Source organism: Triticum dicoccoides, chromosome 1B, assembly GCF_002162155.2.
Source record: "Triticum dicoccoides isolate Atlit2015 ecotype Zavitan chromosome 1B, WEW_v2.0, whole genome shotgun sequence".
Lineage (NCBI taxonomy): Eukaryota > Viridiplantae > Streptophyta > Magnoliopsida > Poales > Poaceae > Triticum > Triticum dicoccoides.
Genome location: NC_041381.1, coordinates 640,876,465 through 640,948,553, shown reverse-complemented (window position 1 = coordinate 640,948,553; position 72,089 = coordinate 640,876,465). Strand labels below are relative to the sequence as shown.

General features: G+C 46.7%; 1 protein-coding gene and 2 long non-coding RNA genes across 5 annotated transcripts; 1 reads left to right on the top strand and 2 right to left on the bottom strand.

Moving 5' to 3' along the window:
- The first annotated feature begins 41,231 nt into the window (after positions 1 to 41,231).
- Positions 41,232 to 42,008, top strand: LOC119349301 (histone H2B.2-like). Its single transcript, XM_037617322.1, has one exon. It carries the CDS (start codon positions 41,305 to 41,307, stop codon positions 41,764 to 41,766), a length of 462 nt encoding a protein of 153 aa, XP_037473219.1. The 5' UTR covers positions 41,232 to 41,304; the 3' UTR covers positions 41,767 to 42,008.
- Positions 42,009 to 43,579: 1,571 nt separating this feature from the next.
- Positions 43,580 to 44,539, bottom strand: LOC119349303. The gene is made up of 2 exons (XR_005169337.1): positions 44,422 to 44,539; positions 43,580 to 44,107 (listed from the first exon to the last, which is right to left on the bottom strand). It is a non-coding gene; the product is annotated as an uncharacterized LOC119349303 (long non-coding RNA).
- LOC119349302 lies at positions 44,534 to 47,099 on the bottom strand. 3 transcript variants are annotated; one of them, XR_005169336.1, is made up of 6 exons: positions 46,879 to 47,095; positions 46,500 to 46,793; positions 45,800 to 46,043; positions 45,464 to 45,586; positions 44,910 to 45,017; positions 44,534 to 44,553 (listed from the first exon to the last, which is right to left on the bottom strand). It is a non-coding gene; the product is annotated as an uncharacterized LOC119349302 (long non-coding RNA). The 3 variants fall into 3 exon arrangements; XR_005169334.1 differs by having other exon boundaries at positions 45,800 to 46,793; positions 46,879 to 47,099; XR_005169335.1 differs by having other exon boundaries at positions 44,537 to 44,553; positions 45,481 to 45,586; positions 45,800 to 46,793; positions 46,879 to 47,098.
- Positions 47,100 to 72,089: the final 24,990 nt, after the last annotated feature.

Genomic DNA, 72,089 nt, shown 5'->3' with positions numbered 1-72,089 from the left:
AAATCATCGATCATGGCAATCAAGTGGGTGGTGAGTGGGCAGCGAATTCCTTCGTCGCCTGCTTCCCACTCAAGCTGGACATAGTTCGGCCCAGAGTCTCCTGACAAAGAGAGAGACTTTAATGAGTTTAGCATGTCACCAAAGGGCGAGTGTTGATAGATGTCCGCAGCGGTAAACTCCATTACCGGAGCCCAACCTGGCTCGGCTGGCTCGAGGGTGTGCGGACTGGAACCAATGACCGGATACGAGTCCGGGGGTCCGGGGTTACAGGTCTCCACAGAGGTGAGACCTGTGTTCGGCTCCAACGCCGATGGGTATGCGGCCTACGGGGCGGAGTCTACCCCTCCGTCCTTGGGCAACACAACCTGTTCTGGATTTAGATCCGGGGCTATCGCAGGGATGATGTTCCGAGCATTGTCCGACAACGGGTCTAGGCCGTGCCCGTTGTGACTGTCTGGCGCTCCCGGCACAGGGCCGAATCCGTCGAAGATCAAGTCCCCGCGAATATCCGACGTGTAATTCAAGTTTCCGAACCTGGTCTGGTGGCCAGGGGCGTAGCTATCGATCTGCTCCAGATGGCCAAGCGAATTGGCCCGCAGTGCGAAGCCGCCGAACACAAAGATCTGTCCGGGGAGAAAAGTCTCACCCTAGACCGTGTTGTTGACGATTGAAGACGCCATCAAGCCTTGAAGCGACGACACAGAGGAACTCTCAATGAAAGCACCAATGTCGGTGTCAAAACCGGCGGATCTCGGGTAGGGGGTCCCGATCTATGCGTCTTAGGCTGATGGTAACAGGAAGCAAGGGACACAATCTTTACCCAGGTTCGGGCCCTCTCGATGGAGGTAAAACCCTACTTCCTGCTTGATTAATATTGAAGATATGAGTAGTACAAGAGTAGATCTACCACGAGATTGTAGAGGCTAAACCCTAAGAGCTAGCCAATGATGGTATGATTGTAATTGTGATCGGCCTTCTAAGGACCATACTTTCCGGTTTATATAGACACCGGAGAGGGCTAGGGTTTACATGGAGTCGGTTACAAGGAAGGAAATATAATATCCGGATCGCCAAGCTTGCCTTCCACACAAAGGAGAGTCCCATCCGGACAGGGGCCGAAGTCTTGAGTCTTGTATCTTCATGCTTCGATAGTCTGGACGATGTATATAGTCCGGTTGTCCAGATACCCCCTAATCCAGGACTCCCTCACCCACCATCTGCCAAGTGGCCGTTACTAGGACCCTCATCGACGGTGGTGCCGGCCTCAACGTGCTCTCGGTGGAGGCCTTCAGCCTCCTCCACGTGCCGCTAGAACGGCTTCAACCCAGCAGGCCCTTCTCGAGCGTCGGAGGCGGTTCCACTGACTCCTTGGGGCAGATCTGCCTCCCAGTGACCTTCGACACTCATGACAACTTCCGCACTGAGATGATCGACTTTGATGTCACCCCCATCGGCCTCCCATACAACGCCATCCTAGGCTACCCAGCCTTGGCCCAGTTCATGGCGGCGACTCACCCGGCATACAACCTCATGAAGATGCCCGGGAGCAGCGGCGTCCTTACCGTGTCCGGAAACACCGGGGATGTGTTGCAGGCGCTCAAGCTTGCTTTCAAGACGGCCGTGGTGGCGCAGCCCGCCGGCGCAGATGTCCTTGAGCCCAAGGGGGCTGCGTCGGCTAAGAAGAAACAGCTATTCAGCCAAGACAAAGCGGAGACCAAGCAAGTACCGGTCGACGAGGATGGATCTGCTAGCGCCGCCTTCACCATAGGCGCCAACCTCGAGCCTGCGCGGGAGGAGGCCTTGGTCAGGTTCCTGCGTGCTAACAAGAAGGTGTTTGCGTGGGAGCCTGATCAGCTGGCAGGAGTCCTAAGGGAGGTGATTGAAGATCATCTCAATGTGTGCCCCAACATGCGCCCTGTGAAGCAGAAGGCAAGGCGGCAATCCACTGAAAAGCAAGCCTTCATCGTCCAAGAGACCTGCAAGTTAGAGGCAGCAGGGGTCATTCGCGAGGTCCGCTACCCTGATTGGTTGGTGTCGGTGTCAAAACCGGCGGATCTCGGGTAGGGGGTCCCGAACTGTGCATCTAGGCGGATGGTAATAGGAGACAAGGGACACGATGTTTTACCCAGGTTCGGGCCCTCTTGATGGAAGTAAAACCCTACGTCCTGCTTGATTAATATTGATGATGTGTGTTACAAGAGTAGATCTACCACGAGATCAAGGAGGCTAAACCCTAGAAGCTAGCCTATGGTATGATTGTTGTTCGTCCTACGGACTAAAGCCATCCGGTTTATATAGACACCGGAGAGGGCTAGGGTTACACAGAGTCAGTTACAATGGTAGGAGATCTACATATCCGTATCGCCAAGCTTGCCTTCCACGCCAAGGAAAGTCCCATTCGGACACGGGACGAAGTCTTCAATCTTGTATCTTCATAGTCTTGGAGTCCGGCCGATGATGATAGTTCGGCTATCCGGACACCCCCTAGTCCGGAACTCCCTCAGTAGCCCCTGAACCAGGCTTCAATGACGACGAGTCCGGCGCGCATGTTGTCTTCGGCATTGCAAGGCGGGTTCTCCCTCCGAATAATTCATAGAAGATTGTGAACACCAGGATAGTGTCCGGCTCTGCAAAATAATTTCCACATACCACCGTAGAGAGAATAATATTTACACAAGTTCAATCTGCTGACGTCTATCGTGGCATGACGTCACACCACTACCAAGCCTTTACTCGAATTATTTTTATTATACTACCTCAGCGCGTTTAGCGAAGCGGTTTCCTTGGCACGTCTTTGTCGAAGCAGAGATTGTGTTCCCCTTATTCCGGGATTCCCATTAATACGGACGTGGTTAACCCAACCGCGCCCGTTGCTACGCCCCCTCCATCGAAGGCGGGTTCCAAACGGTCACGGGGACGGCTCTCAGTATTCTTCCTCTTTATAATGAGACCAAGGCCAGTTCTTTTTCTTCAATCCTCAATCGAATCCGCCCCTCGCCCCCGAGTTCCAACACCCAGAGCTCCAGATTCGGGTACCTTCGACCTTCGACAATATCCGACTCCGACCCACGGGGCCGATGGATGCCCTCCTCCGTCACGGAAGAAGACATGTTAAAGTTGAGAGACGCCAGGTACCTGACCTATGAGATTTCGCATAGGTTGCCTGCCCGAGGGAAAGTTATTCCTACTCCCGAGCCCGGCGAGAGCGTTGTGTTTGTGTCTCACCTCCGTAGGGGCTTAGGCTTCCCGATGGACCCCTTCGTGAGGGGGCTCATGTTTTACTATGGGCTGGAATTCCATGACTGGCTCCGGAGTCTATCCTCCACATCTCATCGTTCATTGTCGTTTGCGAGGCTTTCCTTCGCACTACCCCTCACTTCGGCTTGTGGCTCAAAACCTTCAATGTGGAGCCGAAGATGATCGAGGGGCGTCAGGCAGAGTGCGGAGGGGCAATTATAAGCAAGAGGGCCGATGCTCCATGGCCCGAGGGCTCTTTTCAAGAGGAGCTCGGCGCGTGGCAACAGGAGTGGTTCTATATCACCGCTCCCAGGGGCAGCAGGCAGAGGCCGCCGCCCGTCTTCCGCTCGGGCCTCCACAACAGTTGACGTCATGGGTCAACAAGGGGCGTGACTGGGGGCCGCCGAAAGACGTACCCCTTTTGCAGGACCGGATTCGAGGCCTCCAAGAAAGGGAGATCAATCCGGTTGTAGTAGCACAGGTTATGCTGATCCGGCACCTACTGCCCTGCAAACGTCGCCCCCTCCGCATGTGGGAATTTAATCCGGAGGGGCCACGAGCTCTTCAACACTTCATGGGTTTGACACCCATGGAGATGTACAAACTGTTCTTCGGATTGCAAGAGATGCGTCCGGTCTTGACCGAGGACGCTGGCCTAAGCTGCAATCGCCCGGATACTCAAGTAAGTAGCCCTGTGTCCGGACACACTATCCACTTATTTATCATGGGTTTGCCTTTTAACCAGCTATCCCTTGGACAGGAGTGGATAGCGCTAGCAAAACTGATACGGTGTCCGGCCCCCCTCCCTGAGACCACGCAGGATCCCGTGCTAATTAAAATGTTGGAGGTTGCGCCCTCGGAGGAGAGCGAAGGGGGGCACAGGGGAACTACCACCTCTGCCAAGGAGGCTTTCAGTAAGGGAGGAATCGAGAGTCCCTCCTTCCAGGGGGAGAAGAGGACAGCTTCCAAAGACCCGGAGGCCAAGGCCTCGAAGCGGGGAAAGAAATCTGTACCGGAAGGTCCTGTGCCAGGAAGAGTCCTGGCCGCACTATCTCCTCGGAGGAATCAGCCCTCCAGCGAGCCGTAAGTAGAAAAGGAGGAATTTTGTAATAGTGGATACCCCTGCTTAATTTTTAAGAGTAACCGAAGTTTTCATCTTGTACTTCGGATCTCAGCCCGTCTCAGCACAGCTCATCTTCGGGAGACCTTCGTCCGGAGATGATGGAGAGTGAAACGCCTCCATCTGCCGCCCCATCGTGCAGGGCGGACAACCCTGAGGTGTCGTCACAGAGGGTCTCCTCGAGTTCGGCGGGGCCAGAGAGTTCGGCACCCATTGGAATACGGCCGGTGGAGCTGCAGGATTTACTTAAGAGGGCGTCCATCTCGGAAGATCACCGCACATTAATGAGTACGGTTATTGAAAGGATCTCGTCCGCCGAGAGCGGGTTGTATGAGGCCGTCGGAAGCTTGCTGACGAGCTTTGAGGTGTGCAAAAAATGACATACCTTTTGACAGTTTTGCACATGAAGTGCGCCCTGTATAGATAGTAGCCCCTGAGACTTGGTATGCTGTCGAAAGCGATAGCGTGCCAAGGATCATAATCTTAGTTATAGAATGTCGCCTTTCCTATGCAGGTGGCGGATCGTCCGGTGGCTAGCCGGACTGATGGATTTTCCGAGCTGAGAAGGCAACTCGACGTTGCGGATGCGGACATCTCGCTGGTCAATAAACGACTTGATGAGTCACAAGGTACATGGTTGCTCCGCGGTCGCCTAGTAAGGGAGCTGACGCCCATGCCTTACAATTTGTATGCTTGATGCAGATGGTGCTGCTGCTATGGAAGGCCTTCGAGCAGAACTTGCTCGGGCCAAGGAGCAAGCCAGAAAAAGCGAGGCGGCTGCCTCGAAGGCAGCGGAAGAGCTAGAACCCGAGAAGGCTGCTCACTGCCGAAGCAGGGAGGAGATGGCCGGAATGGCCGTGAAATTAAAAGTTGCTACCGACCGCCAGGAGGTTCTTGAAAGAGAACGCCGAGCGGAGCAAGAGGACCTGAAGAAGGCCGACGCCGAAGCCAAGGATGCCCGTAGTGCGATGCGGGCTATGAAGGAGGAACTGCGTCAGGTCCGAGACATTGTGGCTAGAAAGCCCTTTATGCTGCGCAGGAAGTTCATGGATCCGAAGTATGCTTAGCTGGACCGATTGTATGGTGCGAAGGATCCTTATCTGGACTTGGCAGCGAGTGCGGCGGACGCAGTCGTGCACTTCCGAAGCCAAAAGGATCACGAAATGGAAGAGCTTTTCTGGTCTCAATTCCATAGTCCGGAGCGTCAACTTCCGCTGAGTGATCGGCTGGTTGAGTGGGCTGAGCTAAATAGATTGTCCAGACTTGCCATGACGGATGTGGTCGCTCATCTGTGGCCGGGAAGGCCCAAGCCGAAGAGTTATTTTGGCTTGTTGCAGCAATTCCTTGGGGCGGTGCCGCGTATTGGGGCGATGAAGCGATCGGCATGTATAGAAGGTGCGCGGATGGCTCTCGCCCATGGTAAGACATACTGGGCTGAGATGGATGCCATCGCTGTTGCATCCCGGGGTTCGGATAAAAGCCGGTTCCCCACCGAGCACTATTTTGAGGAAGTCCTGCAGGGCGCTCGTTTAATAGAGTCGCAGTGCTCAAAAAATGTTATGTTTGAATGACATGTATGATCTCTGAGATCATGTTTATAATACAATAGCTTTTTATACTTGTGCGTTCAAGTATTGAACTATCTCCTGTGCGGCCGTATGTTTATGTATAATCTGAAAGATGGCAGTCTTTGGATTCATCCCCCACGCACATGGTGCGGGGGTGTTTGCAAAAAGAAAAACGCTTCTTCACACTTAATCCAATGTCTTGGTCCTTTTAAGGAGGTGATAGCGTAGCAAACTAGGCAACCGGACTATAATGCTTTATCACTTTCACTTAGCCATAGGAGCTCGAATGTGGGGCTACTATATAGCCCCTGGCGGCACCGCTCATCTCCGAACTCGGGGTGCGTATGTGCCTGACCGAGAAGCGGTCCTTCGTCAAAGCGGAGGAATTCTAAACATTCCAATGGTCGATCGAGTGGTTGACCAGTCTCTCGCTATATCATGACAGTCAGTTTTCGGCTTTCTCTACTGAGGTGCTCGCCCGGCCGAACCGGGGCACAATTGCAGTAGTTCTCCTGGTGCCGCGTTAGCCGATGATACAGAACGTAAGGCAGCAAAACACAGGAGTCGGGCAAACCCAACATTTGACCAAAGACATGATTCGGAGCTGATGCATATAAGGCCTAACTCGAGATGCTGAACACTCCCTGAGGTGTTCGGTCTTTATGATACCGGGCAGAACAATGCCCTAAGCCCCTAGTGTCCAGGTACAGACGGGAACTTCTAACGCGGCCGATGCCAAAACGCCAGCCTCCTCCTCAGCTATGGTAGGAAATCGGGGGATGTGTATCAACAAGAGACAGTAAGAAAGGTTTACGCAGGGTCTTAATCTGAAAAGAATCCTTGCAACGGGTCCCTGCTGCACGTCTGCGCTTGTGTCTTCGTTGTGCTGTGTCCTGGACGGGTGTAGCACGTGCTTCATTTGTAAAAGAGAAGGACTTAGTTTCTAAGAAATATCATGCAAAAGTTGTGTTAAAATAAAGTATACTTTGGTAGATAAAGAAAGTTGAGCTTTATTGGCTCTCATCATTGAAATGCGCGGCCCCTTATAAAGGGGGTATGCGGCTGGGAAGCCCCTTGTTTATTTACGCCGGACTCGCCTAACTGTGTCCGGGGTCTGAATGACCTGTGTTTAGGGGGCCCACGCTCTCCATGGTCGAGGAACACTTGTATTCACTCTTTAATGAGATTATGCCGTGTGGACCGGGCATTGTAAGTATAGGAGACGTGTAGTGTGGTATGGCGTTAAAGCGGGCGAAAGCTTTGCGTCCCAGTAGTGCTTGATGGCCACTGTATAATGGGGCGCGATGAAGGGTGAGCCTTTCGCGACGGCGGTTGTCAGATGAACCTAACACAACCTCTAGTGGTACAGAGCCCGTATAATTGGCTTAAAGGCCTGGCGTCGCTCCTTTAAAGGGAGCGCTGTTATGGCGCATGTTGGTAGGGTCTATCCCCATTCTGCGGACAGTGTCCTGATATGGCAGGAGCCGCGCTGTGTTGTCGTGTTATCACATGAAGTGAGTTCACTGTTTTGACTTCTAGTGGGAAAGTCTTCTGTTTTCCAGAGTGCTGCTTTTGGGGTTTGTCACTTTCTCTTGGTGTATCGAGCCCCTTGTGTTCAGCATTAAGTCGGCCGGACTGCTTGAAGACCCAACAATCTCTGTGGGTATGGTTTGCAGGCTTTCCGGAGGTACCATGTATTTGACATAGCCTGTCTAGAATCTTGTTTAGGTTGGATAGCTCATCACTGTTGTCCTTGAGGGACAGCGCTTTGTTGTTCGGCCGCGAGTTTTTGAATCCGGCTTTGACCGCCATACTGTTTGGGCCATTTTCCTTATTCCGGCGCTAGTCCTTTCTGCGTTGAGATTTCCCATTTCCATCCCTGACTTCGGATGTACTCGGGTCGCTGGTGCTGCATCTAGCCAGCCAGCTGTCTTCCCCCGCGCAAAAGCGGGTCATGAGGCTTGTTAGTGTGGCCATTGTTCTTGGTTTTTCCTGGCCGAGGTGTCTGGCGAGCCATTCGTCTCGGACATTGTGTTTAAAGGCTGCTAAGGCTTCAGCGTCCGGACAGTCGACTATTTGGTTCTTTTTAGTGAGGAACCTGTTCCAGAATTTGCGTGCTGACTCTCCGGGCTATTGAGTTATGTGACTTAAATCGTCTGCATCCGGAGGGCGGACATAGGTCCCCTGAAAATTTGCTCAAAACGCATCCTCAAGCTCTTCCCAACTTCCAATGGTATTTTCTGGGAGGCTTTTAAGCCAATGCCGAGCTGGCCCTTTGAGCTTGAGGGGTAGGTATTTTATGGCATGGAGATCGTCTCCTCTGGCCATATGTATGTGTAGGATGTAATCCTCAATCCAGACTTTGGGGTCTGTTGTTCCGTCATATGCTTCTATGTTTACGGGTTTGAATCCCGCTGGAAATCCATGATCTAGTACCTCGTCGGTGAAACATAATGGGTGTGCGGCGCCCCTGTATTTGGGTGTGCCATTGTCTTCAAATGCTCTGCGGGTTATGTTGCTTCCTGGAGTCTTCTTTTTTGGCCCATAAATGGATCTGACTGGGTCGTCCTTTTTCCGAGGATCTTTATGCTGATCGTGTGCCGGTTTATGTGCGGCGCCCCTTGTTGCTCTTGGCCTGTCATCTGGTCGTCTATCCAGCCAGGCGGCTTCTTTCTTTTTTGACTGCGGGGGCTCTAAGGCCTCCTCGTCGAATTCGGGCAACAGCTTGCACTTCGGGTAGCTCTTTGTCTGGTGACTAGCGCCATGTTTATCTGCGCTGTTGAGTACTTTGCTCCATCTCATTCTGAGTGCGTCCTCCGCTGTTTTGAGCTTCCGCTTTTGCTTCTTCAAACTTCTTGTTGTGGCGACGAGCCTTTTATGAAGATTCATATGCTCTGGTGATGTGAGATCATCTTCGCCAGGGATGGGTTGCCTGTCCAGTTCATCATGTTCGGATGGCTGCTTGGTGGCATGTGCGTCGTCCACTGCTTCGCCCTGCTCTAAGGCCGGGTCCGCATGGGTGCCGTTTTTATCGAGGCCGGTCTTCGGGCGGCGCTTGCGTTGCCGTTTTGGATGTTTGTTGGGGGAGTTGTCCTTCGCCACGTCCCGTTTTTCCTCATTATCGCTTCCCTTTGGTGTATCCACCATGTATACGTCATGAGTTGGGGTGGCTTTCCCGTGCCCGGTAGGCGCTGGTTCTTGGTCGTCTCCAGCATCGTTGTCCATACCGTCGATGTCTTCGGAGTCATAGTTTAGCATGTCGGTTAGATCGTCGACAGCGGCTACCAAGTGGGTGGTGGGTGGGCTTTGAATTTCTTCATCGTCCGCATCCCAACCGTCCTGACCGCAGTCCGGCCAGGGCTCTCCTGATAACGAGAGATATTTTAGCGACCTCAAGATGTCGCCAAAAGGTGAGAGTTGAAAGATGTCCGCTGTGGTGAACTCCATGATCGGTGCCCAACCGGATTCGATTGGTGAGGGCGCGGGAGGTTCGGAGTCCGGCAAGGAGTCCGGCACCTCGGAATCATGAGCTATGTGAGGGACAAGATCAGTGTTCGGCTCTATCCCCATAGAGGTTGCAGCCCCCGAGGCGATGTCTAGCCATCCGTCCTCGATCTGCGCAACCGGCTCCGAATTGAAGATCGGAGAGGGCTCGAGTGTGGCCTCCAGGGTACTGTCCGGCAGCAGAGCTAAATCATGCCCATCGTGACAGTGCGGCACGCTCGGCTGTGGCTCGAATCCATCGAGGATCAAGTCCCCACGGATGTCGGCCATGAAGTTCAAACTTCCAAATCTGACCTGATGGCCAGGGGCGTAGCTTTCGATCTGCTCTAGATGGCCAAGCGAATTGGCCCGCAGTGCAAAGCCACCGAATACAAAGATCTGCCCGGGGAGGAAGGTCTCACCCTGGACTGCGTCATTGATGATGATCGAAGAAGCCATCGAGCCTATTGGCGACGACACAGAGGAACTCTCAATGAAAGCACCAATGTCGGTGTCAAAACCGGCGGATCTCGGGTAGGGGGTCCCGAACTGTGCGTCTAGGCGGATGGTAACAGGAGACAAGGGACATGATGTTTTACCCAGGTTCGGGCCCCTTGATGGAGGTAAAACCCTACGTCCTGCTTGATTAATATTGATGATGTGTGTTACAAGAGTAGATCTACCATGAGATCAAGGAGGCTAAACCCTAGAAGCTAGCCTATGGTATGATTGTTGTTCGTCCTACGGACTAAAGCCATCCGGTTTATATAGACACCGGAGAGGGCTAGGGTTACACAGAGTCGATTACAATGGTAGGAGATCTACATATCTGTATCGCCAAGCTTGCCTTCCACACCAAGGAAAGTCCCATCCGGACACGGGACGAAGTCTTCAATCTTGTATCTTCATAGTCTTGGAGTCCGACCGATGATGATAGTTCGGCTATCCGGACACCCCCTAGTTCGGAACTCCCTCAGTTGGCCAACCCTGTTGTCGTGCCAAAAAAGGGAGGAAAGGAACGCATGTGTGTCGACTTCACCAACCTCAACAAGGCCTGCGCGCAGGATCCATTTTCGCTCCCTCGCATCAACCAGATCGTCGACTCTACCACTGAGTGTGACCTATTGTGCTTCCTGGATGCATTCTCGAGCTATCACCAGATCAAGATGGCAGTAGAAGACGTGGACAAAACGGCTTTCCTGACCCCATGCGGAGTGTACTGCTATACCCGCATGCCGTTTGGGTTGCGCAATGCAGGAGCGACCTTTCAGCGGCTGATGCACATCACTTGGGCCGGCAGCTCGGGAGAAATGTTGAAGCTTACATCGATGACATTGTGGTGAAGTCTCGGGAGGCAAAAACCCTGATACGGGACCTGGAAGAAACCTTCGCAAGCCTCCGTGAAGTAGATCTTCGGCTCAATCCGAAGAAGTGCGTAGTTGGGGTCCCTTCGGGCAAGCTCTTGGGCTTCCTCGTGTCCCACAGGGGCATCGAAGCCAACCTAGAGAAGGTCAAGGCAGTCGAAGACATGAGCCCACCGAAGACCCTTAGAGAAATGCAGAAGCTCACCGGGCGTGTAACCGCGCTAGGACGCTTCATCTCCAGGCTGGGGGAGCGGGCACTGCCCTTCTTCAAGCTGATGAAGAAGAAGGGCCCGTTCGAGTGGACTGAAGAGGCCGACAGGGCATTCCAAGATCTCAAGAAGTACCTTACCAGTCCTCCGGTGATGGTGGCTCTGCGGCCTCGGGAGCCCCTGGTGCTTTACCTTGCATCCACCCCTATTCCGCTAGCGCATCCCTTGTGGTGGTTAGAGAGGAGCGCCGGACCAAGGCCGCAGCCGCCATCCCAGCCGAAGCAGAGCAAGGCCAAGAAGGCCTCGCGAAGACCACGACCGCAGCACAAAAGGATCAACCTCAGCAAGGGAGCACACCCAGAGCGGAGGAGGCCTCTCCCAGTGACCAAGCGCTGGGGGCTCCGTCGTCTCAGGAGGCGCCTCAACCTCCGGAGGACGCGGGCTGCGCTGGCACCCTCAACCTCGTCGAGCACCCTATCTACTTCATCAGCATGGTGCTACGGGACGCGAGGGCACGGTACCCCATGCCCCAAAAGCTCGTCCCCGCACTGTTAGTGCCCTCGCGCAAGCTATGGCACTACTTTCAAGGCCATCCCATCAAGGTCGTCTCAGCATACCCCTTGGAAAGGGTACTCAGGAGCCCCAACTCAGCTGGGAGGGTTGCTGAATGGAACATCGAACTACAAGTGTTTCAGCTAGAATTCAGCACGACCAGGGTCATCAAGGGAGCCGCACTTGCAGATTTTGTGGCGGAATGGATAGAGGCGTCGGGGCTCAAAACGAGCGAGGACCGGTCGCTTTCCCTGGGAAGTGAAGCGCCGGACGACTGGGTCATGTACTTCGACAGAGTGTTCTCACGACAGGGCGCGGGGGCTGGCGCAGTGCTCATATCCCCCACTCAGGACAAGCTCTACTATGTTGTGCAGCTCTGCTTCCAGTATGGAGAGAAGGTCTCCAACAACATAGCGGAGTACGAAGGCCTGATAGCGGGCTTGAAAGCTGCAGTTGCCTTGGGGGTAAAGCGCCTCACAATCAACGGTGATTCACAACTCCTTGTCAACTTCTCAAACAAAGTATACGAGCCGAAGGACAAGCACATGGAAGCGTATCTCGCGGAGGTCCGCAAGATGGAGAAACAGTTTTCAGGGCTGGAGTTGCAACACGTGCCTCGCGGCACCAATCAAGAGGCTGATGACATCGCCAAGAGGGCATCCAGGCGGTTGCCTCAGGAGCCTGGCGTCTTCGAGGAGCGACTCTTCAAACCCTCGGTGGCGCCATCACTATCAAGCACAGCACAGCCTAGGGAGGAGCTCCCTCGTCCGCCTACCTCGGGAGCCCCGGCCAGTGACCCAACCTCACGGGCACGCTTGCTCCTAGCGCTGGAGCCTCGGGAGGGATGTTGGACCGCAGTGTTCAGGGATTACTTGACGCAAGGGACCCTGTCGGAGAAGGAGGAGGACGCGGAGCGCGTGGCGCGGCAGGCCACGGCCTACTGCATCCAAGACGGAGAGCTCTACCGAAAGCGGCCGAATGACGTTACTCTACGATGCATCTCTAGGGAGCAAGGAAAAGAGCTGCTGGCAGACATTCACGGTGGAGATTGCGGGCACCACTCGTCTTTGCGCACACTCATCGGCAAGGCGTTTCGCAGCGGTTTCTATTGGCCAACAGCACTCAATGACGCAACCGAGCTAGTGAAGGCCTGTGAAGCCTGGCAGTTCCACGCCAAGCAGATTCACCAGCTAGCTCAGGGCCTCTAGACCATTCCCCTCTCATGGACGTTCGCTATTTGGGGCTAGACATCCTAGGCCCATTTCCTCGGGCGCCAGGGGGCTATCGCTACCTTTACGTTGCCATCGACAAATTCACTAAGTGGGCCGAAGTGGAAGTTGTCCGCACCATCCCGGCTGGCTCAGCAATCAAGTTCATCAGGGGCCTCGTGACCCGGTTTGGGGTACCCAATCGAATCATCACCGACAACGGTTTGCAGTTCACCAGCAATCTCTTCAGAACATATTGTGCTAACCTTGGAACGCAGATATGCTTCACTTCGGTGGCACACCCTTGGAGCAACGACCAAGCTGAGCGCGCCAACGCGGAGGTCCTGAAGGGCCTCAAGACCCGAACCTTCAAGAATAAGCTGGTGGCCTGCGGTAGAGGCTGGCACGATGAGATGCAGTCCGTGCTATGGCCCATTCGTACTACCGCTTCCAAGTCGACTGGCAAAACCCCGTTCTTCCTCGTCTACGGTGCTGAGGTGGTCCTTCCTCACGAGGTCAGGCACCGCTCCGCACGGGTCCTGGCTTTCGACGAAGCACAGCAGGACGCCATGTGGGAGGTGGACCGCGTGCTTGGGGAGGAACGTCGATGGGAGGCTGCGCTTCGGGCTGCGAGATACCAACAAGCGCTGCGGCGGTACCACTGCTGTAACACCCCAAAAATTTAACCATGATTTGATTGTTAAAATTTGGCCAGGAAATTAAATTTTTTATTTCTGGTTTTATCTTTTGACTTCAGAGCTAATCTTTCACTTTAATATTGTGGAGTTTTTCCCCTAGTGAAAACTTTCCAAAATATTATTGGGCTTGTATACCCTCTCAAGAATAACAATTCTTTTGTTAGTGGATTTATTTGCATAATTGTTTTTCCTGAGCTTTATTCTTTTAAAATGATTCTTCGTAAGTTTTAGGGCCTCTTTTGCACTGCAACCATTTGAAAAATGCATTCAAAATTTTCACAAAAATTTGGGGGTGACATATGATGTCCCTAAATCAATTTTATGCAAAGATATCCTTTAGTCATTTGGAGATTTTGAGCTTTACCCCAAGTTTTCAAATCTGATCTAGTTGCACTTTTGGACTACAACCTATTTAAATATTTCTTTAAAACTTCCACCAAATTTAGGGGATGTCAGTAGGAGTATATAATTCAACTTTGTGCAAAAATCCATTTATGTTCTTTGAAAAATCTGAGCAAACCATCCTCTATTGCTCTCTGGTCCAGTTTGGCACTTTCTACTGCAACCCCATTTCATTTTGCTCTGTTGGCCCAACGGAAGTTTCCTTCGTGGGGAAATCTATGCCAACTCCGCTTATGGCCATAGAAGCTGATGCATATGAAGCACTTGCTCGCCTTCGATTTGCGGTACCCTATGCCAGCGATCGGGGGTATTATTACTTTCCGAGTCACGCAACACCCGGAGAAGTAGCATCTTTTCCCGGTGGACGAATTGAGAGAGACCCAGTACTGGCTGATATGTCTCCATCGTATCTATAGTTTTTTATTATTCCATGCCAATATTATTCAACTTTTATATACTTTTGGTAACTTTTTATACTATTTTTTGGGACTAACATATTGATCCAGTGCCCAGTGCCAGTTCATGTCTGTTGCGTGTTTTTTGTTTCGCAGAAACCCAATATCAAACTGAGTCCAAATGGGGTAAAAATGGACGGAGATTTATTTTTGGAATATTAATGATTTTTGGGAAGTAAAATCAACGCGAAACAGTGTCCGGGGTGGCCACGAGATAGGGGGTCGTGCCCCAGGGAGGCACGCGCTCCCTGGCCTCTCGTGGGCTACCCATGAGGCGGTTGACGCCCTTCTTTTGGTGCAAGAAAGCTAATTTTATGAGAAAGATCTGGGCGAAAGATTCACCCCAATCGGAGTTACGGATCTCTAGATATAAAGGAAACGGTGAAGGGGCAGAAACAGGGAACGCAGAAACAGAGAGATAGATCCAATCTCGGAGGGGCTTTCGCTCCTCCCACGCCATGGGAGCCAAGGACCAGAGGGGAAACCCTTCTCCCATCTAGGGAGAAGGTCAAGGAAGAAGAAGAAGAAGGGGGGCTCTCTCCCCCTTGCTTCCGGTGGTGCCGGAACGCCGCTGGGGGCCATCATCATCACCGCGATCTTTACCAACACTGCCGTCATCTTCACCAACATCTCCATCACCTTCCCCCTTCTATATCCAGCGGTCCACTCTCCCGCATCCCGCTGTACCCTCTACTTGAACATGGTGCTTTATGATTCATATTATTATCCAATGATGTGTTGCCATCCTATGATGTCTGAGTAGATTTCCATTGTCCTATCGGTGATTGATGAATTGCTATGATTGGTTTGAGTTGCATATTTTATTATTGGTGCTATCCTATTGTGCCCTCCGTGTCGCGCAAGCATGAGGGATTCCCGTTGTAGGGTTTGCAATATGTTTATGATTTGCTTATGGTGAGTGGCGTGAGTGACAGAAGCACAGACCCGAGTAAGTAGGTTGTTTGCGTATGGGATAAAGGGGACTTGATGCTTTAATGCTATGGTTGAGTTTTACCTTAATGAATCTTTAGTAGTTGCGGATGCTTGCTAGAGTTCCAATCATAAGTGCATATGATCCAAGTAGAGAAAGTATGTTAGCTTATGCCTCTCCCTCAAATAGAATTGCAATAATGATTACCGGTCTAGTAACATAGTCAAGTGCCTAGGGACAATTCCACAACTCCTACCACCACTTTTCCACACTCGCTATATTTACTTTTTTTCCTCTTTATCTTAACAGCCCCTAGTTTATGTTTACGTGCTCTTTATTCTCTTGCAAACCTATCCTTTCACACCTACAAAGTACTTCTAGTTTCATACTTGTTCTAGGTAAAGCGAACGTCAAGCGTGCGTAGAGTTGTATCAGTGGTCGATAGAACTTGAGGGAATATTTATTCTACCTTTAGCTCCTCATTGGGTTCGACACTCTTACTTATCGAAAACCGTTGCGATCCCCTGCACTTGTGGGTTATCAAGACCTTTTTCTGGCGCCGTTGCCGGGGAGTCATAGTGTGGGGTGAATATTCTCGTGTTTGCTTGTTTGCTTTATCACTAAGTAATTTTTATTTGCTGTTCTTAGTTGTTCTCTATCTTTAGTTATGGATATGGAACACAAAATACCAAAAAAATTAGAGGTACTTGCTACTCATGTAGATGGGGTAACTCCTAAAACCCCCAACTCTCATTATGTGAGAGATATTATGTACTACTTTGATAATCCTGAGAAAATCCCATTCAACTTTATAATGGGAGACACGTTGGATCAACGTGAATACTTTAGGGATTATTGCTCGACACAAAAAGGGAAACTATTATGGGATCAATTTATTATGTTGCGTTGGTATGCCTGGAATCTATGCTTGAGATATGATATTACTTGTTGCTCTAGGATGGAGGCTCCACACCTTCCCTTTTCATGCAAATTTAATGATAATGAAACCTTAGCTTCTTATGCTAATAGTATATATGATTACTATGATGTGGAACAAATCGAAGAATTTGTTGCTTTTAAGGTTGCTTATGAAATTGAAGCTTTGTTTGAAAAGTATGAAGCTTTTGATGATGATGGTTATAGGCCTGAAAATCTTGCTATACTTAGATATTGCTATGAAAATTATGAATACAATTATTATGTTAATGCTTTTATGAAGAAAGTCAACGTTGTCCAAGAAGAGACTAATATTTTGCAGGAAGCTATGGAATAAGAAATTGATGAAACTGTGAGCTCATTGGATGAAAAAGATGATGAGGAGAGCGAAGAACAAAAGGAGGAAGAGCGGATCAGCTACTCGTGCCCACCTTCTAATGAGAGTAACTCTTCAACTCATACATTGTTTAACTCCCCTTCATGCTTACCGAAGGATGATTACTATGATGATTGCTATGATGATTGTTATGATCCCGTTGATTCTCTTGAAATATCCCTTTTTGATGAGGCTTGCTATGCTTGTGTCCAAGATGCCATTATGAATTATGCTTATGGAGATGAACTTGCTATAGTTCCTTATGTTAAACATGAAATTGTTGCTATTGCACCCACGCATGATAGTCCTATTATCTTTTTGAATTCTCCCTACTACACTATATCGGAGAAGTTTGTGCTTATTAAGGATTATATTGATGGGTTGCCTTTTACCATTGCACATGATGATTTTGATGAATGTGATATGCATGTTCTTTCTGCTTGTACTTGCAATTATTATGAGAGAGGAACTACATCTCCGCCTCTCTATGTTTCCAATACGATAGAATTGCAAGAATATGTTTATACTATGCATTGTCCCTTACTTGGTGTGCATGAATTGTCCTTTTATGACATGCCGATGCATTGGAAGAGAGTTAGACTTTGTTGTTGCATGATATATGTTACTTTGTGCTCACTATTAAATTACAAATCATTGTTAATTAAAATTGGCTTTGATATACCTTGGGATTCGGGTGGATCCATTACTTGAGCACTATATGCCTAGCTTAATGGCTTTAAAGAAAGCGCTGCCAGGGAGACAACCCGGAAGTTTTAGAGAGTCATGTATTTCTGTTGAGTGCTTTTATATAGTTTAAAAACTAAAAAAATAAAGAGGGGAACCTAAAAACTTTTCAAAAAGGAAAGTGAAAGTAAGAAAGACAAGCATTGTTGAAGTGGGAGAGCTCCTTGAACTTTGTTCATGCTCACGGAAACTTTGTGAATCTTGATTACAGAAACTTTTCATCAAAAATAATTATCCCCTTGTACAATTCCATTGTATTATAAAAATAATGTGCCAAGGTTTGCCTTTAGGATGTTTACAATGCTTGTTGGTTTGTACGGTGCAGGACCGAAACTTTGGATGTAGTGTGAGATTTTACATTTTTAAGTGGAAAGTAATTTGGTTCTTATTCTTTTTGCACTGTCTTGATGTACAACTTGTTTATTTTTCCTAATTTTGGTAGAATTTTTGGGGTACCAGAAGTATGGTGAATGTTCAGATTGCTACAGACTGTCCTGTTTTTGACAGATTCTGTTTTTGATGCATAGTTTGCTTGATTTGATGAATCTATCAATTTATATTAGTGGATTAAGCCATGAAAAATTTATATTACAGTAGACACAATGAAAAAACAAAATATGAATTGGTTTGATACAGAACTTAGAGTGGTGATTTTCTTTATTATACTAACAGATCTTACCGAGTTTTCTGTTGAAGTGTTGTGTGGATGTAGTGTCTAATCGAGGATGTCCCGATATGAGGAAAAGGAAGAGAGGCAAGAGCTCAAGCTTGGGGATGCCCAAGGCACCCCAAGTAAATATTCAAGGAGACTCAAGCGTCTAAGCTTGGGGATGCCCCGGAAGGCCTCCCCTCTTTCTTCAACAAGTATTGGTATGTTTTCGAATTTGTTTCGTTCATGCATTATGTGCAAGTCTTGGAGCATATTTTGCATTTAGTTTTCATTTTTCTTTTACGCACCATGATGGTATGAGATAGTCCTTGGTTGATTTATAGAATTCTCTTTGCACTTCACTTATATCTTTTGAGTATGGCTTTATAGAATGCTTCATGTGCTTCACTTATATCATTTGAAGTCTGGATTGCATGTTTCTCTTCGCATAGAAAACCGCTATTTGTAGAATGCTCTTTTTCTTCACTTATATTTGTTAGAGCGTGGGCATATCTTTTGTAGAAAGAATTAAACTCTCTTGCTTCACTTATATCTATTTAGAGAGATGACAGGAATTGGTCATTCACATGGTTAGTCATAAAATCCTACATAAAACTTGTAGATCGCTGAATATGATATGTTTGATTCCTTGCAATAGTTTTGCGATATAAAGATGGTGATATTAGAGTCATGCTAGTGGGTGGTTGTGGATTATACAGACACTTGTGTTGAGGTTTGCAAGTCCCGTAGCATGCACGTATGGTAACCGTTGTGTGACAAATTTGAAGCATGAGGTGTTTCTTTGATTGTCTTCCTTATGAGTGGCAGTCGGGGACGAGCGATGGTCTTTTCCTACCAATCTATCCCCCTAGGGGCATGCGTAGTAGTACTTTGCTTCGAGGGTTAATAAATTCTTGCAATAAGTATATGAGTTCTTTATGATTAATGTGAGTCCATGGATTATACGCAGTTTTACCTTTCCATCATTGCCAGCCTCTTCGGTACCGTGCATTGCCCTTTCTCACCTCGAGAGTTGGTGCAAACTTCGCTGGTGCATCCAAACCCCGTGATACGATACGCTTTATCACACATAAGCCTCATTATATCTTCCTTAAAACAGCCACCATACCTACCTATCATGGCATTTCCATAGCCATTCCGAGATATATTGCCATGCAACTTCCATCATCATCATATTCATGACTTGAGCATTCATTGTCATATTGCCTTCCATGATCGTAAGATAGCTAGCATGATGTTTTCATGGATTGTCCGTTTTTTCTGTCATTGCTACGCTAGATCATTGCACATCCCGGTACACTGCCGGAAGCATTCATATAGAGTCATATATTTGTTCTAGTATCGAGTTGTAATATTGAGTTGTAAGTAAATAAAAGTGTGATGATCATCATTATAGAGCATTGCCCCATGAAAAAAAGGAAAAAAAAGGAAAGTCCAAAGAAGCCTAAATAAAAAAGGGGGCTAAAGAATCCCACCCAAAAAAAGAAAAAAAAGAAAAAAAAAGAAAAGGGGCAATGTTACTATCCTTTTTCCACACTTGTGCTTCAAAGTAGCACCATGTTCTTCATATAGATTGTCTCTTATGTTGTCACTTTCATATACTAGTGGGAATTTTCATTATAGAACTTGGCTTGTATATTCCAACGATGGGCTTCCTCAACTGCCCTAGGTCTTCATGAGCAAGCAAGTTGGATGCACACCCACTTAGTTTCTTTTGTTGAGCTTTCATACACTTATAGCTCTAGTGCATCCGTTGCATGGCAATCCCTACTCCTCGCATTGACATCAATTGATGGGCCTCTCCATAGCCCATTGATTAGCCGCGTCGATGTGAGACTTTCTCCCTTTTTGTCTTCTCCATATAAACCTCCACCATTATATTCTATTCCACCTATAGTGCTATATCCATGCCTTGCGCTCATGTATTGTGTGAGGGTTGAAAAAGCTGAAGCGCATTAAAAAGTATGAACCAATTGGCCGGCTCGTCATCGGGGTTGTGCATGATGGGAGCATTTTTGTGTGACGAAGATGAAGCATGGCCAAACTGTATGATTTTGTAGGGATAAGCTTGCTTTGGCCTTGTTGTTTTGAAAAGACATGATTGCTTTATTGGTACGCTCGAAGTATTATTGTTTTTATGTCAAATGATAGACTATTGCTTTGAATCACTCGTGTCTTAATATTCATGCCATGATTAGACATATGATCAAGATTATGCTAGGTAGCATTCCACATCAAAAATTATCTTTTTTATCATTTACCTACTCGAGGACGAGCAGGAATTAAGCTTGGGGATGCTGATACGTCTCCGTCGTATCTATAATTTTTGATTGTTCCATGCCAATATTATTCAACTTTTATATACTTTTGGCAACTTTTTATACTATTTTTTGGGACTAACATATTGATCCAGTGCCCAGTGCCAGTTCCTGTCTGTTGCATGTTTTTTGTTTCGCAGAAACCCAAATCAAACGGAGTCCAAACGGGATAAAAACGAACGGAGATTTTTTTTGGAATATTTATGATTTTTGGGAAGTAAAATCAACGCGAAATGGAGGAAAAGGAAGGAGAAGGAGAAGCAGGGGCAGGTGTGAGGAAGAAGAAAGGAGCACCTCGGTCATTTTATAGCTCGAGATCGGTGTACGGTGGGCGAAGTCCACCAGCGCCGCTCATCGCCCGATCGCCGGTGTTCGGAGGCGAATCCGCGAGCAGTGCCGACAGCGCACTGGCCCGCGAGGTGAGTGCACGCTGCGCCGGCAGCTAGCACGCCGCGCACTACCGTGGTACGGCCTAGATGCCCTACGCGCTAGCCGTTGCCGGTGGAGAAAGCGCGGGAAAACGCGCGAGAGAGAGGGAGAAGAGAGAGCCGGAGGTAGAAGAAGAGGCCGACAGTGGGCCTCGGGTCCACCTATCAGCCAGAGTGAGCACTGTACTCTCGGGTACGACCAGTGTATTTTGGTAATTTAGATTTTTAACCAAGATTTTTACTGTAACTAATAGTGGAGTTTTTTTCGTAGATTTTTCCACGCAACACCAGTATTTCACACTGTAGTTTTACACCATTAATTGCCCACTTACTGTAGCCACGTTTTAATTTCATAAGAATGATGGTTATTTTGGTGATTTTATTTTTAAGATAGTAGAAGTATTTTTCTTTTCAAAACAGCCTTTAGCAAATCTCGAGGGCGAGATTTTTTCTTATGGGGGGTGGTGTTGTAACACCCCAAAAATTTAACCATGATTTGATTATTAAAATTTGGCCAAGAAATTAATTTTTTTTTATTTCTGGATTTATCTTTTAACTTCAGAGCTAATCTTTCACTTTAATATTGTGGAGTTTTTCCCCTAGTGAAAACTTTCCAAAATATTATTGGGCTTGTATACCCTCTCAAGAAAAAAATCTTTTGTTAGTGGATTTATTTGCATAATTGTTTTTCCTGAGCTTTATTCTTTTAAAATGATTCTTCATAAGTTTTAGGCCCTCTTTTGCACTGCAACCATTTGAAAAATGCATTCAAAATTTTCACCAAAATTTGGGGGTGACATATGATGTCCCTAAATCACTTGTATGCAAATATATCCTTTAGTCATTTGGAGATTTTGAGCTTTACCCCAAGTTTTCAAATCTGATCCAGTTGCACTTTTGCACTACAACCTATTTAAATATTTCTTTAAATCTTCCACCAAATTTAGGGGATGTCAGTAGGAGTATATAATTCAACTTTGTGCAAAAATCCATTTATGTTCTTTGAAAAATTTGAGAAAACCATCCTCTTTTGCTCTCTGGTCCAGTTTGGCACTTTCTACTGCAACCCCATTTTATTTTGCTCTATTGGCCATGGTTCTTTTTCCTGCTTATAGTCCACCCTACAAAACCCTTAAGTCCAGGAGAGTGGACCCACTAGAGTATTTTTGATCCATGAAGTGATAGCCTCTAGTTTCTGTCCAGAATTGGTTTTCTCAAAAACTTGCATTATCAAGTTTCTAGTCTTGACCAACTAACCTTGCCACCATCACCTACATCTAAAGAGACTAGGATCTAGTGTTTTTGGCCACCCCAAGAATTGCCTAGATGCCCTTGGCATTCTGTCAAACACCTTGAGTGCATGAACAGTTTTGGCATGGGTTTTAGTTTATGTTGTGGACTTAATCCCCTGACTAAACCAACATGTCCACTAAGTCTCTAGACTACCCTAACCTAGTCCTGTTAAACCCCAGCTCCACCCAAGCCTCCTGGCATGCCCTGGCATTTTGCCGAACACCTCGCGTGCGTGCTCTGGGCGCACGTTTTGCACGCGCGCGCACTGAGCCACCGCGTCTCACTGCCGCCTCCCCGCGCTCATTCTGGCCTTTCCCCTCTCACAGCTAGCACGGCCGCCCCCTCCTTCGCTGCAGAGCCGTCCCTGTAGCTCCACAGCGCCGCCGTCAGGTCGGCCGCGGCCACTAGCGGCCGGCCACAGCAGGCTCCTTCCCTGGACGGCGCCGCCCGAGCCACCCGCGCGCGCCAGCTCATCCCTGGAGCAGTACCCGCTTGTCCGCTAGCCCCTACCGCCATCCCCAGCCTTGACACGTCGCTCTGCGAGCTACAGAACGGCGGTTCACCGGCATTCTTATCCACGGCCGCGGAACTAACCTAACCGCGCTATAAAAGGAACCCCCGAGCATGTTCGACCCTCACGCAACCTCGTATCATCCCACTATTGCACCCCAGGGCCAGCAAACGACGGCGGGAAGCTTCTTCCTTGCCTCTGGCCAGTTCGGCCGCCGCCACTCTCCGGTTCAGTTAGTCGCGAGCAGGCCCTCCCCCGTCCATCCAGCACCACCACTCGACTCCCCTTGACCGTGCGGAGCTGCCCAGCCTCTCAAACGCGACCAGGAACCACCATAGCCCGAACCCCCAATTCCTCCCGAAGCCATCTCCGCCGCGGAGCTCGCCGCTGGTGACTCCCTTAGTCTCCGCCAGCCTATCAACCACCAGGAGGACCGCCCTAGACTGGCGGATCCATCCCTGCCCTTTGGAGCCCACGAGGAGCCGCCAATCACCGGCGATGATCGCCGGAGCTCCGCCTCTGTTCGGCCAGAGGAGGAAGGAGGCGGGGGCGACCGGTCAAACCTGACCAGTGGGCCCCCTAGACACACTGTCAGTGACCCCCGCGTCGGTCCGCATGGTTTAAGTGGAGGCGTAAACTCAAAGTACGGCTTCGATGTGTATCCATTCGAAACGTTTTTCTTTTTTTGTTTTATTTTAAAAATAGAGTTTGACTGAAACTTTGACTGGCTATATATTTTTAAATAAAACTCCAAATGAGTTGATTCTTTTTCCTACCTCTCTCAAATTTCATCTAGTTTATTTTAAGATTTATTTCAGAAATAATTAGGAAAACTTTTTGTACTGTTTTTTAAAGTTTGTGTTGATTTGAATTTTTTTAAATAGGATTTTGGAGAGAGAAGAAAACTTTCAAAGTTTTGGAATGCACCCTGCCTCTCCACAACTTGAAGGCAAGCATTCTGAACCCTGGCATAATATTGTCGTGAGTTGTTTGATACGGTTACAACACCCCCTTGTCTCGGAGTTTCATTATTTTATGCGATGATATGATCATGCTCATAAGTGCATATTGATGATTCCGTGCTATTGGAATTGATACGTTGTGATAGTAATCACCATCATATGCCTTTCATGCATACCGGAAGGAAGCCGGGAAAGTCTCTGTCTTGGGTAGACACGAGCTTGTCTCTAGTTCCTCGTCGAGACGAGTGTGTCCGGCATGGCATGAGGAGGTATGATGAGAGGTGATTCTGTCTGTTGGTTGAAATACATTGGTCATGCTAATCATGCAGGGAATACTTAAACCTCCTGAGTTGACCGTAGATCGAGTCTTGTTCCAGTAACCCCCATACTTGTTTTGTACTACCACTTGTTCCTGCCACAGGTGGGGTACGGTTCAGTAAGTTGTCAACCCCTTTCTAGCACACACCGTACATAGAGGCCATGGTGGAAGATATCGGTTGCATCCGGTAGGCATGCCACCTGGTCCGGGGGCATGGGTGTTTTCGGTTGTAGCCGAGGGGGTAGCTCCCCCAGTTTGCGCGTGATATAAATTTTGTGATCCCATGCTAATCGAGGTTGTAGCCTCCCCACTTAGAGTTTTGCTTAACTAGTGTCGTGGGTGATTCCAGACACCGGTAAGTCAGGCTGGTGTGTGCGGTCAGGTGTGTTTTCAATTAAAAGATCATAGACGGAATTAGTCCCGAGGGACTAACGGAATCTATTACTCGTGGGTAAAGAGTACACCCTCTGCAGAGATTATATCTATTCGAATAGCCGTGTCCATGGTTAAGGACTACAGTCTGGGATGGGTCAAGTGCCGGTCTTAGTGTCGGTCTTCAGAGGAAAAACTGCTAAACCAGAACATGGATTATGACTTGTGACTCATGATGATTATGTTATTATTAGTATTATGGACTAACCATTTATATTATTTGAATTATTGAGTACCCCTGGAACGGTTCTACCTCCTGGATATTCACTGTTATTTATTTACTTTATAAGCCCTTTATGTGGTGTCGCTGAGACGCCCGACTGTGGCATGCTTGTTATTTATTTACTATATAAGCCCTTTATGTGGTGTCGCTGAGACGCCCGGCTGTGGCATGCTTGTTATTTATTTATTTTATAAGCCCTTTATGTGGTGTCGCTGAGACGCCCGACTGTGGCATGCTTGTTATTTATTTACTTTATAAGCCCTTTATGTGGTGTCGCTGAGACGCCCGACTGTGGCATGCTGGTTATTTTCTTTACTTTATAAGCCCTTTATGTGTTGTCGCTCAGACGCCCGACTGAGGCATGCTTGTTATTTACTATCCTTTCGAGGCGTCGCTTCAGACACCTGATCGGTGCATTTTATTTCCACTCTGTTATTGCATATTCATGTTGTATATAATAACCTGCTTGCATGCATCAGGGATCTTTTTTTATGACTGACGTTGTGATCATAGAATATTTCAGAGCATGACTATCGTTTGTTATATTATACCCGTGTTCAAAGTGTTTGCGAGTACATTCAAAAGTACTCACTGGCTTGTCCTTGGCTATTGTCTTGGCCAGATTTCTTGCTTGGAGAGGAGCGTTGCGATGACAGCCCTAGAACCTAAGCAATGGTGATAGCAGCCTCGCGAAGATAGGAGTTATCCTGGTCAGCTGTTCCTGTGGGAAATGGAGTCCCATAGACGCCGATGAACCACAAACCGCTTCCGCCATCAACCACTAGCAACCTTGTGTTATACTCATAGGCCAGAATGGTCTTGTACTACATATTATGTATTTTTCTTGGAGTTTCTGTATCAAGTTGGTGTCTCATCAGCTAACAGTAATCCTGGGGCTGGTGAGCACAAGGGCCATTTTCTGGGAAATTAATACCCCGAAAACCCGGTCCTGACAACTGCCGCAGCATCCGCCCCAGGACCCTCGAGGTAGGTGACCGCGTGCTCAGATGGGTGCTCTCCAGGGAGGGGTTGCACAAGCTCTCGCCCATGTGGGAGGGCCTATTCAAGGTTGTTCGTGTCTCTAGGCCCGGCGCAGCATGCTTGGAGACTCAGGAGGGGGTGCCCATCCCGAACGCGTGGAACATCCAGCATCTCCGGAGGTTCTACCCTTGAAGAAAGGCCCAAAGCCTGTAAACAAGGCCCAGCGCCTGTGAAGCTAGACGAACCAAAAAAGGCCCCGTGCCTGTGAAGAAGGCCAATGCCTATGAAGCTAGATGAACCAAAAAAGGCCCGGTGCCTGTGAAGAAGGCCAACGCCTGTGAATCTAGACAAACCAAGAAAGGCCCAGTGCCTGTGAAGAAGGCCAACGCCTGTGAAGCCCATTTCCCCCGAGAAAGGCCTGGAGCCTATGAAGAAGGCCAATGCCTGTGAAGCTCGCCGCCCGTGACACTCTCACGTAATAATGAGTTGGGGTTGTACACGCCCCAGAGTTTCCGGAGAGCCGCCCTCGGGCCTCGGGGGCTCCCGCCCACGCCCAGTGGCAGCACTTAGCTCTGCGCTGGTGAGAAGACGTCGAAGACTAGATTAGGTGCCGGACGCGGCTTTTTCATTTGCTTTCTGCAGTTGGCTTGTTCGTTCCTATGTGAAGTTTTATTGGAGTTGTTGCCATCTTTAGCTGGTGACTCTTTGTCTTTTTTTTGCCCACTTGCCTCGTTTTCTCACACGCAAGTCTCACGAGGGGGCTACGTGGGCGCCCTCGCAAGTGTTTTCTGCCCCAGTTGTTTGAGGTTTTCCTATCCGCGTCCACTACAGGAGCACCCCTCCCAGTCCGTGCCCCACGGGCATCGTGACGCGAACGCAGGACCTGAGTCGGTTGCCTCCGCAACTGAGACCAAAAGCTACCCCTCCTGACTAATCCTTGCAGGACATGAAGCGCGCGGCAAGGCCTCGGCCTTGGGAAGCGAAGACCGCGACAAGTCCCCCCGAGCTAAGTAATTCCTGCACACGGGCATGCGGCCCAAAAACACAGCACCAAAACGGCGGAAGCAGCATGGTAATTAACAAGAATAGTCCAACACGCCCCCACGGGGCCCTACACTACTTTATCTTTGTGCAGGGAAGGGAGAAAAACAAAATAGACGCGACTTGCTCGGCACCAACTCGCCGCGAGAGCTCATACTGCCTCCGGAGCTCAATCAGACTCCTCCTCGCGCTTCACCGAGGCGCGACGGTGAGCTGACCTGCTGCCTCCCTCAAGGCGGACGCGATGGCGTGGAGGCTAGTCGCGGCCGCCACTGGAGGAGCTGCTATCCGAAGGAGAGCCGCCGAAGCTTGGTGAGCCACGAGCGCCGCCGACCGCGCGCCTGCCGTCATCTTCATCCAGATCATCGCCGGGGCCGGGTACCCGGCCGCGGTCATCGTCTTCGGGGCAGCACCCAGCGCGGCGACCATCTTCTCCGAACATCCTCACATAGAGGGTGGCGTCGCCATCAAACTTGAAGTGGAGGGTGCAACGCTGGCTCAGGCCACGCGCGCGAGCAAATGTTTGCCAGCCGCGGGTCAGGGCCACATTCCCGGTAACGGGGACCTCCAGCGAAGCCCAGGAGGCCCTGCTGCAGCAATCGTCCGCTTGAAGCCAGAGGCTGCCCGAAGCGCCAGCCGGAAGTTCACCTGCAAAGAAGCGGGGAAGCTGGAGCCAGGTGCTGGTCGGGTCCGCCGACCACACGACAAACTCTGGCAGCACCTTTGCCGAGTGGAAGCGCGGCCTGGGAGGCCGCACAGTAACGGCGCGCCACCCCTCAACAATCTGGCGCCCATCGCCGTGCAGGGGGTCGCCTCTACGACCACGGGAAGCCACCACGGCAACCACAGGATGCTTGTGTGGACGGCCTCGGCCGCGCTTGGCCGAGGGAGAGTTAGGTCCTTCTTGACTAGCCTTCCCCTTTTCTGCGGCCGAGAACCTCTTCGGCGGCGCCATGGGAGATGGCGAGTAGCTGGGATGGGGAGAAAGGAGGAGGCAAGGGGGAGATGCACGGCGGAGACCTACGCCCTCCAGCATTTATAACCGGAAGAAAACCAACCGTCGGCCTCCATGTTTGCAGGTAATCATGAATCGTTTCTGCATGCAGGGACTTGTCAAGTCGTGCAGTTGTCGAGGCAGCGCGGGGAAGCGGAGACGCCCACGTCCAATCAGTCGCCACGTGGCGCCCAAGGCCGCAGGCTGATGGGGCCCGTGGTGCTCTGCACTTGCCCCTTCGCTTCTCCGCTAAGCCAAGTCCGAGCGCGCCATGGGCCCGGGGGCTACTATCGGCATTCTGGGAACGGGGGTCCCTAGACTTGCGTGCCTGCGGCCTGTGGCGTGGCTCAAGTGGTGGCCCAGTACGGCCTGTCTTCATCAGTACAAGACTCAGGACCCTCGCGAGGGGCCAAGCCTCGCGGGGCAGACGACACAAGGCTTCCTCAGGGGCGGCCTCGCCAGGCAGGCTCGCGAGGAGGCGGAGAGATCAAGGCAGGGTACCTCGCGAGGTGCTCATGACGCAAGCCATGACGATCGAGACCAGGCGGGCGCCGGCCTGTGTAGTGTCCTTATTTCCTCTTTGGTGCAAAGGGGGCAAGCACAGACGTGGAGTACCGAGGCATCAGGCAAAGGTTGCCATTTCAGTGCAATGAGACCAAGACCAGCGGAGCGGCAAGATGGAGGTCACCGTGGAGCCCAAGACGACGTCATCACCAGTGCTTTTGGCAGCCGAAGACCAATTCTAGTCAGGATAACTTGTACTAGATGTTCCCCTTCGAAATGGCCGTTGTTGGCGCCCTTCCCGCTCAATATTTGGGAAGAGTCCCAGGGCCTCTATAAATAGATCTAGCCACCATAGAGTAGAGGGATCCAGATTTTGGGGAGACTAGAGAGAGAGAGGCGATCAAACTCACCCAAGCAGTTCATCGCACCAGCTCAAGAACACCTCTCGCGAGGCCGTTCTCTCCCTGTACTATACATCATTAGCCCCTGAGGCAATCCACCACGCCACAAACTAGAGTAGGGTATTACACCACAACGGTGGACCGAACTAGTATAAACCTTGTGTCCCTTGTGTTGTTCATTGTTTCCAGCTTAGATCTCACGAGATGATTGGACGTGCATAGATAGGAGAGAGATCTTCGCGCGCACCCCAGAGTTTGAACCTCAAGGGTCTGCCAGAACCCGAAATCCGACAGATTCATATTACAAAACAAAGATTTAATAGGGGGCACATCAATAACTTTTAGATCTTCATCATTATTTTCATGGAAACTAGAAGAACACGCTTTTACAAAGCAATCTTTCTTAGCACGCATCCTAGCGGTTCTTTCTTTGCACTCATCAATGGAAATTATCATGGATTTTAGAGACTCATTGATATCATGCTTAGGAGGAATAGATCTAAGTTTCAAAGAATCAACATCAAGCGAAAGTCTATCAACATTCCTAGCCAATTCATCAACTTTAAGCAATTTTTCTTCAAGAAAAGCATTGAAATTCTTTTGCGGGATCATAAATTCTTTAACACTATTCTCAAAATCAGAGGGCATCTTATTAAAATTTCCATAAGAGTTGTTGTAGGAATTACCATAATTATTAGATGAATTACTAGGAAACGGCCTAGGAAAGTTTCCTCTATAAGCATTGTTACCAAAATTATTCCTACCAACAAAATTCACATCCATAGATTCATTATTATTCTCAATAAAAGTAGACAAAGGCATATCATTGGGGTCAATAGGAGCACTCTTAGTATCAAATAATTTCATAAGTTCATCCATCTTTCCACTCAAAACATTAATCTCTTCTATCGCATGAACTTTTTTACTAGTAGATCTTTCGATGTGCCATTGAGAATAATTAATCATAATATTATCAAGGAGTTTAGTAGCTTCACCTAAAGTGATTTCCATAAAAGTGCCTCCCGTGGCCGAATCTAAAAGATTTCTAGAAGCAAAATTCAATCTGCCATAAATTTTTTGTATGATCATCCATAAATTAAAACCATGAGTAGGGCAATTGCGAATCATTAATTTCATTCTTTCCCAAGATTGGGTAACATGCTCATGATCAAGTTGTTTAAAATTCATAATATCGTTTCTAAGAGAGATGATCTTAGCGGGAGGAAAATACTTAGAGATAAAATCATCTTTGCACTTATTCCATGCATCAATACTATTTTTAGGCAAAGAGGAAAACCAAGTTTTAGCACGATCTCTAAGTGAAAACAAAAATAACTTCAATTTAACAATATCATTATTCGTATCTTTCTTCTTTTGCATATCACACAAATCAACAAAGTTGTTTAGATGAGTAGCAGCATCTTCATTAGGAAGGCCGGAGAATTGATCTTTCATAACAAGATTCAACAAAGCAACATTGATTTCACAAGATTCAGCATCATTAAGAGGAGCAATCAGAGTGCTAAGGAAATCCTTATTATTGGTATTGGAAAAGTCACACAATTTGGTATTATCTTGCGCCATCGTGACAAGCAATCCAACACACAAGCACACAAAAAAGGCAAGCGAAAGAGAGGGGAGAACGGGAAAGAGAGGGCGAATAAAACGGCAAGGGTGAAGTGGGGAGAGGAAAACGAGAGGCAAATGGCAAATAATGTAATGCAAGGGAGATGAGTTTGTGATGGGTACTTAGTATGTCTTGACTTGAGCGAAGACCTCCCCGGCAATGGCGCCAGAAATCCTTCTCGTTACCTCTTGAGTACTGTGTTGGTTTTCCCTTGAAGAGCAAAGGGTGGTGCAGCAAAGTAGCGCAAGTATTTCCCTCAGTTTTTGAGAACCAAGGTATCAATCCAGTAGGAGGCTCACCAAAAGTCCCTCGTACCTACACAAACAAACAAGAACCTCACAACCAACGCGATAAAGGGGTTGTCAATCCCTTCACGGTAACTTGCGAAAGTGAGATCTGAAAGAGATAATAATATAAGATAAATATTTTTGGTATTTTTATGATATAGATTGGAAAATAAAGATTGCAAATAAAAGTAGATTGGAAACTTATATGATAAAAGATAGACCCGGGGGCCATAGGTTTCACTAGTGGCTTCTCTCAAGATAGCATAAGTATTACGGTGGGTGAACAAATTACTGTCGAGCAATTGATAGAATAGCGCATAGTTATGAGAATATCTAGGCATGATCATGTATATAGGCATCACGTCCGCAACAAGTAGATCGAAATGATTCTGCATCTACTACTATTACTCCACACATCGACCGACTCCTGCCTGCATCTAGAGTATTAAGTTCATAAGAACAGAGTAACGCATTAAGCAAGATGACATGATGTAGAGGGATAAACTCAAGCAATATGATATAAACCCCATCTTTTTATCCTCGATGGCAACAATACAATACGTGCCTTTCTGCCCCTGCTGTCATTGGGAAAGGACACCGCAAGATTGAACCCAAAGCTAAGCACTTCTCCCATTGCAAGAAAGATCAATCTAGTAGGCCAAACCAAACTGATAATTCGAAGAGACTTGCAAAGATAACCAATCACACATAAAAGAATTCAGAGGAGATTCAATTATTTCTCATAGATAAACTTGATCATAAACCCACAATTCATTGGATCTCAACAAACACACCGCAAAAAGAGTTACATCGAATAGATCTCCAAGAAGATCGAGGAGAACTTGGTATTGAGATTCACAGAGAGAGAAGAAGCCATCTAGCTAATAACTATGGACCCAAAGGTCTGTGGTAAACTACTCACAACTCATCGGAGAGGCCTTGGAGATGATGTAAAGGCCCTCCATGGTCGATTCCCCCTCCGGCAGAGCACCGACGAAGGCTCCAAGATGGGATCTCGCGGATACAGAAGGTTGCGGCGGTGGAAATAGTTTTTTGTGGTGCTCCTGGATGTTTTCAGGGTACGAGAGTATATATAGGCGAAGGAGGTAGGTCAGGGGAGCCACGAGGGGCCCACAAGGGTGGGGGTGCACCCTCCTGCCTCGTGGCCGCCTCGACAGCTTCTTGACGTCCACTCCAAGTCTCATGTATTGTGTTTGTTCCAAAAAGATCGCTCCCGAAGGTTTCATTCCGTTTGGACTCCATTTGATATTCCTTTTCTTCGAAACACTAAAATAGGCAAAAAAACAACAATTGGGTTGGGCCTCCGGTTAGTAGGTTAGTCCCAAAAATGATATAGAAGTGTAAAGTAAAGCCCATAAACATCCAAAACAGGTAATATAATAGCATGGAACAATAAAAAATTATAGATACGTTGGAGATGTATCAGATGGCGTTCAAAAGCACCTCCTGCATCGCGTCGGGTCGGATGAGAAGGTGCGCAGCAGCGAAATACAAAGACCAAAGACTCACCAGGGGCGCCGGATTCGAGTGGTTATACGGCGGCTTGCCGAACCGCTAGTCATCCCGCAAGTTGGCCTTGGAGATGTCGTTGACCTGGTGCGTGATCTGGTCCGCCGCCAGGCGTGTCGCCCCCATACGGTTGGGTCCTGTAGGCCGGTCATCTCACTGATGAGGCAGGTGCGCCACTGCAGTAGAAGGACCCGGTGCGTGACAAATGCGGCGATGAGGTCGATGCCACTGAGCCCCTCCCGCGCCTTCATCACCGATACCCACTCGCAGAGATTGAGAATCTCCCGCGACGGGTTCCTGGGGCAATAACCCCAGTTCATCTTCGCCCGCGGTGACGCGATGGCTAAGGCCAGCAGGTTGATGCAGTCTGCGCCAAGGTTGCGGACATAGAAGAAGGAATTCTACCATTTCTTGGCAGAATCCTCCAGCGGAATCTTGGGGAAGTCAGCCCCCGATCGCTTCAAGATGACGGCGACGCCGCAGTCGAAGAACTCCCCGGCCGTTGGACCCTGCTGCTTTAAGGAGAAGAAGCACGCCCAGAGGTAGATCGTGGGCTCGACCCCAAGGTACCCCTCGCAGAGGGTGACGAAGCCCGACAGCTGGACAATGGCGTCGGCGCCAAGATGATGGGGCTAGAGCCCGAAGAAATCCAGGGATGTGCGAAAGAAGGTGCTCGCCGGCAGCCCAAACCCGCGCTCGAAGTGCGGGAGGAAGACCACGCGCTCCGTGCCCTGGGGCTGCGGCCTCTGCTCACCCCGCGACAAGCACACGGCGACCTTCGTTTCCCTCGGCAAGCACCGGGAGGAGCAAAGATAGGAGATGTCTTCGACGGTGACGGTCGAGCCCATCCACGAGCCCGACGGCAGTGCCATCGACGAAGACGGGAGAAAGGGAGAAAGATTGACGATGGTGGAGCCCTGCTCGAAGCGGCGGGCGTCGTAGCGCGGCGGTCGCAAGAAGCACAGAAAGATGAAGAGGCAGGGGAGCGCGAGCGAGAATGATGTCTGCCGCCCCCCTAGACCCAATTTATAAGCCTCGGTTTGAACGGGGGGGAGTGGGATCGTTTGCGCTCGCCTTTCCCACTACCCCGCAATAAGTGCGCACGTACGCGCGCAATAACTGCATGGGAAAGAGCAACCGACCCCCGGACGCCGCAATAAATCCGCACGTGTGGGCCAAGGGCACGCGGCGGTGGGCCCCAGCACGTCACCCAGTCTCGTCACGCGCGTGGCCTGTCAGGTCCCTCCGACTTCCAGGCATCACGTGGTGCCCGCATGAAGCCTGAGGGATTGCCCCAAGATTCGATGGACTCCTCGGTTCCCACCACCACCGGGATGCCGCGATCGGGTTTCCAAAAATCAGCACATAGTGGGTGTTGCCGGACCTGGTGCTCGCAGGATTTGCCTTTTCAAAGGGGGAAACTGCGAAGGCCCTCCCATCCGAAGATGGCGGACCTTCACAACTTCGGGGACTACTGTAGCGGGGATAAACCCCAGGCAGGCAACGGGACCCGAATCCTTTTCAAAAACAACGTGGCCGGCGTCTCCCCTCAAGTCGACACGTGCTTGGCTGGGTCGCTCGACCCGGCCAGGCTCCTCGACTCGGTCGAACTCTCTGACCCGCCCAGGCCGCTCGACTTGATAACCAGCACGAGACAGCCGAACCTGGCACGACCAAGGCTTCCCCAACAAGCCAGCTCCGCCCCTGGTGTGTTCCTCAACCCAGCCACGGGTCAGCTCCCATCCCATCCAGGCCGTACGATGGGACGAGTCTTCATCCACCAGATGACTAAGGCAACAGTACCCTACCCATGCCTCTGGTCAACCGGAGCGTGGCAACAGTGCCCCTCACCTACCCGCTGACCAGGGTCGGTGTGGCAATAGTGCCCCCATCGTCATCGCTAACGCCAGCAAGCGGCGACCTGACGGAGCACCACTGTACCCGACTCGACTCGGCCACTCCCTGACGATCGACAAGATGGTGCACAGTTCCCCTAGGCACGCGGGGCCCGCACCTAGGGGAACCCGGCGAACCATACGCCCCCGGCGGGTCCCAGCCCGGGTCTCCAGACGCTGATGACCCGACCCTATAGTCTTGTAACGTTACCATTGTACCCCTAGGGGGTTGGCCTATAAAACCCCCAAGGAGCCCTTGCGTATATGGGCAAGTAAGCAAGGATAGAGAGGCAGTAAGCACATAGGAACTAGCCACCGATCAGTAGAACACACCTAGGGAGAAGGAGTAGCCTAAGCCTTGGCCAGTCTTCCTTCTTCCTCCATACAGCTCCAGGAGGAACCTTGTACTATTGCATATCAACCACACTCGGCAGGACTAGGGGTGTTATCTCTCCGGAGAGCCCCGAACCTGGGTATATCTTGCGTCCCGCGCTCTCTCATGCCAACCCCGCCTCTGGAGCCCACCAGTGCCCTCGAGCCTCCTCCTCTCTTTAGCCATCCCATGGCATCTGCCGTGCGCCCACCACGACATTCTAGGTTGAGTCTTTTTAGTGAAATCAACAATGTATAGATCACCTCTACATATACCGATAAAGACCATATTATGATTATCTCTTCTAAACACTTGGCAATCTACTTCAGTAAATAAGACATTGAAACTGAAATCGGCTAGTCTAGATACGAAAAGTAAATTATAGCCAAGAGATTCAACGAGCATAACATTTTGTATGGAGCTGTCATGTGAGATGGCCACCTTACCAAGGCCAACCACCTTACCCTTTGAGTTATCACCAAAAGTGACATACTTTCGAGGGTCATCGTTTTCAGCAAGCTCACGAAACATATCCTTGTCTCCGGTCATGTGAATGGTACATCCACTATCAAGAACCCATTCCTTTCCTCCAACCATGTAACTGCGAAGGTTGGTCATAAGACCAAAGTGCCTCATAGACTCATCGATATCGAAGTCACTATCATCATCCTCATCATAGTATCCATGTTCAACATCGTATTGTGATTGATCATAACCTAGAGAGAGTGATTCATCAGATTTATGATCATGACAATGTGCATCTTTATGAATTCTAATGACTTTAGAGATGATGTTACTAATGGTTCCAACATCTCCTTTGGCATGCATAAGGTTACAAAGCTCAAGTAGACAATCACCAAAATTAGGATCATTAGGATTCATCTTATTTAAAGCAATGGACTTTTGAAGAATCTCGTCTAATTTTTTGAAGGAATAGTTTGGAAAGCGTTGCACAAGATATCTCCATATGGTGTAAGCACATTCAAGAGTAGGCAAGCATACAATCAAATTTCTAGGCAATCCTCTAATGATAAGATTGATAGTTTTAAGATTGCAAATCATGTCAAGAGATTCAATGGGGGTAGGATGCAATGGATCAATAAGGGGCGCACAAGGGCTAGTAATGTACTTGTTCAATTGATATTCATTGAAAATCCCAAGCATCTCATTTTTCCAAGCATTATAGAACTCTCCATTAAGCATAGGCACTCTACGTCTAAAACTCCCCATCATAGACTCATCCATCTTCCTCCAGTGGTGATTAAACCAAAGAAATGGAGACCAATGCTCTGATACCAATTGAAAGGATCAAGAAGAGGTGTCTAGAGGGGGTGATTAGACACTCAACTAGCAAAAGTAGCAGTTTTTAAGTTCTTCAAGTTTAGGTGGAGATTTTGCATAAGTTTAAGCATTCACAATACATTTCAAGCAAGCATGGCAAGAGTATATGAGCAGCGAAAAGTAAAGCATGCCATTTGCAAGAAAGTAAAGGGATAGGATTGGAGTGTGCAAACGCAATTGGAGACACATAGAGTTTTGGCGTGGTTCCGATAGGTGGTGCTATTGTACATCCACGTTGGTGGAGACTTCAACCCATGAAGGGTAATGGTTGCGCGAGTCCACGGAGGGCTCCACCCATGAAGGGTCCATGAAGAAGCAACCTTGTCTATCACACCATGGCCATCGCCCATGAAGGACTTGCCTCACTTGGGTAGATCTTCATGAAGTAGGCAATTTCCTTGCCCTTACAAACTCCTTGGTTCAACTCCATAATCTTGACGAAGACTCCCAAGTGACATCTAACCAATCTAGGAGACACCACTCTCAAAAAAGTTAATGGATGGTGTGTTGGTGATGAACTCCTTGCTCTTGTGCTTCAAATGCTAGTCTCCCCAACACTCAACTCTCTCTCACATATTTGGATATGGTGGAAAGATGATTTGAGTGGAAAGCAACTTGGGGAAGGCTAGAGATCAAGATTCTTGTGGTAGGTTTGGAATGTCTTGGTCTCAACACATGAGTAGGTGGTTCTCTCTTAGAAAATGAGTAGTGAAAGTGTAGGCACGTTCTGATGGCTCTCTCACAAATGGATAAGGGGGTGGAGGGGTATATATAGCCTCCACACAAAATCTAACTATCACACACAATTTACCAAACTCGGTGAGACCGAATAGTGAAACTTGGTGAGACCGATCTGGTTCAAAATGTGAACGTTAGGATTTTTGGTGGGACCGACATGATCAACTCGGTGGGACCGATGTGCTAGGGTTAAGGCAAAACCTCATCTCAGTGAGACCGATTACATGAACTCGATGAGACCGATTTCAGCAATGGGCAAACAGAGAGTTAGTTAGGCAAACTCGGTGTGACCGATTGCACATCTCAGTGAGACCGAAATAATTGCAACAGGCAACAGAGAGTTTGCAAGGCCATCTCGGTGAGACCGAGATCCTCGGTGAGATCGAACTGATTAGGGTTTCTGGCAATGGCTATGTCAATGAACTCGGTGGTGCCGGATAGATCAAATTGGTGGGGTCGAGTTTTACTTTAGGTTTTGGACATATTTGGAATTGAGAAAGTGGTTGAGGGCTTTGGAGCATATCACTAAGCACTTCGAGCAAGTAGACCATTAAGCAACATCTCATCCCCTTTTAATAGTATTGGCTTTTCATATGGACTCAATGTGATCTTGGATCACTAAAATAGAAATGAAGAGTCTTGAGGTTTTGCCAATATTTGTCCTTAGCATCTTGAAGGGGTTCCACATCCTCTTGTCCATGCCACGCCTTTGTTGAACTTTCTGAAATATACTAGATGAAAATATTAGTCCAACAAGAGATATGTTGACATTAATTACCAAAATCACCCAAGGAGCACTTGTGCTTTCAATATCCTCTCTCCCAGGGCTTGCCTGCGGGAGGTTAGAGTTACAGTTAGAGGGCCATGCTATGAGTGAGGTTTGTTGTACTAACATCCAAGGTGTGGGTAAAGTGTACGACCTCTACAGAGTGTGTGTTGAAACTATTTGAATAGTCGAGTCTTCGATAATGGGACACCGTTCGCGTTAAGTCACACTATTTTGGCCAGGCACCTAATTTCATTTACTTTAAGTTTTAGTGCTTTAGTAGACTACTATTCACCTTGGTAAGCCAAATGATCGAGAGTCATGCTGGAAGAAGGTCCACTGGATGCTAAACAAGTAGATTAAATTCATGCAATAGTAATGTTAGCTTTATTTATGAAAGTCTTTACTTAGTTGCTTTACTTGTGCACCTTGTTCTTGCTTGCTTGCTTTTGGTTTGTTTGTGAGCTTGCGAGTACATTCCAAGCACTCCCCTGGCTTATCATGCCACATGTAGGAAAAGCCTAGTAGAAGGACGTCGAGAGCGAGAGCTAGATTGTGTCCCAGTAGTGTCCCTTTGGATTGGAGTCCTACTAGTGTCCCACCTTCCACTATGCCATAACCCCTACCCTACTTCATCACCTTCTATGAGTCTTTCCTCGAGACAACTCCTCATTTTGAGTTGTTCCAGCACTTTTTCTGGGTCTGCGTCCAAATGAGTGGCGCACCGTCCGCCAGTTCATCCCTACTCCAAGTTTTTTCACCACCAATCTCTTGAAATCTGTTCGAGAGTAGCACAAATCTTGGTTTTACGTGCAAGGGCTTGGTGACGGCCTATCTGCCTTGTGAACAAGCCCCCATAGAAACTGCGGTCATGGGCTCCGCTGACCAAGCTGTCGTCGGAGGCCAAGGTGCTACCAGACACCCCACCCACCTAAAAAAGCGGACTGACGTGCGGACACATCGGGGAGCCAAGGAGTTCGCGGCACCATTGGGAACTGGTGACAAGGTCCTACAATGGCTCTGGCTTGCTCTGTGGACTGCAGGAGGTGGGGCTCTTAGTAGAGCCCCATTTTAAGGCAAGCTTTATGCCCTGTAAGTGTTAGTAGCCCCCGGGACCGAGTATGGCCGCGCTGGTGGAGCTGTACTTGGTCCTTGTAAGTTTTGCAGTTCTTTAGATAGTTGTTTGGATGCTTGTCGCTTGCTGCAGGCTCTTATTGAGATGAACTATGACCTCACGACCAAGGTTGCTAACCTGCATAAGCAAATGGTTTCTTGGTGCCAAGGTGTCGATGTCCTGCATAGTTTGCATGACAGCGCCATATGTGAGTGCCACCCCTGCTTATTTATGTTATTTTAGCTTGGCATACACCCCTTGCAGTTTTTTGGTCTTGGACCTTGAGTTCTTTGCCCTTTGCAGACCCTAAGGAGGCCAATGCCATCCCCCACGATCTTAGTGAGGCCACTAAGGCTCGCACGGAGGCTGAGGAGGCCATGTGGACTGCAAAGTGCGAGCTGGACGACATGTTGTCGATGAACATGACCTGGAGGCCTCCCTTCTGAAGGACTAGGAAGCCTACCGTACCCCCCGCAACGATCTGCAGGGTGGCAAGGATCACTAGGGCACGCTTGGTTGGGAGCTTGGGGCTTTAAAGACGAAGCTTGCACATCATACTTCTTTGGACTAGGGGCACAAAGAGAAGGTTGTGTGCCTCTAGAAGGATAATGAGGAGGTGTCTTTGCAGCTGGCGGAGGCACATAAACATTGCCGAGACTGGTGGTCATAGCTAAAGGTAAGTGGTCGTCTTTTCCATCCTTCTTCTTCCTGTTGGGTGAATCCCGTCTCATGTATTTTGGTACCCACGTGCCGCAGCCCCGCTCGCTGACATTCAAGACGATGATGTGGAGGCCCGGCTTCGAGAGGTCGTAGTGACGACGAAGAGGATCGCGGTGCGCTTGGGGTTGCTGTTGGCATGCTCTTTCATGGCAACCAACGGTCCCGCTCCGACCTTGAGACCGTGGTTGTCTTTACTTGGGCAGTCTGCGAGCAGATGGAGGATTGGCTCTACTTTGCGGTGTTTGAAGGAGCCCGCCAGGGTTTTGTCAGTGTGCAGGCACACCATCCCCACATGAATCTATGGCCGCCGGTGTGCACCATGCCTATAAGCCATGACCCTAAACCGATCACGCTGGCAAAAATCAAAGTCATACAAGACCAAAGCCATGCCTAGGTGGAGGGAGAAAAAACCCAAAGGAATGAAGACAACAGTTGAAGATATACAACACCGATGATCGTTGCTAACCATCTCTTGACAATGAAAGGACTACGGGAAGGGTTCACCCAAAGCGACATCTCTAGGAAGGGAACGACGTACAAGCGTCGCCGTCGCCGTATCCAACCACCAAAAGTCAGATCATGGGTTTCACCACGAAGATCAAATCCGAGCAATGCCATCATCATGGTAACAACGCAAAGAACGCCGCCATTGCCAGGTATTACCAACCAGGACCAGAGCAAATTTTTCACTCCGGAGCTCAAGACTGGGTACTCGAGTAGTGCCACCAAGTCGAAGTCAACTTATGTTGTCTCCTTTACTTGCCTCGATCACAATAGTTGCATATGGGCTTGGTCCTTATGGTGTGCGATGACCAACGAGACTCGACAAGAGCCACTTGCCACCACTGTAAGAAGTCTTTGACGGGGAGAAAGTAGTGACACCGCCAAATCCAGAGTTCGAAACAATCCAGAGACCCTGCACCGTCCTCCCAAGTGCCAATCGAGGCTGATCTGCTAAGACGACAACACCACTCACAACCACTATCTTCGCCGTCCTCGCTTATGAACACGGATTATACAGATTCCCATCCCAGGTGACCACCATTGGTTGATGACCGCTCATCAACATGTTGGCCAGATTCATGTCGCCACCCAAGCTTGCGCCTGAGCACAAGAGAAAGATCACCATGATCGCGCTTCCTTGTTAGAGATGCGGGAGTCGCCCGTGATAATTGCGCTTGGCCACTGCCACAACCTGCCACGCCCCGATCCAAAGATCCATCCCAAGGGCAACAACCATGTCATGAGTGCGCTCCCAGGTTGGATTTCCACACCCTATTCATGCGCCCACTAGGCTGCCCGGATGGAGGATTCCACCTGAGGCGGCCATTCCCGACGAGCGCGGGCAAATCTCCATTCCATGGCGGGGAAGAGTAGCGCGGTTCATGTGCTCGTCCCGAGGAATTGACGGCGCCGCAGGTGGCTGCTTTCGTTGGTGAACATGGCATTCATGAGTGACGACGGACAACACATTGGTGTCGATATAGCCACCCAATAGCTACACAACCGCCGGATTGAGCCCCATGTGGAGCGCCACCGCCGTCGCTGCAACTTCCACCTTCACAACATCCAAGTTGTTGTGTGCATCTCGCCAAACGCCGTCCAAATTACCACGAGAATGAAACCCTGCTGCCGCCGTCAGCCACGCGGGTGAGCCCGACGACGGCAAGGGAAGGTGCATGGGGAACTGTAAAAAAAAAGGGATCCGAATCGCCGCCCGAGTTGATCATGCGGATGACGCGGGGCTGTTCGTTACGGAGCTGCATCTCTTTTGTGGTCAGCTTACTGTTCTCACTCCTTCCAAAATGTTAATATCTACTCCTTCCGCCCCGAATTACTTGTCGTAGAAATGGATAAAAATGGATGTATCTAGAACTAAAATATGTCTACATACATTCATTTCTGCGACAAGTAATTCCGGACAGATGGAGTACAATATATCCTGCAAATGAAAAACATACAATATAGAGTCCTTTACAATGAACGAGCAGACGATATTTTTCCTTTCAAAAACAAGGTATCCCGCTTGGCCTGCATCGACTCCAGGCCAAGATGTACAAGCACACATGGCTGCTGGCCTACGATCGGATCGTGATCAAGTTTGTATCACTGGCAGCTACTCCCTCCGTCCGAAAATACTTATCGGAAAAATGCAGTAAAATGAATGTATCTAGAATTAAAAAACATCTAGATATATCCATTCTTCCGACGAGTATTTCCGGACGGAGGGAGTAGGACCCAAGTGCAGTACCCGGAGAACCACAGAATTCCCGTCAGCCACGGAGAAAATTTCCAGTTGCCCACCATTTCGCCCACGTCATCGATCCGCGCCAAAGCGCATCCGGCCCGTCCATCCCGAGCAGCATCGAACGGTTGATATCACTTCACCGTATCGATCCGTGGCACCGGCCTCTCCACCAATCAGCGCGCACCTCCTCCACACCATATAATCTCGCCGCCCCCAGCCTCGTTTCACATCTGCAATTCCCCACCTCCGAGCCAAACACCTCGTCCCTCACTCCCACTTCCACCTTCGAAGCTCCAGCGGCAGCCATGGCCCCCAAGGCAGACAAGAAGCCGGCCGCCGAGAACAAGGTCGAGAAAGCGGCGGAGAAGACCCCCGCGGGCAAGAAGCCCAAGGCCGAGAAGCGGCTGCCGGCAGGCAAGACGGCGTCCAAGGAGGCCGGCGGCGAGGCCAAGACGAGGGGCCGGAAGAAGGGCAGCAAGGCGAAGAAGGGCGTGGAGACGTACAAGATCTACATCTTCAAGGTGCTGAAGCAGGTGCACCCGGACATCGGCATCTCCTCCAAGGCCATGTCCATCATGAACTCCTTCATCAACGACATCTTCGAGAAGCTCGCCGGCGAGTCCGCCAAGCTCGCCCGCTACAACAAGAAGCCCACCATCACCTCCAGGGAGATCCAGACCTCCGTTCGCCTGGTCCTCCCCGGCGAGCTCGCCAAGCACGCCGTCTCTGAGGGCACCAAGGCTGTCACCAAGTTCACCTCCTCTTAGACTGACGCTGCGTCGCTTGTTATGACAGATGTAGTTGGCTGCTGTTTTCTTCTGTTAGTGGTCGCTGACTCTGCTTATGTATCTCCGACTAGTGGTAGGAATGGTCCTCTCTGTGCTGGATGATTGCCAACGCTTCGTTGGCTCGTTGGTTGTGAGAACTGAAGTTGCTAATCTATCTGAATGTTATTGTTTCAAGTAGTACTTTTGCTGAATTTAATGGGAATCGCTGAATGCTTTGCTGACGCTTAAGTTCATGATTCAGAAATAATGATGCATTTCTGTATTAGTGTTTTTGATTTCATATACTGTAACAATACAAGTAAGTTTGCAGATTCTTGATCCTCCATTAGGTTCTGTTTTGACATAAGTTGCAGATCCTAGTTTTCTTCAATCGACATAGTCTTGTCCAGTCCTCCATCATGAACTTAGCATGTCAGCAACAGTTTGGTGTTACACATGAGCATGTTACTCTGAAAATTTGCACCTCAGATCATATCGGGTTTTAATGAAGGTAGCCTAAACCCACTACTGGAAGCTAAGTAAATTTCCTTATGTGCAGTGACTCTACCGCCACTTTGGTTTGTTTGCTTGTGTGTGTGTTGATTTGCTTCAGAAGTGAGATAAGCCTTTCTTCAGACACCTACAGACCAGCAAATGCAATGTTAAATGCAATGTTTTTACAAGTAACTTCTACCGAATATTTGACATACGAGAGAGGAATGTGCCACGTATCTATTACGGTATTACCTTTTCAGATGTTTCACCAGTTTGTGCAGCTCTCAGCAGAACATCTTTCACTCCCCTTGCTTTATCAGGCTTGACCAAAGCTATGCGGGAGACTGCCAATTTTACAGGGTACAGATGTAGTATCAAATTGCATTTTCTGCTTAAATTACGCCACTTTAAAAGGAGACTCTTGGTTATTTGCTAGCCTGGCATCATCTTTTATTAGAACGGGAGTTTCTCCATGGGAGCTAAGGTCCTCGGGGTCGGGGTAGATCAGTACTAAAACTGTGTGTTAAGGGTGTGAGCAACGAGCACATATGTACTGCCGGCCGGGGTGCTCACTCACTCGTGTGTGGACATCCATGGCCAGTCTTCCAAGTCAATGTATGAGTCTCACTCGGTCTCTTTGCTATTAAATTGTCAAAGGGACTTTTCTTTAAGACCAAAGACCTCGGACGAGGCCCCCAAGGACACATACAGATACAGTGCTGTTCGAGTACCAGCAAGTTGCCCACTTGGCCCAACTAGTAACCGTGCACGTGCAACGCACGTGTCCCTCATTAAATTTAAATGTGAATATGGTCAAAGTACCCGAAATTTAAAATCCATGTACAGTATATTTTTAATAAATGGGAATCTATATAAATATTCTATAATGGGCTTTCGGAGATAAATTATAGTTAAACATAAGAATCTTAACATTCCATTCAAAAACCGACAAATACATGCTGTAAACGCCATGCTAGGTGTATGCCAAGTGCACTTCATAGAGTTTTACACTCAGCAAACACTATGCCGAGTACATATCTGCCTTTTCAGGTGCGCAGCATAGATTTTTTTTCCTGTAGTGTATTTTCCCAAAGAAAAATTACAACATCACAAACTGCAGGCTCCCCATAGAGAAATATTGTTTTGATATACTGAAGAGGCACTTATTATTAATGTGAAAATAAATGAGATTACATCTCCTGTTAACATAGTATATAGATACAATCCTCCAAATACAAATAGGACTATTCAAAAAAGGCTTCAAATCATAATCTGAAAATAAGGAGGTGCACCTAACTTTGGTGGCAAAAAAAGCACGTAACAAATCTGACATGAATAATCATATGCATGTGTGCAAATGCACATACAAACTAATGCACAAAATTCTATTCATATATTTAATAGATCTGCTTATTCAATATTCAAGCTCGTACTATGTACAAATAACTAAGTCAAAAATATTGTAGGGCGATCGAAATCTGGAAATCAACTACATATGTTCAGATTTTCAATGAAAAAACAAGGGAAATGAAGGGAGAATACACCAACACTGGATGTCTCCTAGTAGCTCAAAGCAAGTCTCCAGGCAGCTCAAAGAAAAATCCTGTCGGGCAATGACCTCACTATGTGTGTCGCTGCTGTCGGTGGCGTCTTTGTCTTCTATGCATGACAGAAGCAACTTATATGGGGCATGAAGATGACAAAAACTGTTGCACGGGCATGGTCCCAAGCTAAGATACGCTCGACTGAATTAGAATTTGGCGAAGAGTGTTGTTGTATCATCAGTTGTGTCTGAATTAGAATATATGATAACCATCTTGCAAACATAATTTCGGTTTCTCTGTTTCTATAAGAAAAATAGAAACCCACAGTCCATCAGCGTGTAATTCCATCTATCAACAGAAGGCCACAAATTTTATTTAACTTCGAATTCAGATTGGCATATTTATTAGCAAAAAGAGTCTATATCTGGAAAAAGAAATTTTGTATTAGAAAATGCATTTGGGAAACTTCACACCAGAATCACTGCGTCTTAAGCTCAACTTAACTGGAAGAACCACCACGAAGATTTCAATAAAAAAATCTTCAGATTGTTATGCAAAAACATTCAGAGTAGCATTACTACATGTGGAAATCATCAAACTAATTAGAAGAGCATACCCTGCGCTTCCTTGATCATCATGTCGAACACCATTTTCTCGGCGGGTGCCTCAGGCATCACAGCTCGCAACACCTGCCTGGCTGTCTCCAAGATGGTTGGGACGATTTTTCAGTCGATGCCGTCAGTCCAAGCTGTAATGCATACACAAATTACTACACATATCTCATATGCTTGTCAAATTTCGAGGTGACCAGTTCATAATGAAGTTGTCATACAGCACTCGCGTATGTACAGATCTACAGTATTGCAATTCCTGTCACAACTGTTCGGGGATGAATGGCAAGCATGAAAGAACAAACTTTTGCACAATGTCCGTTCTCAAAAGTTGGAACTCTTCGCCCAGATGGATAGGGGTACATATAGACCAATGTGCAACACATGTAATCAAAAAATATAAGGTAAAATTCTACTCACCATATTTGGGTCGCAAAATCAATTTCAACAGTACAATCAAATAGTAGAGGGTAACATATAGAAGAGTGTTTACCTCTTGTCTCATGTCTTTGTTGACACCATTGCCATTTCCAAAATCTTCCTGCAGCCTTTCATTTATGTGATCGTTATAAACACACCTCAAATCCGATCTTATCACAAACTGTAGAAAATAAAATGAGCAGATAAGCATCACATTCCAACCATAATCCATCAAACTTTAATAAGCAGTATGAAAGAGACATATTGCCCACACAATCTTAGCATATACCTGCACAAATAAGCTATAAAAACTATTTTGTTAATTCAGCGAAACCACGAAAGAAACATTACTGGATGAGGTAATAAAGAACAGCTAAATGATGCAACAATGGGAACATATTTAGATTTAAGAATACAATAAGTTTGAGGCTCGTATTAAAAAGGAACTGGTATGCAAGGAACTGGTATGCCCTTCGTTTGCTTTTGCTTGAGAATGTTTCAAGGGATTTCTGAAGAACTTAACTGTTTCTAACTAAATTGCAAGGTTAGTTTGGAAAGCCAAATATCAAATTACCATTGAAAAGAATACATATAGATTACACGTTTGCACTTAGTTTATGTACATACCCTGCACCGGGGTATACCTTCATGTGATCGAAGGCTGATTTAGGAGAACCAAGAGTTACGCGACCATACACATGTTGTGGAGTATCTATATCTCGTATACTAAGCCAAAGTATCTTGTCAAACCTGAAATTTACAACATGAAAATACTACTACGATCATAATAATAAAAATTAAGCCGATGTGTCTAGTCAAATCTGCAATTTACAGCATGAAAAGACCACAATATCACTCTAGTGTACACTGTCTGAAAGTCTGACAGGAATAAAAATCAGGGTTGCACACTATCGTTTTCCCCTGCCAACGTACACAAATACAGAAATTCAAAAGGAAATATACCTTTCACTTTACCACTCCCTGCCTTCCCCTTTGCCATTGCTGGCACCATATTCTTCATGTCCATCTTCTAGGTAGCCCTCTCGCAACAGCAGCAAGCCACTGGCCATCTCGCCACACTGCCATGTGCCTCTTGCCTACCATCTGCTGCCTGCAGATATGCCTCATATCCGCTGCCCCAGCGACGCAGTCACCTGTCTGCTCAAGGCCTCCCCCCTGCACACCGCTATGCTAGCAGCTTGTGCTTCTATGAAATTCAGAAGGATCCAACATAACTGTAATGCATGTGGAACAGGGCAAATATGCATTGCTATCTATGTTTAACATTGTCCAGGATAGTTCTTGACCGTCGCCGGAACAAGTCACTTAAGATAGCTTGACTAAAATACATTAACAAGAAAATAAGGTGGTAGGTTGAACTTCTTTGTCCGAAGCTGATATATCATATTTCATATAGAATGAATGTCACAGATTTACAATGAACCTGTTACATTCCGATTTATAAGTTAGAAATAAAGTGTTATTACAATGCAATATATGAACTGCATGTGAAATTGAGACATAACATTCAGAAATGGGATATTGTGCAATAGACGTGTGAAGTAAACAGAAGATGATACACAGATAGAATAAACATTGGCACTATCGTACATTTACAATTGAAAAATCACATTTGATTCAAATAAATTGTTACATTTGTCACCTGATCCTCTTCAGTCGCGGGGCAGGGGCATGGATTAGTGGTGGAGCTGGATTGTTTAAGGCAACGGGAGAGCGGTGCTGGGCAGGCGGTGGGCGTGGCCAGCACAGGGACTCAGACACGGAGGGGCGGCTGCGCTGGCTGGGGAGGTGGGGCAGATGCGCAGTGCTGCTAGGCGAGGCAGAAATGAAAGGTGGCGGGGCAGATCCGGTCGTCCCCGTCGTCGATCTGGTCGTGAAGAAGGCCGGCAGTCGCGAGCGAAAGTCCGACGGAGCTTTAATCCGTGGCCATGGCGTCCTGCAGCTCGGGAACGGAAAGAAGAAGAGAGATTAGTGAGGAGAGGGATAGGGAATGGAGGAGGAGCGCGCCGGGCGCGGCTGACCTGCAGAGGAGGCCGTAGGCGGCTTGCAAGAGCGCGGGCGGCCACCGGAGGCAGGGTAACTCGGGGCAGATTCGGAGGTAGGGGAAGGGAGAAGCGATGGTGGATCCGTTCTTTCTTTTTCTTGAGGGAATTAGGGGCATGGAGAAAGAAGAATCGGGGAATGAATCATGATTAGTTGCAATCCATCCGAGAAATCAGGGAATGGGCGGGGCCGCGTAGAAGGAAGCGGAGCGGCAGGACGTCTGCTCGGCAGAACATTCAATCTGAGACGTTCATTTCAATATCAGACTATCGATATAATATGGACAGCAGGATATGTCTAAGTTGACTTAATCGGAAGGTTCTGGTTATCCTGTGTATAATTTGTTGTGTGGCTTTAGGATAATTCATGCTTGCTTTTTTAATAGTAGTATAGATATAGAATATAGATGGACGGGACGCAGCTTCAGTGACTTCATGAAGCCAAGTCTCTTCGTAACTGAACCCCCTCTATCAACCGTCCATTAAAGATCCGACGTATCGGATTGATCCATATTTCAAATGAATTTTGTCAAAGTGTTTAGAAAAATTAAAAAAACCCAATAAATCATAAATATTTCGACTAGTATTCCGTGAAAATTTCAATCCATTTGGATGTATCGCTTACAAATACACATTTTTTATTTATTGAAGCTCAAAAGGCTATTTAATCACAAACCATACATCCAAATGGGTTGAAACTTTCCTAGAATACAAAATGAAACATTTATGATTTATTGGAATTTTTTCAATTTTTTCTAAATACTTTAAAATTTTCAGTATGAAAAATAGGTCAATCTCGTACGTCGGATCTTTAATAAACGGCTGATAAAAGGGACTTAGTTATGGTGAGACTTAGCTTCATAAAGTCACTGAAGCTGCGTCCCAGTGGACGTGCCTAGCTGAACCTGCCCTGTTCCCTTAAGAAGAAAAAAAGAGCTAAATCTGTCATGTTAGATGTTGCAATGTATCTGCTCACCTTTTGTGTCGTTCCGAGTGTGCACCGACAGTGACCGGCAAGGACACACAAATTCGTTTTCACAATCAGATACCACTCTGTGGAGTGGGTGCTCCCATGATGATGTTCGCATCGCCGTGTGGACTCTTGTAAATTTTGTTCTCCTCTTCTATAAAAATACGGTACACAATTGCGTGTTTAAAAAAAACATTCAGATACCATTTTTTTTAAACGGAGGCAAAAATTTAGCCCAATCTATTAAATAAGGAGAGAATAGAGTTTGCTACAACGCACACCCAAAGTGCCACATGAATGATAACTCGCGCAAAAGACTGGCCCTAACTTCTTCTCCCCGGCTTAGACCCAAAGGTTCGCCTCGACTGTGATAGTGTTTAGCAAGATTAGTGACGGGGCGCTCTTATGCCGCAAAACTCATGTGTTTCTCTCATTCCAAACCGCCCATGACACAAGCATGGTAAGTGAAACCTTGGCTTTTCCGTTGAGGGTGCCCACGACGCTTGTGCTTGCCCACCACTCCTCAGTTGGTTAAATCAAATGCCATGAAGAGGTGTCCATGTCAACAATGTGGATTTTTCAATAACCAAGTTTTGAAGCCTCGGGGTGTAGAGGCAAGAGAAGAAAAGACGAAGCCCACATTCTTGCACCCTCGTGTGCACAGGGGGCAAGGACCAGAATTTAGCCAACCGCATTTGAACAATCTATCAACAATCCAAATTATGTCCTGAAGAGCCAACCAAGTAAAAAAAACTTGACTTTTGGAGGGGTCCAAACTTTCCAAATCATTTGGTCCATATGGGGGAGAGCACCAAGCCGAGAAACTGTGCCTTATAGATGGAGGCCGCCGAGTAGAGCCCACTTATCGTATGTTTCCAAGAAATATCATCCTCAGCGAGATCATCAAGATGGACCTCATGCAAAAGCATCCAAATGGTGAAAAAAATGTCGAATGTGCTCAAAGGAAACAATGGCGGAAGGTCTGATCTTAAGGATCCATGCGTTATTTTTGAGGGCCTCCGACACCTTCCAAATTTTCTGCAAAGAGGCCTTATGGATGAGAGGAATAATGCAGTTGGGCTTGCGCCCAAGAGCCAAGGAGAATCCCAACAGGGGGTGTTCGTGCCGTTTCCAATGGTGATGGTGGTTGAGGCATAAAAAAAGTTTAGATCCTCCTCATCACACAGGTTTCCCGTTTCGAACCACATCTTCGTCAGCTCCTTCCACTCATACGCATGCCATCCCAAACCAAAGCACATGCTAACTTGTTAGTGTTGAGGATCCCAAGCCCACCATATTCTTGTGGTCGACAAACAATCTCCCAATTAACCTTACATCCCCCCCCCCCATTGTCTTATCTGATACGGCCCAAAGGAAAGCCTTCTCGAGAATGTTTATGATGCGGATGGTGCTTGGTGGAATGACAAGAGGTGTGATTAAGTAGACCACTTGGGAAGTAGTCACAAACTTGACAAGGGTCACACGCCCAATGGTGGTGATGTTTTGACACTCGTAAATTGTCAATTTGCTCGCCACTTTATCCACAAGGAATTGCAAGTCAACCAACTTGACTTGCCAAACGGAGAAGGGGAGCACCAAGTGGCGCAGCAGGAAGGAAGCTCTAGATGTACCAACAAACTTTGGGTGATGTGCATCAAGTCAAGGTGGTTGCGACGAATGGTGACCATCGAACTTTTAAGGAAGGTGGTGCAAAGGCCCAAGACCTCCCCAAAGTCTGTCAGAATAACCGTAAGATTATCGACATCTCTTTTGATCAGAGCCATGAACACGACCGCGTCGTCCGTGTAAGTAGAGGTCCGCACCATGATCCCCTTCCTCGGATCTTATGGAGAAAACCCTTTCTCGTCGGCACATCGAGGATTTGTTGTAACGGGTCCATGGCAGTGACGAACATAAGAGGGGAGATGAGCGTCTTCCTGCCGCAGCCCACGTCCATGCTTGATTGGATACCCGCCCATCCTATTTAAGAGAATCCTCAAAGACGAGGAACACAGAAGAGTCGCGGTCCACTCCTGTCGTGGTTTTAACACGACAGATGCCCTAGTGAAAGGACTAAGGTGCAAGGCCATCACTATAGTGATTAGCTTGTAGAGGTTGAGCGGGATGAGAGACACGAGTTTACCCAGGTTCGGCCCCTCACGATCGAGGTAAAAGCCTACGTCCTGCTTTGTGTTGTGTTGCTTGAGTATCGATTACAAGAGAGCAGATTCGCTTGACCTAGCTATCGATTGATTGTAACCTAACTTTACCCCCCCGTAGGGACTCGCCTTTATATACACAGGTCGAGGCACTAGGCTTCACAAGAGTCTGGGTCGGGTCATGCTCCGAGACCGATCTCGGCTCTGAGTCGCCTTGCCTTCTTCAGTAAGTCGCCATGAGGCGGCTTACACTTCTGGGCCACACGCCGACTTCTATCGTTGGGCGTCTATCCGGTCCATATCGTAAGTCACCTTCCTGGCCCTGCATCTTGATCGCTTGGGCCTTTCTAAGGCCTAACTGTTAAGTCGCCAACAGCCTAACCCGGTCACTCTAGGGCGGGTTACACTGTGGGATTATATCCCCAACATTAGGCCCCAGATTGATTTGAACTTGTTCATGTCAATCTTCAATCCTTCTGGTTGGCGAACCTTCTTTGATTCTTCTGAATGCTTAACCTTGAACAACTCTTCATAACCCGCCATAAGAAAAGATGATGTCACTTTTGTAAATTCAGAAAAATCCTCATGACGTCATAGCCGATCTTTGTATAAATCCACCATTCCAAAAATCGAGGCATCCTTTTGCTGCGGAATTTGTTGCGCCTCCTTGGTCTTCGCATGTGACTTTACCGTTCCCTCCTTTTCCTTATAAATAGGCATGGGGGTCCGCCTATTTCACTTTACCTCGTCGCCTCCACTTCTTCTTCTTCCTCACACGTCCGTCGCAGCCAAAGCTCCGCCACATCCATCGAACCATGCCTGCCTTTTTCAGTCAAAGTCATAGTACTGCCTTGTCACCGTTGAGATCCAGCGGCATGCCTCCGCTTTTCTCCACCTCAACCAAGTACTATTTTACTCCTTTCTCAGATCTGCATTAGGTCACTTGAGTTCATAGAGTTCGTTGGAGTTCATTGTAGTTCATCATATCCTTCGAACAAAAGCTATTTTTGATCCGAAAATATCAGAGAGGTATTGCGGTAGCAGTTTTAGCGCCATCTCAAATTTAAACAACCTTTGTTTCCTTCTAGAAACAATGAATATCTTGCCAGTTCTTCCACCACAACTTTTTAAGTTTAGTAATTCTTTTTCTTTTCTGAACCACCTTCAGATCCGTAAATATAACTGCTCCACACTGAATCTTGTTTGCTCCATACTTGGTAAAATTCTAGCAATCCTGAATCTTAATTGACCCACCCATTGCTTTTTGGGCGACTCACCAATATATTTATAACTCGCCAAAGTTCCAGAAATTGCCTCGTTTTAATTAACTCACCACTATTTGGGCGACTTATCTTCATGTTTATTAAATAATTCGCCTTTCTATTGTCTTTTAGGCAACTCAATATGGCAAAGACCACTCTTTGCAATTGGGGCCTTCCTTGATCATTGAACAAATGCTTAAGGACTATGTAGATTAAGGTCTTTTGGCAGTTCAAGAGGAGATAGGCTGGCTACTCAGCCGAGGAGAAAATGTCCCAAATCCTGCTGAAGGAGAGGTGATAGTTTTTACTGATCATATCCTCAGAGGCTTTACTCCGCGTGGGTCGAAATTTTTTCGCGACGTCTTACACTATTGCAATCTCCATCCTCGAGACATAGGCCTGAATTCAATAACAAACCTTTGCCACTTCCAAATCTTTTGCGAAGTTTATTTGCAAGTAGAGCCCACTGTTGCTCTCTTCAAGGAATTCTTCTACTTAAACCGCCAGACTGAGTGCTCTAATGGTCCGATGATGACCCACAAGTATAGGGGATCTATCGTAGTCCTTTCGATAAGTAAGAGTGTCAAACCCAACGAGGAGCAGAAGGAAATGACAAGCGGTTTTTGGTAAGGTATTCTCTGCAAGCACTGAAATTATTGGTAACAGATAGTTTTGTGATAAGGTAATTTGTAACGGGTAACAAGTAACAAAAGTAACAAGGTGCAGCAAGGTGGCCCAATCCTTTTTGTAGCAAAGGAAAATCCTGGACAAACTCTTATATAAAGCAAAGCGCTCCCGAGGACACATGGGAATCATCGTCAAGCTAGTTTTCATCATGCTCATATGATTCGCGTTCGTTACTTTGATAATTTGATATGTGGGTGGACTGGTGCTTGGGTACTGCCCTTCCTTGGACAAGCATCCCACTTATGATTAACCCCTCTCGCAAGCATCCGCATCTACGAAAGGAATTAAGGTAAACCTAACGATAACATGAAACATATGGATCCAAATCAGCCCCTTATGAAGCAACACATAAACTAGGGTTTAAGCTTCTGTCAATCTAGCAACCCATCATCTACTTATTACTTCACAATGCCTTCCCCTAGGCCCAAATAATGGTGAAGTGTCATGTAGTCGACGTTGATACGTCTTCGTCATATCTACTTTTCCAAACACTTTTGCCCTTGTTTTGGACTCTAACTTGCATGATTTGAATGGAACTAACCCGGACTGACGCTGTTTTCACCAGAACTGCCATGGTGTTATTTTTTTGCAGAAATAAAAGTTCCCGGAATGACCTGAAAATCCGCCGAGCAGCTTTTCAGAATTAATAAAAAATACTGGCGAAAGAATCAGCACCAGGGGGCCCATACCCTATCCACGAGGGTGGGGGTGCGCCCCCTGCCTCATGGGCCCCCTGGACCTTCACCGACCTCAACTCCAACTCCATATATTTGCGTTCGCGGAGAAAAAAATTAAAGAGAAAGTTTCATCGTGTTTTACGATACGGAGCTGCCGCCAAGCCCTAATCTCTCTCGGGAGGGCTGATCTGGAGTCCGTTTGGGGCTCCGGAGAGGGGGATTCGTCGTCGTCGTCATCATCAACCATCGTCCATCACCAATTTCATGATGCTTACTGCCGTGCGTGAGTAATTCCATCGTAGGCTTGCTGGACGGTGATGGGTTGGATGATATTTACCATGTAATCAAGTTAGTTTTGTTAGGGTTTGATCCCTATTATCCATTATGTTCTGAGATTGATGTTGCTATGACTTTGCTATGCATAATGCTTGTCACTAGGGCCCGAGTGCCATGATTTCAGATCTGAACCTATTATGTTTTCATGAATATATGTGAGTTCTTGATCCTATCTTGCAAGTCTATAGTCACCTATTATGTGTTATGATCCGACAACCCCAAAGTGACAATAATTGGGATACTTCTCGGTGATGACCGTAGTTTGAGGAGTTCATGTATTCACTAAGTGCTAATGCTTTGGTCCGGTACTCTATTAAAAGGAGGCCTTAATATCCCTTAGTTTCCAATAGGACCCCGCTGCCACAGGAGGGTAGGACAAAATATGTCATGCAAGTTCTTTGCCATAAGCACGTATGACTATATTCGGAATACATGCCTACATTACATTGATGAACTGGAGTTAGTTCTGTGTCACCCTATGTTATAACTGTTACATGATGAACCGCATCTGACATAATTATCCATCACTAATCCAATGCATACGAGCTTTTCACATATTGTGCTTTGCTTATTTACTTTACCGTTGCCACTGTTACAATTACTACAAAACTGCTACTATTACTTTTGCCATTGTTACCATTACTTCCATACTACTTTGCTACTAAATACCTTGTTGCAGATATTAAGTTATCCAGGTGTGGTTGAATTGACAACTCAACTGCTAATACTTGAGAATATTCTTTGGCTCCCCTTGTGTTGAATCAATAAATTTGGGTTGAATATTCTACCCTCGAAAGCTGTTGCGATCCCCTACACTTGTGGGTTATCAAGACTAATTTCTAGCGCCGTTGCTGGGGAGCATAGCTCTATTCTCTGAGTCACTTGGGATTTATATCTGTTGATCACTATGAAGAACTTGAAAGACGCTAAGACCAAGATTTATCCCTCAACTACGAGGGAAGGTAAGGAACTACCATCTAGCTCTGCACTAGATTCTCCTTCCGTTATTAGTAAGCTTGCGACACCTAAACCTGCTACTGCTATGAATTCTGATATGTTGCATGTTATTGATGATGCCACTTCTGCTATGCATGATGAAACTACTTCTGTGCATGATACTACTTTGCCATTAGGTGAATTTCTTGATGAACAACTTGCTAGAGTTAGGGGGAATGAAAATATTGAAGATGCTAGTGATGATAGTGATGATGAACGTTCCCCCAATGATTATCTTTTACCTGTTGTTCCTAAGGGTTATGTTATGAATGAAAAAGCTGCTATGGAAATTCTTGCTTGCAATGATAGATCTGATCTTAAGACATTATTAGCTAAATGGAAGCAGCAGTCTCTTAATGCTAGAATGAAACCCGATCCTACTTCTGCTACTTCACCTATCTGTGTTACTGATAAGGGTTATGAATTCTCTGTTGATCCTGATATTATTACTTTAGTTGAATCTGATCCTTTTTATGGCCTTGAATCTGAAACTGTTGTGGCACATCTTACAAAGTTGAATGATATAGCTACCCTATTTACTCATGATGAGAAGTCTCGCTATTTATATATCCTTAAGATATTTCCGTTCTCATTAAAGGGTGATGCTAAGACTTGGTATAATTCTCTTGCTCCTGGTTGTGTGCGTAGTCCCCAGGATATGATTTATTACTTCTCTGCTAAATATTTCCCTGCTCATAAGAAACAAGCTGCCTTGCGGGAAATATATAATTTTGTGCAAATCAAAGAAGAGAGTCTCCCACAAGCTTGGGGGAGGCTTCTCCGGTTACTTTATGCTTTGCCTGATCATTCTCTTAAGAAAAATGAAATACTTGATATCTTTTATAATGGACTAACCGATGCTTCCAAGGACCACTTGGATAGTTGTGCTGGTTGTGTTTTCAGGGAAAGAACAGTCGACGAAGCTGAAATACTATTGAATAATATGTTGACTAGTGAAAATAATTGGACTCTTCCCGAGCCAGTTCCTGAAGTAATTCCTGAACCAATTGAGCCAACTCCTGAGCCTATTCCTAAACCCACTCCGAAGAAGAGAGGTGTTTTATTTCTCAGTCCTGAAGATATGCAAGAGGCAAAGAAATGAATGAAAGAAACAGGTATTAAAGCTGAAGATGTTAAGAATTTACCACCTATTGAAGAAATACATGGTCTTAATATACCGCCTAAAGAACTACATGTTGGGGAACGTTGCAGAAAATTAAAATTTTTCCTACGGTTTCACCAAGATCCATCTATGAGTTCATCTAAGCAATGAGTCAGGGGAGATGCATCTACATACCACTTTGTAGATCGCGAGCGGAAGCGTTCAAAAGAACGGAGTTGGAGTAGTCGTTCTCGTTGTGATCCTATCACCGGAGATCCTAGCGCCAAACGGACGGCACCTCCGCGTTCAACACACGTACGGAGCGGATGATGTCTCCTCCTTCTTGATCCCACAAGGGGGAAGGAGAGGATGATGATGATGGCTCCAGCAACAGCACAACGGCGTGGTGGTGGTGGAGCAGCAGCACTCCGGCAAGGCTTCGCCAAGCGCGTGACGGAGGAGGAAGAGGTGTAGCAGGGGGAGGGGGCGCCAGGACTTTAGGGTGCGGCTGCCCCCTTCCCCACTCCCTTTATATAGGCCCTCAGGGGGGGCGCCGGCCCTGGGAGATCCAATCTCCCAAGGGGGCGGCGGCCAAGGGGGGTGGAGTGCCCCCCAAGGCAAGTGGGGCGCCCCCCACCCTAGGGTTTCAACCCTAGGCGCAGGGGGTGGGCCAAGGGGGGCGCACCAGCCCACTATGGGCTGGTTCCCCTCCCCACTTCGGCCCTTGGAGCCATCCGGGATGGGTGGCCCCACCCGGTGGACCCCCGGGACCCTTTCGGTGGTCCCGTACAATACCGAGTGACCCCGAAACTTTCCCGATGGCCGAAATACCACTTCCTATATATAATTCTTTACCTCCGGACCATTCCGGAACTCCTCGTGACGTCCGGGATCTCATCCGGGACTCCGAACAACATTCGGTATGCTGCATACTCATATTCATACAACCCTAGCGTCACCGAACCTTAAGTGTGTAGACCCTACGGGTTCGGGAGTCACGTAGACATGACCGAGACGGCTCTCGGGCAATAACCAACAGCGGGATCTGGATACCCATGTTGGCTCCCACATGCTCCTCGATGATCTCATCGGATGAACCACGATGTCGAGGATTCGAACAACCCCGTATACAATTCCCTTTGTCAATCGGTACGTTACATGCCCGAGACTCGATCGTCGGTATCCCAATACCTCGTTCAGTCTTGTTACCGGCAAGTCACTTTACTCGTACCGTAATGCATGATCCCGTGACCAAACACTTGGTCACTTTGAGCTCATTATGATGATGCATTACCGAGTGGGCCCAGAGATACCTCTCCGTCATACAGAGTGACAAATCCCAGTCTCGATCCGTGTCAACCCAACAGACACTTTTGGAGATACCTGTAGTGCACCTTTATAGTCACCCAGTTACGTTGTGACGTTTGGTACACCCAAAGCACTCCTACGGCATCCGGGAGTTACACGATCTCATGGTCTAAGGAAGGGATACTTAACATTGAAAAAGCTCTAGCAAAACGAACTACACGATCTTGTGTTATACTTAGGATTGGGTCTTGTCCGTCACATCATTCTCCTAATGATGTGATCCCGTTGTCAATGACATCTAATGTCCATAGTCAGGAAACCATGACTATCTGTTGACCAACGAGCTAGTCAACTAGAGGCTCATTAGGGACATATTGTGGTCTATGTATTCACACGTGTATTACGATTTCCGGATAATACAATTATAGCATGAATAAAAGACAATTATCATGAACAAGGAAATATAATAATAATGCTTTTATTATTGCCTCTAGGGCATATTTCCAACAGTCTCCCACTTGCACTAGAGTCAATAATCTAGTTACATTGTGATGAATCGAACACCCATAGAGTTCTGGTGTTGATCATGTTTTGCTCGCGAGAGAGGTTTAGTCAATGGATCTGCGACATTCAGATCTGCATGTACTTTGCAAATATCTATGTCTCCATCTTGAACATTTTCACGGATGGAGTTGAAACGATGCTTGATGTGCCTGGTCTTCTTGTGAAACCTGGGCTCCTTGGCAAGGGCAATAGCTCCAGTGTTGTCACAGAAGAGTTTGATCGGCCCCGACGCATTGGGTATGACTCCTAGGTCGGTGATGAACTCCTTCACCCAAATTGCTTCATGCGCTGCCTCCGAGGCTGCCATGTACTCGGCTTCACATGTAGATCCCGCCACGACGCTCTGCTTGCAGCTACACCAGCTTACTGCTCCACCATTCAACATATACACGTATCCGGTTTGTGACTTAGAGTCATCTAGATCTGTGTCGAAGCTAGCGTCGACGTAACCCTTTACGACGAGCTCTTCGTCACCTCCATAAACGAGAAACATGTCCTTCGTCCTTTTTAGGTACTTTAGGATATTCTTGACCGCTTTCCAGTGTTCCTTGCCGGGATTACTTTGGTACCTTCCTACCAAACTTACGGCAAGGTTTACATCAGGTCTGGTACACAGCATGACATACATAATAGATCCTATGGCTGAGGCATAGGGGATGACGCTCATCTCTTCTTTATCTTTTGCCGTGGTCGGGCATTGAGCCGAGCTCAATCTCACACCTTGCAATACAGGCAAGAACCCCTTCTTGGACTGATCCATTTTGAACTTCTTCAAAATCTTATCAAGGTATGTGCTTTGTGAAAGACCTATGAGGTGTCGCGATCTATCTCTATAGATCTTGATGCCTAATATATAAGCAGCTTCTCCAAGGTCCTTCATTGAAAAACACTTATTCAAGTAGGCCTTAATGCTGTCCAAGAATTCTATATCATTTCCCATCAAAAGTATGTCATCTAGATATAATATGAGAAATGCTACAGAGCTCCCACTCACTTTCTTGTAAACGCAGGCTTCTCCATAAGTCTGCATAAACCCAAACGCTTTGATCATTTCATCAAAGCGAATGTTCCAACTCCGAGATGCTTGCACCAGCCCATAAATGGATCGCTGGAGCTTGCATACTTTGTTAGCATTCTTAGGATCGACAAAACCCTCCGGCTGCATCATATACAGTTCTTCCTTAAGATGCCCATTAAGGAATGCCGTTTTGACGTCCATCTGCCATATCTCATAATCATAGTATGCGGCAATTGCTAACATGATTCAGACGGACTTAAGCTTCGCTACGGGGAGAAAGTCTCATCGTAGTCAATCCCTTGAACTTGCCGATAACCTTTAGCGACAAGTCGAGCTTTATAGATGGTAACATTACCATCCGCGTCCGTCTTCTTCTTAAAGATCCATTTGTTTTCTATCGCTCGCCGATCATCGGGCAAGTCAGTCAAAGTCCATACTTTGTTTTCATACATGGATTCTATCTCGGATTTCATGGCTTCTAGCCATTTGTTGGAATCTAGGCCCGCCATCGCTTCTTCATAGTTCGAAGGTTCACCGTTGTCTAACAACATGATTTCCAGGACAGGGTTGCCGTACCACTCTGGTGCGGAACGTGTCCTTGTGGACCTACGAAGTTCAGTAGCAACTTGATCCGAAGTACCTTGATCATCATCATTATTTTCCTCTTTAGTTGGTGTAGGCATCACCGGAACATTTTCCTGAGCTGCACTACTTTCCCGTTCAAGAGGTAGTACTTCATCGAGTTCTACTTTCCTCCCACTTACTTCTTTCGAGAGAAACTCTTTTTCCAGAAAGGATCCGTTCTTGGCAACAAAGATCTTGCCCTTGGATCTTAAGTAGAAGGTATACCCAATGGTTTCTTTGGGGTATCCTATGAAGACGCATTTTTCCGACTTGGGTTCGAGCTTTTCAGGTTGAAGTTTCTTGACATAAGCATCGCATCCCCAAACTTTTAGAAACGACAGCTTAGGTTTCTTCCCAAACCATAATTCATACGGTGTCGTCTCAACGGATTTAGACGGTGCCCTATTTAAAGTGAATGTAGCTGTCTCTAGAGCGTATCCCCAAAATGATAGCGGTAAATCGGTAAGAGACATCATAGATCGCACCATATCTAATAGAGTGCGATTATGACGTTCGGACACACCGTTTCGCTGAGGTGTTCCAGGCGGCGTGAGTTGTGAAACGATTCCACATTTTCTTAAGTGTGTACCAAATTTGTGACTTAAATATTCTCCTCCACGATCCGATCGTAAGAATTTTATCTTTCGGTCACGTTGATTCTCTACTTCATTCTGAAATTCCTTGAACTTTTCAAAGGTCTCAGACTTATGTTTCATCAAGTAGACATACCCATATCTACTCAAGTCATCTGTGAGAGTGAGAACATAACGATATCCTCCGCGAGCCTCAACACTCATTGGACCGCACACATCGGTATGTATGATTTCCAACAAGTTGGTTGCTCGCTCCATTGTTCCGGAGAACGGAGTCTTGGTCATTTTGCCCATGAGGCATGGTTCGCATGTGTCAAATGATTCATAATCGAGAGACTCTAAAAGTCCATCAGCATGGAGCTTCTTCATGCGCTTGACACCAATGTGACCAAGGCGGCAGTGCCACAAGTATGTGGGACTACCGTTATCAACTTTGCATCTTTTGGTATTCACGCTATGAATATGTGTAACACTACGTTCGAGATTCATTAAGAATAAACCATTGACCATCGGGGCATGACCATAAAACATATCTCTCATATAAATAGAACAACCATTATTCTCGGATTTAAATGAGTAGCCATCTCGTATCAAACGAGATCCAGATACAATGTTCATGCTCAAACTTGGCACCAAATAACAATTATTAAGGTTCAAAACTAATCCCGTAGGTAAATGTAGAGGTAGCATGCCGACGGCGATCACATCGACTCTGGAACCATTCCCGACGCGCATCGTCACCTCGTCCTTCGCCAGTCTCCGCTTATTCCGCAACTCCTGCTATGAGTTACAAATATGAGCAACGGCACCGGTATCAAATACCCAGGAGTTACTACGAGTACTGGTAAGGTACACATAAATTACATGTATATCAAATATACCTTTGGTGTTGCCGGCCTTCTTATCCGCTAAGTATTTGGGGCAGTTCCGCTTCCAGTGACCCTTCCCCTTGCAGTGAAAGAACTCAGTCTCAGGCTTGGGTCCATTCTTTGACTTCTTCCCGGCAACTGGCTTACCGGGCGCGGCAACATCTTTGTCGTCCTTCTTGAAGTTCTTCTTACCCTTGCCCCTTTTGAACTTAGTGGTCTTATTGACCATCAACACTTGATGTTCTTTCTTGATTTCAACCTCTGCTGACTTCAGCATTGAAAATACTTCAGGAATGGTCTTCACCATCACCTGCATATTGTAGTTCATCACAAAGGTCTTGTAGCTTGGCAGGAGCGACTGAAGGATTCTGTCAATGACCGCCTCATCCGGGAGGTTAATGTCCAGCTGGGACAGGCGGTTGTGCAACCCAGACATTTTGAGTATGTGCTCACTGACAGAACTATTTTCCTCCATCTTACAACTATAGAACTTGTCGGAGACTTCATATCTCTCGACCCGGGCATGAGCTTGGAAAACTAGTTTCAGCTCCTCGAACATCTCATATGCTCCGTGTTGCTCAAAATGCTTTTGGAGCCCCGGTTCTAAGCTGTAAAGCATGCCGCACTGAACGAGGGAGTAATCATCAGCATGAGACTACCAAGCATTCATAATGTCTTGGTTCTCTGGGACGGGAGCGTCACCTAGCGGTCCTTCTAGTACATATTGTTTCCTGGCAGCTATGAGGATGATCCTCAGGTTTCGGACCCAGTCCGTATAGTTGCTGCCATCATCTTTCAGCCTTGTTTTCTCTAGGAACGCGTTGAAGTTCATGTTGACATGAGCGTTGGCCATTTGATCTACAAGACATATTATGCAAAAAGTTTTAGACTAAGTTCATGATAATTAAGTTCATCTAATCAAATTATTTTAATGAACTCCCACTCAGATTAGACATCCCTCTAGTCATCTAAGTATTACACGATCCGAGTCGACTAGGCCGTGTCCTATCATCACGTGAGACAGACTAGTCATCGTCGGTGAACATTCTCATGTTGATCGTATCTTCCATACGACTCGTGTTCGACCTTTCGGTCTCCGTGTTCCGAGGCCATGTCTGTACATGCTAGGCTCGTCAAGTTAACCCTAAGTGTTTTGCATGTGTAAAACTGTCTTACACCCGTTGTATGTGAACGTAAGGATCTATCACACCCGATCATCACGTGGTGCTTTGAAACGACGAACTTTAGCAACGGTGCACAGTTAGGGGAGAACACTTCTTGAAATTGTTGTAAGGGATCATCTTATTTACTACCGTCGTTCTAAGTAAACAAGATGCATAAACATAATAAACATCACATGTAATTATATAATAGTGACATGATATGGCCAATATCATATAACTGCTTCGATCTCCATCTTTGGGGCTCCATGATCATCTTCGTCACCGGCATGACACCATGATCTCCATCATCATGATCTCCATCATCGTGTCTTCATGAAGTTGTCACGCCAACGACTACTTCTACTTCTATGGCTAACGCGTTTAGCAACAAAGTAAAGTAATTTACATGGCGTTCTTCAATGACACGCAGGTCATACAAAAATAAAGACAACTCCTATGGCTCCTGCTGGTTGTCATACTCATCGACATGCAAGTCGTGATTCCTATTACAAGAACATGATCTCATACATCACAATATATTATTCATCATTCATCACAACTTCTGGCCATATCACATCACATGACAATTGCTGCAAAAACAAGTTAGACGTCCTCTAATTGTTGTTGCATCTTTTACGTGGCTGCAATTGGGTTCTAGCAAGAACGTTTTCTTACCTACGAATAACCACAACGTGATCTTGTCAACTTCTATTTACCCTTCATAAGGACCCTTTTCATCGAATCTGCTTCAACTAAAGTGGGAGACACAGACACCCGCCAGCCACCTTATGCAACTAGTGCATGTTAGTCGGTGGAACCGGTCTCACGTAAGCGTACGTGTAAGGTTGGTCCGGGCCGCTTCATCTCACAATACCGCTAAAGCAAGATAAGACTAGTAGCGGCAAGCAAGTTGACAAAATCTACGCCCACAACAAAATTGTGTTCTACTCGTGCAATAGAGAACTACGCATAGACCTAGCTCATGATGCCACTGTTGGGGAACGTTGCAGAAAATTAAAATTTTTCCTACGGTTTCACCAAGATCCATCTATGAGTTCATCTAAGCAACGAGTCAGGGGAGATGCATCTACATACCACTTTGTAGATCGCGAGCGGAAGCGTTTAAAAGAACAGAGTTGAAGTAGTCGTTCTCGTTGTGATCCTATCACCGGAGATCCTAGCGCCAAACGGACGGCACCTCCGCGTTCAACACACGTACGGAGCGGATGACGTCTCCTCCTTCTTGATCCAGCAAGGGGGAAGGAGAGGTTGATGATGATGGCTCCAGCAGCAGCACAACGGCGTGGTGGTGGTGGAGCAGCAGCACTCCGGCAGGGCTTCGCCAAGCGCGTGACGGAGGAGGAAGAGGTGTAGCAGGGGGAGGGGGCGCCAGGACTTCAGGGTGCGGCTGCCCCCTTCCCCCCTCCATTTATATAGGCCCCCAGGGGGGGGCGCCGGCCCTGGGAGATCCAATCTCCCAAGGGGGCAGCGGCCAAGGGGGGTGGAGTGCCCCCCAAGGCAAGTGGGGCGCCCCCCCACCCTAGGGTTTCAACCCTAGGCGCAGGGGGTGGGCCAAGGGGGGCGCACCAGCCCACTATGGGCTGGTTCCCCTCCCCACTTCGTCCCTTGGAGCCCTCCGGGATGGGTGGCCCCACCCGGTGGACCCCCGGGACCCTTTCGGTGGTCCCGGTACAATACCGGGTGACCCCGAAACTTTCCCGATGGCCGAAATACCACTTCCTATATATAATTCTTTACCTCCGGACCATTCCGGAACTCCTCGTGATGTCCGGGATCTCATCCGGGACTCCGAACAACATTCAGTATGCTGCATACTCATATTCATACAACCCTAGCGTCACCGAACCTTAAGTGTGTAGACCCTACGGGTTCGGGAGTCACGTAGACATGACCGAGACGGCTCTCGGGCAATAACCAACAGCGGGATCTAGATACCCATGTTGGCTCCCACATGCTCCTTGATGATCTCATCGGATGAACCACGATGTCGAGGATTCGAACAACCCCGTATACAATTCCCTTTGTCAATCGGTACGTTACATGCCCGAGACTCAATCGTCGGTATCCCAATACCTCGTTCAGTCTCGTTACCGGCAAGTCACTTTACTCGTACCGTAATGCATGATCCCGTGACCAAACACTTGGTCACTTTGAGCTCATTATGATGATGCATTACCGAGTGGGCCCAGAGATACCTCTCCGTCATACGGAGTGACAAATCCCAGTCTCGATCCGTGTCAACCCAACAGACACTTTCGGAGATACCTGTAGTGCACCTTTATAGTCACCCAGTTACGTTGTGACGTTTGGTACACCCAAAGCACTCCTACGGCATCTGGGAGTTACACGATCTCATGGTCTAAGGAAGAGATACTTAACATTGAAAAAGCTCTAGCAAAACGAACTACACGATCTTGTGCTATGCTTAGGATTGGGTCTTGTCCATCACATCATTCTCTTAATGATGTGATCCCGTTGTCAATGACATCTAATGTCCATAGTCAGGAAACCATGACTATCTATTGACCAACGAGCTAGTCAGCTAGAGGCTCACTAGGGACATATTGTGGTCTATGTATTCACACGTGTATTACGATTTCCGGATAATAAAATTATAGCATGAATAAAAGACAATTATCATGAACAAGGAAATATAATAATAATGCTTTTATTATTGCCTATAGGGCATATTTCCAACACTACATTGTCTTGATAACCCTACACAGGTAGTAAAGGTAAATTCTCTCTATAGATATGATGAAGTTGAAATACCCTCTACTAAATTTCATAGCCCATGCTTAGATGAATGTGATGACTTTATGGCTAGACAAGAAAGTTTTAATGCTTATGTTGGTAGAGAGTTAAAGAATAATGCTTTCGAGATAGGACGCGTAGGTGATAATCTGGCTAGAGTTAAAGATGAACTTCACCGCGTTAGCAAATATGCTTCTATGGTTGCTACTCAAGCTGAGCAAGTACTCAAAGCTCAAAACGATTTGCTTGATGAATTGAATAATAAAAATGACTTTGCTGTTAGAGTGGCTACTAGAACTGGTAGAATGACTCAGGAACCTTTGTATCCTGAAGGCCACCCTAAGAGAATCGAGCAAGATTCTCAGAGAAATAATCTAGATGTTCCTAGTTCTTCTAAGAAGAAGAAGAAAAAGAAGAATGATAGGATTTTGCATGCTTCTAGTGAACCTAATGTTGAAACACCTAAGAATCCCAATGATATTTCTATTTCTGATGCTGAAACGCAATCAGGTGATGAACATGAACCTAGTGATAATGTTAATGATAATGTTCATGTTGATGCTCAACCTAGCAAAGACAATGATGTAGAGATTGAACCTGCTGTTGATCTTGATAACCCACAATCAAAGAATCAACGTTATGATAAGAGAGATTTTGTTGCTAGGAAGCACGGTAAAGAAAGAGAACCATGGGTTCAGAAACCCATGCCCTTTCCTCCTAAACCATCCAAGTCAAAGGATGATGAGGATTTTGAGCGTTTTGCTGAAATGATTAGACCTATTTTCTTACGTATGCGCTTAACTGATATGCTTAAAGCAAATCCTTATGCTAAATATATGAAGGATATCATCACAAATAAAAGAAAGATACCGGAAGCTGAAATTTCCACCATGCTTGCTAATTACACTTTTAAGGGTGGAATACCAAAGAAACTTGGAGATCCGGGTGTACCAACTATACCATGCTCTATTAAAAGAAATTATGTTAGAACTGCTTTATGTGATCTCGGAGCCGGTGTTAGTGTTAATCCTCTCTCTTTATATCATAGACTTGAATTGAATAAGTTGACACCTATTGAAATATCTTTGCAAATGGCTGATAAATCAACTGCTATACCTGTCGGTATTTGTGAGGATGTGCCTGTTGTGGTTGCAAATGTCACTATCTTAACGAACTTTGTCATTCTTGATATTCCCGAGGACAATAGTATGTCTATTATCCTTGGTAGACCTTTTCTTAATACTGCAGGGGCTGTTATTGATTGCAACAAAGGCAATGTCACTTTTCATGTTAATGGTAATGAGAATATGGTACGCTTTCCGAGGAAACAATCTCAAGTTCATAGCATCAATTCTATTGAAAAAGTTCCAACTATCATTTTTGGAGGTTTTGAATTTCCTCTCCCTACTGTCAAGAAAAAGTATGATATTCTTATTGTTGGGGATTTTCATATCCCCGTTGAGGTAACTTAGTGTTTTTCGAAATTTCTCCGTTTCCGTGTTATTCGGAATGAGTTTGTTAACAAGACTTGATCAACCTTGTTAGCGGGTTCATTTTGATGATCACGAGATGGATGAAACTAGAAGGCACAACCTTCTGTACCCTCTTTTTACTTTCTGTCATTTAGAATAAATAAAGCAAAAATAGTATTATCTGTCTGTTTTCCAATTTATCCATGCAATAAAAAATAGTCCGAAAATAAAAGTGCTCCAAATGCCCTGCAAATTTAGTATGATTTTTTCTAGAATATTTGAGGATTTTAGGCACTGAAAACACTGCAAGAGGGACAAGCACCAGGCCACGAGATAGGAGGGCGCCCCCCTGTAGGGCGCGCCCCCTATCTCGTGGCCCCCTGGTGACTCCCCTCCACTTATGCCAGCACGCACACACTCCATCTTCTACCCAAAAAAATCCTCATCCAGTTCATGCTCGAGTTCTAGCTCGTTTTGCTGCAATTTTCGATCTCTTAGCTCAAAGCTCCATTCACAAAACTGCTTTGGGAGATTGTTGCTTGGTATGTGACTCCTCCATTGGTCCAAATAGTTTTTGTTCTAGTGCTTTATTCATTGTAAATTTTTGCTGCTTAGGTGACCATGTTCTTGAGCTTGCATGTTAAATTTTTGAGGTCCCAAGCAATTCCAATGCATGATATAGGCTCTAGGCACTTGTAGGAGTAGTTGCTATCAATCTTGTTTAGTTTTATCCACTTTTATTTTGAAGTTACTAAAATTTCAGAAATTTTCAGAAAAAGAAATATGCTTAGAAGAATGTACCAAGGTGGTTCCTCTGCAAAGAAAGGGCAAAAGATTGCTATACGAGAGCAAGACATTAAATTGCCGAGGGATGCATATGTACGGGCTTGTGAGTGGCCATCCGATGATTTTATGGTCGAAGCAGGCTTCAAGGAGGAATTTGACGCGTATGTGCGTACTGCCGAGCTGGAGGACTTCTTACAAGATAAGTGTCCTCAATATTATCATTTGACTGATTCCTTCATGCGGAGGTTCGAATATATTTCTTCGCGTAATTATCCTAGTGTTATGTTTGATATTTATGATACATCTTATACCATGGATTTAGAGGATTTCACAACTGCTTGCAAACTCCCTCAGCGGGGTAATATCAATGATCCTCGCAAATCTGAATTTAGAGATTTTCTTGCTAGTATTACTATGGGAGAATCTAGGGACGTAGCACAAGCTACCATAGGGAGCATTCATTTTCCTGCTATACATTACTTTGCGCTCTTTATTGGTAAATGCATTAACGGTAAGGACGAAGTAAGTCACTTGTGTGCTCCTGATCTTTGTGTCCTCAAGAGTGTTGTGTCTGGTTACAGAGGTTATAACTTGGGGGCAATAGTTGCACGTAGGTTGCATAATAATAGTAAAAAGGGAAATTTCTTTGGAGGAATTTATGCAACCCGTGTGGCAAATTTTCTTAATATAGCTCCACGAGAGGGGGATATGATTGTACCTCCTGCTTATTTAGATAAAGAAGCTATGTTTGATCATCAATTTCTTGAGAGGAATGACCAATTCCTCCATTATCGACTAATCTATGATAGACGCAATGTCGTCCCTGTTACTCTTCCAGCTCCCTACCTTTTTGATTATCAGGCAAGAGGAAGATATGTTATCACCAAGGAAGAAGCCACTGAATATGAGAGGGGAATGGAGGCAGCTCGCCAACACGCTGCTGCCCAGGAGGCTGTTGCCTTTGCATCTCAGTACAACCCTAGTTTCACTTATGGATATCAGCCAGGCGGTCCTTGGTATTAGACCAACTTAGGCCAAAAGCCTAAGCTTGGGGGAGTATGTATTTCTCACTGACTTTACATTCACGTTCACACACTAGTCATCAGTGCTCATACTCTTTCATTGTATTATCCATGCTAGTTTAAATTTCTTTTTCTAGTTTTCTTCTTGTGTGTTTGATAAATCTTAAGAAAAAAACCAAAAAAATAGTTAGTTTAATTTCCTTGCTTGTAGTAGAAATTAAAATGAAAACCCAAAAAGATTTCTCGTTCTTCTTTTACTTGTTGGGAGCTTTCCCGTGTAAATAGTTTTATTTTCTTTTCTTTCTTCTGGGCGTCGAGAAGACCGTATTGAAAATGCTTAGTGGCTCTCTTATGCATGATTGATTATTTATATTTAGAGCCCATATTACTTGTCTTCTCTCTTGAGTTGAATGCTTGCAGATTCCAGCTTAGTCCAATGCACGTGCACTCTTATTATTATATTCGTTCAGTCGTGCGAGTGAAAGGCAATAATGACGATATATGATGGACTTATTGGGATGAGAAAAGCTGGTATGAACTCGACCTTTCTTGTTTTTGTAAATATGATGATTCATCGTTCCTGAGTCAGCTATTATGAAGTAAACATATTTGCAATGACATTTAGAGATTATAGTTACTTGTGCCATGCTTGATTAGCTATGAGTTATAATGGTTTACCTTGCGTGCCAACATGCTATTAGAATGATTATGATGTGATATGATGGGATGGTATCCTCCTTTGAATGTATTAAGTGACTCGACTTGGCACATGTTCACACATGTAGTTAAATCAAATCAACATAGCCTTTACGATATTTATGTTCATGGTGGATTATATCCTACTCATGCTTGTATCCCGTATGAATTAATTTTAATGCATGCTTCTGACTGTTGTCGCTCTCTCAGTTGGTCGCTTCCTAGTCTTTTGCTAGCCTTCACCTGTACTAAGCGGGAATACTGCTTGTGCATCCAAACTCCTTAAACCCCAAAGTTGTTCCATATGAGTCCACTATACCTTCCTATATGCGGTATCTACCTGCCGTTCCAAGTAAATTTGTATGTGCCAAACTCCAAACCTTCAAATGAAATTCTGTTTTGTATGCTCGAGCAGCTCATGTTACAACTAGTGCTGCCTTTATCTTCCATGCTAGGTGTGTTATTCTCAGAGGAGTGGACTCCGCTCCTCATTCACGAGAAAGGGCCGGTAACCGGGATGCCCAATCCCATGATCCAAAAGATCAAAGCAAATAAAAATAATTAAACAAAACTCCCCCAGGGCTGTTGTATGTTGGAGGCACTCGTTGTTTCGAGCAAGCCATGGATTGATGCTTGTTGGTGGTTGAGGGAGTATAAACCTTTACCATTCTGTTTGGGAACTGCCTATAATGCATGTAGTATGGAAGATACAACCATCTCATAGTTGTTGCGTTGACAGCGGAAGTATGCCGCTCAAAATGTTATTTAATCTCTATTTTGAAATCGAGCTCTGGCACCTCTACAAATCCCTGCTTCCCTCTGCGAATGGTCTATCTATTTACTTTCATGTTGAGTCATCATCCTTCTTATTAAAAGCACCCGCTGGAGAGCACACTGTCATTTGCATTCATTATTACTGGTTTATATTGGGTATGACTTGACTGGATCTCTTTTACCATGAATTACAATGTTTAGTCAGTCCTTGATCTTTAAAGGTGCTCTGCATTTATGTTTTGCGGTCTCAGAAAGGGCTAGCAGATACCATTTTGTTATATCATGTTATGATTATTTTGAGAAAGTGTTGTCATCCGAGTTCTATTATTATGACTTGCTAGCTGATTATGCTATTGATATGAGTAATTGTGAGACCTATGTGTTATTGTGAGTATGGTTAGTTCATAATATTTGCTGAAACTTGAATGCTGGCTTTCCATGTTTACAACAACAAGAGCAAACAGAGTTTGTAAAAGTTTTTCTTTATCACTTTCAGTTTGTCAACTGAATTGCTTGAGGACAAGCAAAGGTTTAAGCTTGGGGGAGTTGATACGTCTCCAACGTATCTACTTTTCCAAACACTTTTGCCCTTGTTTTGGACTCTAACTTGCATGATTTGAATGAAACTAACCCGGATTGACGCTGTTTTCAGCAGAACTACCATGATGTTGTTTTATGTGTAGAAAAGAAAAATTCTCGGAATGTCCTGGAAATCCACGGAGGCACTTTTCAGAATTAATAAGAATTTTTGGCGAAAGAATGAAGGTCAGGGGGCCCACGGGCTGTCCACGAGACAGGGGAGCGCACCCCCCCTAGGGGCGTGCCCTCCTATCTCGTGGGCCCCCGGACCTCCTCCGACCTCAACTCCAACTCCATATATACCGTCTCGGGGAGAAAAAAATCAAGGAGAAAGTTTCATCGCGTTTCACGACACGGAGCCGCCGCCAAGCCCTAATCTCTTGGGAGGGCTGATCTGGAGTCCGTTTGTGGCTCCGGAGAGGGGGATTCGTTGCCGTCGTCATCATCAACCATCCTCCATCAAGGCCTACTCGAATAAGTGTTTTTCAATGAAGGACCTTGGAGAAGCTGCTTACATATTAGGCATCAAGATCTATAGGGATAGATCAAGACGCCTCATAGGTCTTTCACAAAGCACATACCTTGATAAGATATTGAAGAAGTTCAATATGGATCAGTCCAAGAAGGGGTTCTTGCCTGTGTTACAAGGTGTGAAATTGAGCTTGGCTCAATGCCCGACCACGGCGGAAGATAGAGAAAAGATGAGTGTCATCCCCTATGCCTCGGCTATAGGGTCTATTATGTATGCCATGCTGTGTACCAGACCTGATGTAAACCTTGCCGTAAGTTTGGTAGGAAGGTACCAAAGTAATCCCGACATGGAACACTAGACAACAGTCAAGAATATCCTGAAGTACCTGAAAAGGACTAAGGATATGTTTCTCGTTTATGGAGGTGACGAAGAGCTCGTCGTAAAGGGTTACGTCGATGCTAGCTTCGACACAGATCTGGATGACTCTAAGTCACAAACCGGATACGTGTATATTTTGAATGGTGGGGCAGTAAGCTGGTGCAATTGCAAGCAAAGTGTCATGGCGGGATCTACATGTGAAGCGGAGTACATGGCAGCCTCGGAGGCAGCGCATGAAGCAATATGGATGGAGGAGTTCATCACCGACCTAGGAGTCATACCCAATGCGTTGGGGCCGATCACTCTCTTCTGTGACAACACTGGAGCTATTGCCCTTGCCAAGGAGCCCAGGTTTCACAAGAAGACCAGGCACATCAAGCGTCGCTTCAACTCCATTCGTGAAAATGTTCAAGATGGAGATATAGATATTTGCAAAGTGCATATGGATCTGAATGTCGCAGATCCGTTGACTAAACCTCTTCCGCGAGCAAAACATGATCAACACCAGAACTCTATGGGTGTTCGATTCATCACAATGTAACTAGATTATTGACTCTAGTGCAAGTGGGAGACTGTTGGAAATATGCCCTAGAGGCAATAATAAAATGATTATTATTATATTTCCTTGTTCATGATAATGTCTATTATTCATGCTATAATTGTGTTATCCGGAAATCATAATACATGTGTGAATACATAAACCCCAACATGTCCCTAGTAAGCCTCTAGTTGACTAGCTCGTTGATCAACAGATAGTCATGGTTTCCTGACTATGTACATTGGATGTCATTGATAACGGGATCACATCATTAGGAGAATGATGTGATGGACAAGACCCAATCCTAAGCATAGAACAAGATCGTGTAGTTCGTTTGCTAGAGCTTTTCTAATGTCAAGTATCATTTCCTTAGACCATGAGATCGTGTAACTCCCGGATACCGTAGGAGTGCTTTGGGTGTACCAAACGTCACAACGTAACTGGGTAACTATAAAGGTATACTACGGGTATCCCCAAAAGTATCTGTTGGGTTGACACGGATCGAGACTGGGATTTGTCACTCCGTATGACGGAGAGGTATCTCTAGGCCCACTCGGTAATGCATCATCATAATGAGCTCAATGTGACCAAGTGTTTGGTCATGGGATCATGCATTACGGTACGAGTAAAGTGACTTGCCGGTAACGAGATTGAACAAGGTATTGGGATACCGACGATCGAATCTCGGGCAAGTAACATACCGATTGACAAAGGGAATTGTATACGGGATTACTTGAATCCTCGACATCGTGGTTCATCCAATGAGATCATCATGGAACATGTGGGAGCCAACATGGGTATCCAGATCCCGCTATTGGTTATTGGCCAGAGAGCTGTCTCGGTCATGTCTGCGTGATTCCCGAACCCATAGGGTCTACACACTTAAGGTTCAGTGACGCTAGGGTTGTAGAGATATTAGTATGTGGTAACCCGAAAGTTGTTCGGAGTCCCGAATGAGATCCTGGACGTCATGAGGAGTTCCGGAAAGGTATGGAGGTGAAGAATTCTATATAGGAAGTCCAGTTTCTGAAGGAAATATGCCCTGGAGGCAATATTAAAGTTATTATTTATTTCTTTATATCATGATAAATGTTTATTATTCATGCTAGAATTGTATTAACCGGAAACATAATACTTGTGTGAATACATAGACAAACAGAGTGTCACTAGTATGCCTCTACTTGACTAGCTCGTTGATCAAAGATGGTTATGTTTCCTGACCATAGACATGTGTTGTCATTTGATTAACGGGATCACATCATTAGGAGAATGATGTGATTGACTTGACCCATTCCGTTAGCTTAGCACTTGATCGTTTAGTTTTCTGCTATTGCTTTCTTCATGACTTATACATGTTCCTATGACTATGA

What these genes read in the sequence shown, in the direction of transcription:
- LOC119349301 (XM_037617322.1), top strand. Translation starts at nt 41,305, where the DNA reads ATGGCCCCCAAGGCAGACAAGAAGCCGGCCGCCGAGAACAAGGTCGAG.